Source organism: Pollicipes pollicipes, unplaced genomic scaffold, assembly GCF_011947565.3.
Source record: "Pollicipes pollicipes isolate AB1234 unplaced genomic scaffold, Ppol_2.1 Scaffold_5724;HRSCAF=6776_pilon_pilon_pilon, whole genome shotgun sequence".
NCBI lineage: Eukaryota > Metazoa > Arthropoda > Thecostraca > Pollicipedomorpha > Pollicipedidae > Pollicipes > Pollicipes pollicipes.
Genome location: NW_023596746.1, coordinates 12,455,145 through 12,515,966, shown reverse-complemented (window position 1 = coordinate 12,515,966; position 60,822 = coordinate 12,455,145). Strand labels below are relative to the sequence as shown.

Genomic DNA, 60,822 nt, shown 5'->3' with positions numbered 1-60,822 from the left:
AGATGTGCTATGAACCTGCTGCGCACCGTGCTACAGCAAAGCCGCTTCGCGCAATATGTTGCTAGCAGAGCATTGACCTCCGTGTACGGGCCGGGCCGACCTTTAGGCACGCGTGCGGTGGTCCTAGATCTCAAAGCCGCTGGAACACAACTCACACCACTCCCAATTTCCTTCCCACGGTGAGGCCTTGGCGACGTGCGACGAATTCCCGGAGCTGGGGTTGGAAAAGTGCAGCTTTCAACATCGCAGCATTTTTCTCTGATGCAAGGACATCATGTCCACACGCACCTGACAGATGTAACAGATGCATTCGTTGCTCCCATATGGTAATCCGGGCCACGCCCGGTGATTGTCTCTGACGGGATGTAGCAACCCGGGTGATGAAAGTAAGGAGCAAACATAGAACCGATGACTCAGATTGATAAGCTCCAGCACCACACAGGCCATCGCAACACAAATCTAGCGGTATGGTTTCCCATTCAGTTGCCTGGGATTCAGCCCCCCCCCCCCTTCAGCTTTGAGGGGAAGGCGGCTAAGTCTGGAGAGAAACCCAATTCTCAATACTTTTTAATGGTGGGTTGAGCTATTCTTCCTGTTCAGACCCCAACTTTTGCTGCAAGACTAGGTCTCTGAATATGTCAAAACCGTTTGGTGCAGTCAAGTTATTTCTACTCACTTTGGGCACTTCATTGTGTCCAACTGGCTGGAGGACTAAAACGTTGAAACGTTCACTGTAACAGTTTCTTCCTTCTGGAATGATGCAGCCTAACGGTTTCCATTCGGTGCTAAGACTTAGACTCAGTTGCGCTTGTCAGCTGATCTGGACCGCTCAGCTGGTGCAGTTGATCGAGGTCATGTTCACCGTTCACGCTGGCAAGTAGAGTCCTAACGTTGTCGACGTGTTCGTGGCACCATTCCACATACATTCTTAACGTCGTCCACCACTCACTGCCACTGCATCCCACGCAGTCATCCAGGTGGCAAGGCCACACAAGATCGGAATAATTTGATAGCGACTACTCACGAAACAGCGAAGGCTGAGTGCCATTCGATGTATAACGGTAAATAACTCAGCGTGCACAGTGGTCTACAGATGCAGCTCGAGCTGGCGGAAGCAGCCAGTGAGTGATGGTTATCGGTTGTAGCAATTATCTATCGCTCAAGAGCTGTAGTATAGAGACGGAGTACAATCTCCCGAATTCCCGCGATGTATTTTCGTAACTTATCTGGTGATCTTTTCACACATGCCGCATCTCAATTCGTTTTTTGCAGCATATTCTGCAGTGACCACCTGCTGCAGACGGATATTTACTTCTACTGCTAGTGACGTCATATCTGCGGTCATCGTCATTTGGAATTAAGAGAAATTAGAATAAGCCATTCTGAGTTGAAATCAACTTGTTAAATAGGGTTCTGAGTAATGTAGTGTGAGTGCTAGTTTGCTTAATAGCACAAGAATATAAAGAATAGCAAACAGCTTAAAAGCAAACAAACAAAAAAATAAAAAAATGAGTTCCATGGCAAGAAAGTGAGAATACGGGTATGAGCTGATTAGTCAGGAGATTATGGGTCTGAAGGAAGACCTAGGGAGGGTGCAGAGTATGTGTGCAGAACTGAGGAGTGAAAATATAGTTCTGGGGGAAGAGCTACAAATTTTCAAGGATAGGCAGAACTGTATGGATTTTAGTAAGACTGGAGATGATGTTCAATACATGGGCTACCCTAAGTTAGGTTAAGTTAGTTAATTGCATGACAAGTGGCAATAGGAATTGTGCAAGAATCAGTGACTCACAAATGCTGCTGTGATACAAACAGGCTGGATAGGATGGGATGAGGTAAGACCTCTTTAGGTTAGGCGTAGTAAGGCTACTTTCATGTAAATAAACATTGGTATTCTGTAACTAACAGTAATATAAGGTTTGTTTTCCCTGACCCCATCTTAACAGAAGCCAGATATGTCTATTGCGTTGGACTCGGTGATACGCTCATGTGCAGGAGTCCAAGGTTTTTTGTTAGAACGTTTTATGCTTGTTGAATTTTCTGTTGTTGTTTTGTCGTTGAATTATTTTGCTTTGTTTTGTTTTTTAAAAATACTGTGGAACAGAAGTGCAAAGTGCAGCACCAGATAATTGGTGTTACGTAGTTTTTGACGCTCATTACACTGTTATGAAATTACTACGCGTTAATGTATTCTGTTCCACTTAAATGGCTTAAGATGCTAAAAAACAAAACAGTTTTGTCAGGTTTATGATATTACGTCCAAGCCAACTTCAAATGCATGTTTTTGTTTTGTTGAAGCATCTCTCACTAGCCCATAAGTTTGGTCTTTTGTGAACTTGATTTTTCTGCCTCCTGCGGTCTTTTTGCGATGGAATTTCTCACTCCCACCCTGGTTCAAAAGCGATTAGAGTTCTAAATTGCCCTCACTGCTTACGAGAGCTGACCGTAAGAGTATATGCAGCAAAAAGCAAGCCATTTTTCCGGTCGACTTTCCGCTGCATTCCTTCCTTCGCAACGCCATGACTTCTTCCCTTCAAAATTGTCTTGGCCGCGATTAGGAGCAGCTGCCTCGCCCTCATTTGATGCCGCGTTAACTGTTGTCGAAAGCGCTATATCGTATATCGTCGTTATGAAATATTTATGCGTGTTTCTGAACAATAAATATACGATTGCATCATTGCACTGCGGGAGTGCTGCATCGCGCTGCGTCATGACAGGACTGCTGCCAACTTCTTCATCTGTCTTTTGCCTTTGATCTGTCGCAAAAACCTTTTGTACATAAAGTGCCATCATGTTTTTGAGGTTAGGTAATCCCTACCAAGGGTTGGTATCTAAATTTGCTTGATTTTATGAAAGCGCACGTGGCGATGAAAGGTTGTAGTTGAAAAGAATGCTACTGTTTGCACTACTTCCAAATGTTCCACGAATTTTGAAAGCATCATTCTTTTTACTCAGCATGTCAAAATGTTTGGGGAATGTGTCTGAAACCGCGGAAATCATCTTGTTCAGAGCCAATTACATATATATATATATATATATATATATATATATATATATATATATATATATATATATATATATATATATATATGTGTGTGTGTGTGTGTGTGTGTGTGTGTGTGTGTGTGTGTGTGTGTGTGTGTGTAGATAGATAATCCCATATATGAAACGTTCTCGGAAAGTAAGAAGTAGAAAAAACCTTGTGACAAGGACAGCATTAGCTATTATTAATGCAATTGTCAACGCCTTTTCATAGTCACCAATGCACGGCGCACGCGAATTTTAGTGAACAGTGAGGCGACAGAGATGTGAGCATATATCTAATGAGAAAAGAGTTAGCATGCATTTGAATAATTTGAAGAACGCCGTGACTAAGCAAAGAACCATTACAACTACCGAGGATACACACACACACACACACACAACTACCGAGGATACACACACACACACACACACACACACACACACACACACACACACACACACACACACACACACACACACACACACACACACACACACGCGCGCGCGCGCATATATATATATATATATATATATATATATATATATATATATATATGTGTGTGTGTGTGTGTGTGTGTGTGTGTGTGTGTGTGTGTGTGTGTGTGTGTGTGTGTGTGTGTGTGTGTGTGTGTGTGTGTGTGTGTGTGCGTGTGTGTGTGTATTTGTATATATGTGCATAGCTTACGCACTAAGAACTGACTCATAACAACATGTGCGGATCAACTTATGTAGCTTAAATTAGCCCACGATGCGTTTAACAGAACAACGGGTGTATTACTAGGTAAAATAAAAAAGACGCTCGTTCGGGATAAACCATAATGTAAGTTGTTCAGTGCACTAGCGAGGAACATAAGCGTCACACAAGATAAACTGTCATATAAACCATAATGGTTTACAACACGCATATGACACAAACAGTGTCATATGTGTCGTATGTCACTATGTGTCATATGTGACACAAATAGTGTCACAAAAACGTGCTGTAGAAACAAAAACTGCCCTTCCCCTAGGCCAGAGCATGCGTGGACACCTGACAGCCCATTTTTGGCTTTCAATTTTAGCATCTTGGGCAGAACATATCCTTCGCTTGATTTGACAACCATGGGATAAACAATAAAAAAAACGCCCAACGTGAAATAATATTTATGTTATGCCAGAGAGGTCGTGTTGAGTTGCGTTAGCTCCGACCGTTGCCGTGTCAGGCGATGTCGATTAAATGTAGTCATATTTCGTTGTAACTTTGTACTATTGTCCCTTCGTCCTGATGATGATGCGTAACGCTTTACAACGTTGACGAATTACACACACACACACACACAAACGCATACGTACACGCACACGCACACGCACGCACACGCACGCACACGTACACACACACGTACGCACGCACGCACGCACACAGGCACGCACGCACACATACATGCAGGAAGAGAGGGTATATATATATATATATATATATATATATATACATATATGCATGGACCGTCATACAATGTTACAGAATGTCTAGAGAGAATGTAGTTATTTTCAACCCAGCGTCGCAGAGTGGCGAAACACCAAACAGCGTGCACATAGGCTGAGCCGAGTTATTGACATGAAATCACTCTCGTAGGTACGCAGCTGAACAAAGCTACTGCGTTACAACCTGCAAAACAACGTTCGAACAAAATTATGTTAGGAAACGGCGATAAGCAATGCTAGTGAAAACAAAACAGCGGTTAAAGTCGCAGAGCAGCAGTCACGATAAACACGTCAAATCATGATATTTAAAGAGCACTTTCAGTCCTTTTCAGAAGATCCGAGCTTTCTCCCAACAGATCTTGAGGAAGTTTGTTGTACACTATTAAGACACAGTAAACAAAGCAGTGTCTGCCAGCCTCGTAGCGGATACATGACAGGTGGAGGCGATCGTCCTGCCATGAGCGCATGGAGAGAAATCAAAATATTGGTTGGACAGAGAGTGCAGGCCGTTCAGTAAAGGTAAGACGGCAAAAGAGACTATGGCCGGTAAAGTATAGTGCAGTCCAGAGTAGACGGTAAGGAAAGAACAGATTAATACGGTTCACCCGCCTGGGCAACTGTGGCAGCCGTAAGATAAAGGTAAACAGGCAACTGCTTGAAGGTAAGCCCGCCCGTCCCAAATTGCCCGATATGCCATCGAATTTTCCTCCCCCGACACGGCTCCTGTACAAAAATCGATCACCCTTTGAACCTGCTTGCGGTTTTCATCAGAAAAGTTGGCAAACATAGAAATGCAGTGCCGTGTGTGTGTGTGCCAGAACCAGACGGTGCCCATAGCGTCAATCACGTCTTGAGGAAGATGATGCCGAAAGTGGCCGGTTCCGATCAGAGGCCCGAAATATTTGTAACATGCCGAGTCATTCTGTGACATGTATTTCATGGATGTCCCACGGTAGTGAAAATAAAATAAAATTACGTCCAGCTCCCTTCCGTAGTTTCAGGGCCGATGAGAGAAAATAAAATTACACCTAATTTCCACCCCAGTCTCAGGGCCGATAATTAAAAAGCAGCTCACAAAAACTCACCTGAATAGCTTTGACACGCAGGGTATGCGATATCGACAGAAGAGACGCACAATTTTCCGTTATTTATATTTCACACATCCAGATGATATAATAATATTGCAAGCGACACACTCCGGATTCAAAACGAAAATCATGTGGCAAAGTAAGTGGGTAGCGGCAGTCACATTCAGCCATGGAACAGTACATCAGGCGGGGCTGGCATTCTCGCTTCCTAGACGATTCGGTGGGTCGGTTTGCGGTCAGTTTAGCGACGGCCTGAAACGAATGGCCGGTGTCCGACTCAGTATTGGTGGAGATTATTTTGCTATTTTAAGTGTGCATGCGCCAGGGGTTGTTATCCAAGAAGGACAAAATTGCATTCTTTGATAGGGTGTGGGATGTGCTCGTGCACTTTGCTCAATTAAACACAGCGCTGTGCGAGGGCTTCAGTATTCACTCTGGGCTGAACGATGCGGAAATCGAAAAGTGTAAGGTTTCGAGCGCCAGTAAGTGGCTCTCTGACATCATTAACGGGTTTTGTCTCAGAAATATATAGTTTAATTTGAACCCATCTGAGAGGGAACACACATGGTGGCAGTTGGGCCTGTCATTGCAATCGCGTATAGATTATGTGATTGTCAGTGAGACACTTTGCGTTAACTTTGACGTGCAGCCAACATTGAGGCGCGGGCGTCAGAAGTGGCATTGTGTCAATAGTGTCATTGTGTCAATAGTGTCATTGTGTCAATAGTGTCATTGTGTCAATAGTGTCATTGTGTCAATAGTGTCATTGTGACCACTGTCACGTCTGCCTCGCGCCGACGGAGCCCCGGGTTGTTTAGATTTTGCAATAAAGTGTTGGCAGACAAAGGCTCTGCAGATTCGGTGATTGCGGAAATAATGCGCGCAAGAAATGGTTTGGACATTTACACCGGTGAAATGAGCCATAGGGTGAACCTAGAAATGCTGCTTTGCGGCGTACGGGTAATAAGTACTTGGCGTAACAAAACGATGGCATATGGCGTAAAGAAGCAAGAAAAGCAATTGCCTGGTCAGGCTAAGGCAGTAGAAAAAAAATGTCAACAATCTTGACAACAAACAACGAATGTTTTATGGAATATGTGTACAGAAACTGGATGACATAACATGACGTGCAAAAAAGGCAGTAATAGCCTGCGGGGCTATGTGGGTAGAGGACGGTAAGAATGTGACCATTCATTTTCCGAGCAGGGGTAAGGAAATGCACGTGCACAGGACAATTACTGAAATGAATCACGCTGGACAAGTGTTACGAGACAATGCAGCTATCCCAGGACACTACACGGAACATTCAAATGATGTGTTTATGTCAAAAGGTACCGATAGAGGAATGCTTAGATAATGATAATGATAATGATAGATAATTGAGTGATTTCTTTGGAGTGATTAAATCCCAAAACTCACCGATCAGGAACATGAGCAATGTGAAGGCCCAGTCAGCGGCGAAGAATGCAAGCTGGCGTTGAATTAGACTGCCGGTACCGCGGGATTTACAGCGAAGAATGCAAAATAGCGTTAAATAAGACCACCGGTGTCACGGGATTTACGGCGGATTTTTTGCGCGCTTCTGGAGTTATCTCGAAAACACCGTGATTACATACATCAATAACGCTTTCGTTAACGGTTTTATCGTATCCCAGCGGCGAGAAATTACAACTCTGATTCCCAACAAAGGAGACCTGGTTCGATCACAAGATAAAAATGTATATGTTGCTACATATAATCTATAAAATGGTTGCAAAAGTTATTGCACCTTGCATTGGCTATCATTCATAAACTGGTGCCTCCAGAACAAACTGGACTTATAAAGGGCTGTGTTACAGGCAAAAACATAAGATTAGGGGCAGATGTCATTGGCTGTGGTGATATGGGTCAGATTGGATGATTAATGATTGCATGCGACTATCGGGCCGACTTCGGTTCGCTGCAACATGATTTTTATCTCTGTTCTCCAAGCGTGTAGTTTTTGGAATAATTTAATACCCCGGATTAAAATCCTATACAGTGATGCTTTTCTGACAATAATTTGCCTGTCGACAGTTTGCACCAGACTTGTTTTAGTGCAACTGCGGCTCTTTCCAGGGGCCTCCACTTAGTGGAATGTTACTCGACGTGGCAGTAGACGTTTTGGCGATATGCATAAAAGATAATGGATTTCCGAAGTCATAGTGAATGGTATAGAGGTTAACTTGTGCTTGTGTCCTGAAGACTTAGCATTGTTCTGCCGGGACAATGAATCATCAGAGGCAGTGCTACGCGTTGTGAATGAGTTCAGCAAAACTTTTGGGCTGGCTCTAAACGTAGACAAGAGGCGGGTGATGTGGTTAGGTGCTCAAAAGGACAGTCACCAGTCCATTTCAGGAATATTGTCCGTAAACAAAGTGAAAGCACCTGGTATATTGCTCAGCACAAACATCTTCTGTGGGGCGGATAATTTAGAACATATTTCCACAAAAATACATCAAACGATTAACTCATGAAGCCAGCGGTCATGAGCAATAAAGGGCCTAATCACTCTTTCTAAATACCAGACATCATTTCAACTTGTACACATGTGCGCGTGTGTGATGTCCGCAAAGAAAAGCTTAGCGGCGATTCAGAGTAAAAGACTGCGACTTGCATGGCGAGGAACTAAAGTTTTGGCATGGCCGCCTTAAGTTGCTAAAAAGTAACAACCCAGGATATAAAGCACGGTAGGCTTAAAGCACACAATAGAAGCACAAGAGTTCACAATAAGGGCATATTTATAAAACACCTATACCAGCAAGGGATCAAAATAATTGGCAGTTTAACCAGGAATGATGAACACATTCCTCAAACATCCTCAGGTAAGGGTCAACTCCCTGACGTGTGAAACGTTTTCAGAAAAAAACCACACAAGTGGAAGCTCCAGCCAGGGAGCAGTTCGTACCAAGAATTGAATGAGGTGGAAAGAGACATGTTTTTGACCCAGATTGCTGGAAAATCTCTTGGAACTGAGAAGCTGTGCTGCTCATATTTCTATAAAGATGCAACAAGCTCCTGTGCACCTAGAGCACTAACCAGATAGAAAGATGAGAATACTGTGGCCGTAGTTGGAAAAAATATGTACAACATGCCGTGCAAACGTACGAAGTCCACACAATTTTGAGCACTGCAACATAGCCTGCTCCCCAGATACATACCCATGAGACGATACCGATACATTCAAAATGTTACTGATAGCCCTCGAGGTGTACATAGTAATCAGGCGAACACGTTAGCCCGTTTTATACATAAATGTTATGTAGTAAACCGTATATGGGGGGAGCTCTTCACGATATCAACCATCGTGTCTTTAGATACAGTGTGGCATGCATTGTTCGGAATTAAAGCGTGACGACGTGCACTTAATTTCATCAGCTTTACCACAAAAAAATATGCTGTCCGCTCTACACTATTGCATCACGCTGTGGAGCCGAACTACAAAGGAGTTAAGGGTTTGATAAATAATCGTCTATAAATCGAGAAACAGATCGCGAATGTCAGCAGTAACAGGTCGATTTTGCAGCTTAATGTACTGGATTGCTGCATGAAAGCGGCCTGGTAAAACATGAATGGTGCTAAGTAATACCCTACGTGTTTGTTCTCTTGTTTTGGGGCTGCTCCACTGCTGCACGACGCCCAACCCTGCCGGGTAGTAGGTCTTTCTTTCGCTCTTTTTTGTGGGTATTTTTTCTGGCGGTGGGTTTAAATGAGCGAGCAGTTTTCTGATGTGTGCCTTACTACGGGAAGTGTGACACCAAGGTGGTGCACGGCTGATGTATGCATTATCATGCACGAGTGTGATATGTGATCTGTGTGCAGATCATCCATGAATTTTTTATTCATACATTCTCCATGTTCATGATACATGTGTTAATTATGTCTTGATGACATGATTGTGTACAATGCAAGAATGAAGTATTGTGTGAAATAAACAACAACTTGAAACACAATTATTTACACGTTTAGAAGGCAAGCCGGGAGGATATACTGATAAGTATTTAGAGCAGCGCGAACCGTGCTGTAAACTGATGGTGGAGCACGAAAGGCAGAACCTCTATTTTTTCGTGTCGCTTCAACTATCAGAGTGTGCAGATAACAAGATCAAGCTTATAAAGGTGAAATATGCACCACAGTGTTATCTTTGAATGACGCGGAGTGATTTTGAGAAAGACTTTTAGAAGCATCGTCTCACGACGGTCGGTTGCTGTTGCGCGTCCGGTGGCCGCCTCCTGGTATTATCTGCAACGGCTGACGTCGTCCGATTTAACGGAAACCGCAACACCGCCCATCACCGTCCCTGCTCCTAAGATTGGGAGCACGCACGCAGCGCAGGGTCAAAGCTTTTGGACACGCGGGGCTGGTGGCACGCAGGGTCAAAAATTGTTCGATTTAATTTGTTTCACTGGTCGATTTTACAAATAGATGGGCATTCTGGGGAGGGTGGGAAACCTTCTGACCCTGGCAGTTGGCCCCAGATTAAAGTAGAACCTGCCATTGAAGTGACAAGATTGCTCGTCGTATGTGGTCAGAGGGGCTTTCGTTGGTATGGAGGTCACTGTCTGCTGCAGGGTCCTTTCATTACGTTACACTTCTATTCCAGGGTGTTTTGTTGCGGACTCTCACCATAAGTTCTCACATCTCCTTGTCATTCTCAGAGGGCCCGACAGATGCGAGAGACCTTCTGCCGTTCAGGGTCCCGTCCCTGTCCCTGTTCAGTAAATATCCCCTGGCCGACGTGGGGCCCATTCGGAAACAGGACCCCGTTGCTTCAGGCGTCAATGGACCAGTGCAAATCACGGGCCCCAGCCTCGACCCTGCTTGAAAAATGGGTCCCCAGGGCTCAGATCGTGACGTAGCCGGCTGTTCAGTGTGGTTGGTCTCTGGTCGAAATAGAGGCCCGCACTGTCACGGAGGTCCCCAATCGGGTAAGAGGCTGTGAGTTCGCGGCCCTGCGGGGGGGGGGGGGCGGGTACTTAATGTAACTTACAGCAACTCATGCGGACCCTTTGCACCCTTGAGCCTTCTAGTCAGGCTCTTGATCTTCGGCCCCGAGGGACATTCAGGCCCTCTTTGGCCTCCTCGAATACGGCCCGTGGCCGACTCGAGGCCACTTGCTGACACAGGGCTCCTGTTGACCACCGTGAGCCCCTGAACGACGCAGGGTCCTTTCATTGTTTCATGTGCCCCAACAAAGCAGATCGCGGACCCACAGTTCCAGCGCCTTGCTCCTTGTACGAAAATGGGTCTCCAGATCTTGGACCGACTTCGAGCCAACTTTTGGATGCCGATGGTCTCTGGACAAAAGAGAGGTTCATATTGTCCATGAAAGTCTAAATCGGTGACAGAAGCCCTATTACTGAAATTTGGGGTTAGGGCCGTAAGGACCGATATCGTTCATGTGACCTACAGCCAGCCCCTTGGGTCTTTCGGCCTTCCAATCGGAGGCCCCTCAAACATTGCCCCTGGCCAACTCGGAGCCCCTTGCCAACACAGGATCCCCTGTTATGCAATGTGGGACCCTGACCAAAACAGGAACCCCTCATTGACTCATGGATCCCGCCTAATGCAAATCACGGGCTCAGGCCTTTTCCCTGCTCAAGAAATGGGCCCTCATGCCCAAATCGACATGGAGCGGAGCCGAATGTTCGGTACTAGTGGTCCTGGACTGGCACAGGGCCCTCATCAACTCAGAACGCGAAGGGTCCTCTGATTGGCATTTGAGACCCGGCCCTACGAGTTGGGCCCGTTAATACGATCTCCGACCAGACCTTCGGCCCTCAAACCGGTCCGGAGGGGCCCTCTTCAGGCCAAGATGAACCCTTTCCGGATAAAAGGCTGGCCCTGTGGTTGTTTGGTAACACAACAGATGAATTATCTCCACATAAGGAAAAGCCCTTTGCGGGCTACCTGAAAAGTGAGGATGTTGGGGGCAGATAAATAGTTTTGCCATCACCTTAAAAGATGGCGGGGGAGAGCGTCCAGTTTCCTCGCTGTCCCCCCCCCCCCCCCCCCCAGCACTCATGCTCCCGCTGCCACTGGTCACTGGTGATATCCAAGGATCTTTTACATGCATATATATGTTTTTAGGCGGTCTTCTGTTACAGCTGGCAAGCCTATATTTGCGTAATGCGTGCCCCAATACGTTTACTTGTCCCCTTTTTGGGCCCCCGCTTGAACTCATGGCCCGTTCTCAGCCTCAACATGTGCTTCCTGAGCTTATTACTGGCTCTTTTCTGAATCTAGTTCTTGCCCTTTTAAGCCCCTATGGTTTTTTCTAATCAGAGGTGGTTCATTCCTAGGCCTAAATCTTACATGCGCTGCAAAATAAGGCATAAAGACGTAAAGACAGAATATCCGTAGGGCCACAAAGGCTCTAGGATGTTGGCCTATCCCAGGTCCCGTACACATCCTCAAAACTAATCACCTAACCTTAAATAAATTTGGCTATAAATGGGGTCTTTAGAGCGATAGAACTTGCCCAACGGTTTTTAAATGTTGTCAGAGAGGAACTTCCCACAACTATGTTTGTCAACCCATGCCATTTATTCACTCCCTTTTGACTTAGTGGCATCTGTCTCGTGATAGTTCTACTTCTACCTTTTGCTACATGAAACTGGTGTCCTCTATGTCTCGGCCTAATTTCGAGTGCTCCATGCAGATCTACCTAGTCAATACTCTTCATAGTCTTGTATACCTCTATCAGATCCCCTCTAGCTCTGCGATACCTCAGGGAATATAAATCCAGTGCCCTAAGCCTATTCTTATATTCTAAGTCGCCAACCCCATTTGTCATCCTAGCCGCCTTCCGTCGTACTCTTTCCAGTCTATATATTTTTGGAACCATGGGAACGAAGCCTGTACACAATACTCTAGGTGTGGTCTGAGTATAGGTAAGTATGACTTGGGATCAATAGAGAAATGGGATCAAATGGGACGAACAAAACCCACGGTGGCCCATTCTGATTGTAGGCGGGTAAAAAAGCACATCCAAGGTTCCGATGTGGTCCCTCAGGTCTGGAAAGGATTTATCGTGGACTCAGCGGGGTCTTTTAAGGGCAGACCAGGACTTTTGGGATGGATTTGTGCCCTCCCGGGTCAATCGTGACATGGCTCTTTCTCGGACCACGACGTTAATATTTTGAATCTTAAGGAGGCCGTGCGCTGAGTTTAAGTGTCGACAATGGATCCGTTCTAAACATGAAGGTCCGCTTTCGGAGTCTACGATGGCCCCTGCCCGGGCCTGAGGCGAGCCCTTTCTGAGCCTATCGTGGGTTTGCAGACCAGAGATTGACTCTTCCTAGGCCTAAGGTGCGAGATGGGCCTTTTCGAACCTGAAATTCTTACCCTCTCAGTCCAAAATTGATCCCTGCTTGGCTTTAAACGGTCTGTTTGAGTCTATAATGGACAATTTTGGGAACTGCGAGGTCCTCTTCGAGTCAACGATGGATCCTTTCCAGACAGACAGGGACCCTTCTGAGTTCACGCGAAAGACTGAAAATACCCTTTCCGTGCCTTACAATACGTAAATCATTTCCATACAGCAAAGGGCCGTTTCTGTACCATCTTTTATGGATTGGGGTTCGAACAGTTTTGCCCTCGCCGCAAAGGACGGCGGGGTAATTTCGTCCCGTTGACAACGCCCCCCCCCAAAAAAAGCCAGTTAATGCATTCTTTTAGGCCCTTGCATCCTACACCACGAGAGCTCGTTTCTTTCACCCCTGAAGAAGTCTGCGCATTTTTCCCTCCAGCTTTGTTCAGACACATTCGTCTCCCCATACATTCGTGATAACACTAGCGTTTGTATAGGTTTGACGCCTCGCTCCCCTGTATCGTCTTCCGCGGGCTCTGTACGCGCCTTTGTCAGTGTGTATGCCTATTGTTTGTGTTCACGTCGGCCAAAGTGCAAAGCTTTGCACCTAGATACCGAGAGGTACCTCGTATGTACCTGCATTGGCGGCACGCAACGAACTTCATACCGTTTGGAAACTCCTGTCCATAAGCTCTGGGATTGCCTCCGCCATGCTACGTTGCTACATTGCAATAACAATTTAGCTTATTTGTCACCACAAATCAGTGCGTTTAGTCCGATAGGTCACCATCTTGGCATGGTTGTCGTGTTTCGTGGACGACACCCTCGGTGCCGCGCCCTGGAACTGCCCTCACGCAGTGTGCGAACTCGAAATTTTGACACAGTGCTTAAAGCAGTGCCTTGAATAGGTACGCCAATATCAACGACCTGCTCCAAACCCTTTCGAAGAAACCAGCGAAAGCAAACGAGGCGGGCGGGATGGTGTCCCAATCTCTGCGTCAAAAAGGACTCCGCCCACACTCTCAGCTGTTTTCCTGATCCACTAGAGCGTAGCCCGCGACACCACAAAAGACGGAATGAGGCTTTAATTCACCATCGGTATAAATCGTGTGTAGCGGCCGCGTATCGATTGATTATACAAGCCTGATACGATTTTGTCGCGTGATGGCCGTGACGCATGCTGACTGCAGTGCCCGTAGTGGTAAAAACTGTCAGTTGACTGCAAATGTTGACTGCAGTCCGTGTACTCATAAAATTGGTATGGCTTTGTACAAAATGTCCTGCATTTCATTTCTTGCTGTGTCGCATGACACTGACGCAAAACACGCTGCAAACCACTTCTTGTAGTCTCAACAACAGGTGCATTGCGCAAGGAAAAAACAACTGCCTCATGAGTTTGTGCGTAACAGGCCTTGCAATCGATTAAACGTGATACATATAATTGCACCATGTAAATATCGACCACATTTCACAACATCTCTCGTGAAGACCCATGGCAAAACATCTAAAACTAAAAAACAAGTGTTAACAGGATTATCAAACTCGTAACCCAGTTTATAAACCCATGTGCAAATGTACCGCCACGATGCCAAATGGTTCCACGTCACTTTCCTCAGGCCTCGTCTGTCTCCACCCGTTGAGAGGTAGGGTATAATCCGCTCCCCCATCCCACGCAGGGGCTACGTCTGTCCGTCGAAGGTGATGTCCATCTCGGGCACATCAATCACGTAGAGCAACACGCCCGAGTCGGCGTCCGCGCCGTCCACCAACAGCGCCGCCGACGGCGAGCGCGCTAGGCTTGAGTCCAGCGTGTCGCCGGCAGGTGGCAGCGCCAGCAGCAGCGTGCTGCTCGGCTCGAGCGTGAGGATCGAGTCGGCGGAGCGGCCGGCACTGTAGAGCGAGTCCAGGAAGCCATCTGCCGACCACTGCTCCTCTTCCGCCCGATGCATCTTGGCCATGTGACGGCTGAACACAGAGACGCCGCACCGTCAGCGCCCTCTCTGAACAGGAGGGGGGGGGGGGGGGGGGGGCACAACGCGGGCTACCAAGCGGGCAGAGCAAGCGCATGGTCACAAACAAGTCGCAATCATTTAGACAAACACCACTTACTCCGCGTCTCAAATATAACAATGGCATACCCAGAAGTTCTCCCCACAGTACTCAGTTTTAAGTGACGACAGCTGCTAACCGAGACCGAGGTGCACCAGCCGTCTGTCCCAAGAGCGAACTCGCCGCGGCTAGCGCACCCAATGCTGCTCTTCAGCCGCGTGGTCATGTGGCAGAAGGGACACTCGTACTGGCCGCTGCCGTGCGCCAGTGAGACGTGGCGCTGCAGGTCACGTGGCTTCAGGAAGGTGCGCGAGCACGCCGAGCAGCGATGGGTCCGGCCCTGCGGGCGGACGCACAAGGGTCACCGAACCGTCATGGTCATCTGCAGCATGACAATCTTTGATCACAGTTTCCAACACCCCGACACGACGCATGGCAAGTGTGCACGGTCGACAGCCTTTCGATCACGTGGACGGCCCTCCACCTCTATTTAACCGTATCTGTTGTGCTTTCGAAGTCCCCAGTCTGACCTCGACATGCGTTCTGCTCAGAAAAGCGGTCCAACTTCCAGACTTAACCGCTTTCCTAAACACAAGGTCTGCGTGGCACAAACCAATGCTCCTCCTCCGAAAAATGGAGCGCACGACGTTAACTACGGCCCCACTCCTCTCCACCCTGCAGCCGCCCGTAAGACCCCTCCGTTCCTCCTTCACGGACCTGGCTATGCTCCAGCTGGTGGTGCTTCAGGTGATGGCGGCTACTGAAGCACTTGCCACACGTCTCGCACTTGTTGGCCAGCCGGTGGTCGGGCTCGTGGGTGCGCCTGTGCCGCTCCATGTTGACCTTCTGCACGAACGGCTTGCCGCACACATCGCAGGGGAAGCGCGCGTCACCCGTGTGCAGGCGCACATGAACCGCCAGCGACTTGGCGGACTTGAACCGTTTGTCGCAGTGCGGGCAGGGCACCTGACGGCGAGAGGGGGGGGGGGGGGGGGGCGTTAGGCGGGGTACCGTCGCAGTGCGCACAGGGCACCTGGCAGCCAGCTGGGCATCACACGGGCCACCGTCGCAGGTGCCCTGTGGGCAGGGCACCTCATAGCGAGCGGGGTGTTAAACAGGACACCGTCGCAGTGCAGGCAGGGCACCTGATGGCGAGTAGGGGGTTACACGGGGTACCGTCGCGGTGTGGGCAGGGCACCTACTGGCGAGTGGGGGGTTACACGGGGTACCGTCGCAGTGTGGGCAGGGCACCTGACAAGGAGCAAGGCGTCACACGGGGCACCAGTCAAGAGAGGTTGCTGTGTCCACAGTGATGGTACCATTGTAGTAAAGGCAAATGTACCCCCCCCCCCCCCCCCCCCCCCCCCAGTGAGTATACAACGGCGCAGAGACGTGAACATGGGGCAAATAACATTGATATGTAAACATCTCTGGTCATGGGTTTCTTCACGGGATTTTTCCAGTACAACATTCAAATGCCATGGACCACCACTAAGAATTCAGGGAGGCATCTGGGACGTGAGAGAAAGACCGCTTTTCCCGTCACCCCTCTGAAGACCAGAGCACCTCAAACGACAGGACTGACCTGCGCCTCCGCGTGCGTCGCCAAGTGTGCCATCATCGTGTCCTTCCGCTTGAACTTCTTAAAGCACACTTCGCAGGCGAACTGGCGCTCGGCGTGCGTGAACCGGTGCAGCCAGAGCGCCTTCTTGCTGCCGAACGTCTGTGCGCACACCTCGCAGACGGCGGCGGAGGCGGCCGGACGCGCGCCGGGCGACGCTGGCCGTTCGGGCGACGCTGGCCGCTCGGGCACCGGCCGCTCCGGCGCCAGCCGCGAGCACACGTGCGCGGCGAGCTGCAGGCGCGCGCGGAACCGCTGGCCGCACGTGGAGCAGCGGTGCGGCAGCTCGTGCGCGCGCGCGTGCTCGGCCAGCGCCGGCGCCGAGGCGAGCCGGGCGCCGCACTGCCGGCAGGCGACGGCGCCATCCCTGCGCAGCTGTTCGTCGGCGCCGCACAGCGCCTCGTGGCGGCGCAGCGCAGCGCCGCCCGAGAAGCGCCGTCCACAGCACGAGCACGCAAAGCGCTGCGAGTGTATCGCCGCGTGTTTCTGCAGGCTGCTGGCGCTGACGAAGCGGCGCGAGCACTGCGGGCAGGGCAGCAGGCCGGCGACAGGCAGGCGCGTGCGGCAGACGTGCGCCGCTTGGGTGGCCGCTGAGGCGAACTGGCGACCGCAGTCGGCGCAGCGCAGCGCGCCCGAGTGCCGGCGAAGGTGGCGCCGCCAGACGGCCGCCGAGGAGAACAGCCGGCCGCAGTGCGGGCAGGCGAGACCCTCGGCGGCGCGTTGCGGCCCCGGGCACGGGTGTGAGAGCAGGGACGGGCGTCTTGCAAACGTCTGAAGAGGACACGGTCAGATCAGAGGCGAACTATGCGGGAGGTGCACAGGGTCACAAGGCGACGACGCAAGAGGCCGCGGTCACCGTGCCGCCCCGGGAGCTGCGACCAGTGGCCCCACCTGGAGGCAGCTGTGACCACGGGCTCACCCTTAGATCGGCATGCTGGTGGGCCCACCCCGGAGACAGCTGTGACCACGGGCCCACCCTAAGATCGGCATGCTGGTGGGCTCACCCCGGAGACAGCTGTGAGAACCGTTGGTCCCAACGTTGGAGACAACTGACCCACACCTTGAGGCAGCTGGTGCAGCGGTGGTCACCGCGGTGGCGGCGCAGGTGGGCCAGCAGCGCGCGGCCCGTGGCGCAGCGGCGGCTGCACAGGGCGCAGCTGGTCTCGGATGTCTCGGCCGCCAGGTGGCGGGCGTGACGCTGCAGCAGGTGGTCCGCTAGCGCCACCTCGCCGGCCGGGCTCTGCTCGCAGAGGGGACAGTCCCGGCTTGGCCCGGCCGCCGCCGCCGGCCCCTGCCTCTCTGTGTTGGCAGGAAGAGCAGGCGCTGCCTGCGAACGGGGACGGTGCATAAACATGGCAGGAGCAGTTCATAATGTGAAGTTAACATAACAAAGTGACAAGCAAGGATGAGTGGGTACCGGAGAACACTTGCCTAGGAGGTGCCTAGGATGTGTTAACGTTCTGTGCAATTTCATGACCGTCGTCGGAGTTAAATCATTAACGTTACAGAATCAATCTCGTGGCTGCGTTTAGGCAATCTCAATCATCAGTACTCGCGAGTGTCGCCAGCGTGAGCGAGTTACGCCTGCGCGGTCACGCTGTGTCACCTGTACGTCCGCCAGGCGCCGCCAGCAGGGATTGACCTCAGCCAGATGGGTAGGTCCAGTGACATGGGAGGGGACTGATTTTGATGGACAGGGTCGGTAGGCCCAGTGACATGAGAGGGGACTGGTGATGATGGACAGGGTCGGTACGTCCAGTGACATGAGAGGGGACTGATGATGGACAGGGTTGGTAGGTCCAGTGACATGGAAGGGGAATAATGACGATAGACAGGGTTGGCAGGTGGGGCCAGACGTCGGATCGCATGACGTCGCAGAGAACTGACGCCGCCCCGGTCCGAGCGTCCCGAGCCAGCAGCGGGACTGACCTCGGCTGGGTGGCCGGGGCTCCGCTCCCGTATCAGCACCACCTCGGTGACGTCGGGCGGCGGCTGGCCCGGCACGCCCACCGCCAGCGTGTGTCGCAGCTTCTGGGCGTAGAAGGGCGAGTACCAGACTCGCAGCTCGGAGCCAGCCGGGACGGCGCGCCGCACCAGGTAGTAGATGTCCTGTCCCATCTGACGGACACAGCCGCTTACCGTCACACGCGGCCGTGTTGTGCACGGACCTAAAATGCCATCGACCGGTAAATTGTATGATATTGGCACCTTTTATCATTAGTTATTATGTCAATACACAGTACTGCTGCATACGCCCTGAGTGACGGGACGTCAAACTGATGATGGGCGGGGCAGACCGTGCCGTGCACTGCGGCGCATTCAGTATTCGCCCTGCACGCAGCCGCTGACCTGCCATTACATGATCAGATGGTAGAATCATGGCACAGGCACTGCTCACATTGCATAAGCACTGCTTGGTGTGGACAATGATTGCGGGAATCGCCCGTTGAAAAGACGGGCGCTGCATTAAAAAATGCAAACAAATGCACCTTCAGCAGCCTGGACAAATGTTTTCGAAAAATGAGTCTTGTACCATGCAAATGTATGTGATGAAAGTGGAGCCACACTGACCCTGTTGTGGTGATTATGATGGCTAATAAAAGATTACTAGCTGGGGTGTTATGCTATGGATGTCGGAGTCTGACTCGTCTGAGCCTCAAGGACAAGGCAAGTCCACGTCACCCTGTCCAATTTGCAAAAAGCTTCCCATTTTCTACAAACCTTGAAAAAGTCCCTCCAGTCAGACCTGCGTCGCAGGTCTGGCCTGCGTCTGCGTCTCCAACCATCCGACCCACACTAGGAGCACCCCATCGGGCCATGCTCCTCCCTTCCCCCGCAGCTAACGCCCGGCCACGTGCCTGCAGGCAGACCAGGTTCTGCAGGTGTGGCTCCGAAGATGGTGACACCAGACACATCCAGTTGCACTGATCCTCATCACTGGTATCCAGAAACTGGTCTGACCCGTCGCTGGTGCCAAACACCTGCATGGCGGACAGAAGAGGCCATATGACAACTTAAATGGCGCTTGTGTTACGCATAGCACACTTTCACGATGCTCTGACAAGGGGGATGTTGGAGGTCAAGCAGCTCCTTAATTGCATTGCATGAAATCTTAACACTGCATTTTCAGGCTTGTATATTACGATTATGAATCATACTGGTAAGCCAACCGCACATCCTCTTTTCACAAGCAATAATAGATGGGAAGTGGACAAATAAAATAACTGGACATGCTGGGATGCCGACAGCGTTTGACGATAAGTGCCCTCTCTTGCCTTTAACGGAAACTGGTGGTTGGCAATGCTGTCGATGCGCGGCGCCACCATCGGTCCGAACAACGTGCCGGTCTCCAGCTGGGTGGTGGATGTGACGGACACAGTAGAGTCGAGGTGGAGGCGCAGACCCAACATGGACGGTAGAGTGACACGGGCCCGACTGGTGATGCTGTCACAGACCTACCACACACACCAATGAAAAAACATCAACCATGGGTGGGTTGCATCACATGATCATGTCAAACATTTATCAAACATTCACTGAATGAGATATTCTATCCTTTCTGTCACATTTTCAGCATTCATCAGTGGAGACAAAGACAGGGCCAGGGACAAGGGACATGACACAGGAGGCAGGAGGAGAGAGTGGGAACAAGACAGCAGCATTATTTCAAAGACTACATTGTGCATGGTGTACATTGGCATACAAGTCATCATGTTGTTGATAACTTGTTACAGGAGTAAAGCATGGATTCAACTTCAGCCGAGCTTCCAAACCATGCAACAATTGTGGTAATCATTTAGTTTAACCACCATGTAGAGCCACTAAAAACATTAGCAACCAAGCACTTCCCTTTTCAACTCAAATTCCTCAAACAGTTTTCACTAAGGTAGAATTACCTGCATCAGGCTGAGTGCTTAATACTAAACAAGATATGCAGCCCAGAAACATACCCTGGGAGCTTCCAGAAGCAGCTGACAATCCAAGGTCAGATGCTTCCCTCCACACATGTCACAACATGCTAAAACATCTTCTGGCAGGGGGCCTGCGAAGTAACATGACAACTGACAGATTTTTTTACATGCACGTGTACAAAATATTTGCCTTGCAGGATGTCATCATTGGATTGCTGTGATCTATGGAGTGAAAAAGAGAGAAGCTGGCATGCCTATATACAAAACATGTATCCTCACAATATGGGAGAAATAGCTGCAGATAATGCTCTTGGCAGGAAACTAACTTAAGGCACATGCATTATACAAACTTGAAGCATTACACTTGTTTGATTACTTAACATACATTAGACTGTTGCACTGTCTAAGACAGGTTGCACCAAAATGATCAAATTCGTACACATTAACTACAAAATTGCATTAGCAAAACACCTCAAGAGTATTGGTAACATCATAAAGCTTAAGATTATAATGCACCAGGTACCAGGTTCCAGGTAACAGGATCAGATTCCACTTTCCAGGGTGACAGATTCAACACTTCACGACCCTTTCATCTATTAGACTACTAGTAGTAATGCTAGTAAATAGTAGTCATCCACCCTAGCCTTGTTGTCAATCACCAACTGCTATGTTTTTCAATGACTTACTAAATCAACCCGCACATTATATTTCTAAGTGAACTTCGTTCAAAGAAACTTAGTTCAACAAGCACACAGTGAAGTCAAAAAGCATGTCAAAACCCGAACTTCATTTCGAGCATCATTACCACACCATTTAGTCTTGTGTGCACTGGGAGCTACGACAAAATTCTATTACATACCAGGAAGAAGGCCGTCCTGACCAAAAAGTCCGTCAGGAAAATCCATTGTCCCCAAATCCCAATTCTATCTGTGTGCCAGTTTACATCGTTGAGCGGCACGCGAGCACACAAGGCCAAGGCCGTATGAAACAGGTAAAACCGTCTGATGATTCTCGCTTCATCTTCGCCTAACCTTAGCGTACGTCACTGGAGCAGTGACTTCAATGCGCGGCGAGCCACTAGGCGCCGGCCGTAATGCTGACCAACGACCGGAACCGTGGGTGTAGGAACAGGAGGTGGCAGCTGAGCCATGGCCCCCGCTTTCGAAGGTGGGAGACCAGCAATGTTAACTGCCCCCCATTGTTCAGATTACGGTTATGTCTAGGTTACTTCTGCACTACGTTGTAGATAAGTGCTGATTTCACCTGGTTCATTAGCCATCTTCCTCAAATTGCGCCACCTTTTTCATCCGGTCATGGCCATCATAGCCATGGCCATCGTCCGCTCATGGTCATGGCCATCGCTTAGTATCATAACCGCAGGGCTGACGCCACGCGGCACGTGAAGACTGCAACCGAGATTCGGGGCTGTTGTTGCTATGACTTACGAGCGAGCATGTTCAATACCATGCTACGTATTTTTTTATCAGTAATCAGTTCTGATTGAATCTTGAATGTTTTGAGACAAACATGGATTAGCCATGTTCTCGTAAGCCACTAGCCACTAGCTCCGTTACAGGGATCTTCTAGACTGAGTTTTGATATCACATGTAAAGCCACACAACTTTCCGTTTGGGCAGAGGGTGCCTCCCAAAACATTGAGGAGCAAGAACGCATTCCTGCCTTCCTCCTTCCGCTTGTCGGCAGGGAAGGGAAATGCAAGAATTACCCGCTCTATACTGTGCCACCCCTGGCGAGGACTGGGGATGATACAATGTGTAATTTCATGGTTATACAACACCCACTCGATCGACTATTGAGGCAGACCCTAAAAATACCTCTTGACATATTTTGCAACTCGTTGCCTGGGTAGAACTAAAAGGGATGTAGACCACCTGCTCTATATTGTTCCACACGCGCATCACACTTTTGTGGCCCACCCGTCGACTGACCTCCACATTAAGTGCCTGTGGCCAGGCCGCCTGTACTCAGGCCGTCTGTACCCAGAATGGCTTTATCCAGAACGCCTGCATCCAGACCACCCGTACCCAGGCCGCCGTGAGGCTCGCTAATGCCAAGGCAGGCGCGCCCTACCAGGGAAAACACTGGACGCCTGGTTACACGGCGAGAGTAAGGACGAGGATAGTGCGGAGCCAGCGCCCCGTGGAACTTGGGTGGTGAGCGCATATCAACGTTACGTCAAACCCACGAAAAACCTCGGGCTCTCGGCATCGTGACCTGTAAGTCAAACGGAGCTGATACTGTGCTAGGGGGATTTAACGCACCAGACAAGCAATGTTATCAGCTCGCAAGGAGATGTGAGTGGTTTTCAATGCGATGGAGCCGCATGATAGTTGGTAAAAAAGTTCATTTCCGTGGCGTCCGGGTAACAAAATGAGTAAGTTTAGCTATATTTTGAACTGTGGTAATACGATGTAGACATTTGTACCCTCATATCTTTATTTAGAAAGCCAACACACGAAAAGAGTTTTCTGCAGAATACGATACTAAGAACGGACATTATGCAAAGTTGACATAATAAACATCGGCATATGTCACGAGGCCTTTTTCCCAATTTATCTAGATGGTTTTTTTGCTTTTAGTTTGATTGCCTAAATGACTGCGATGCCAACAGCACATACTTTCGTAATATTTCACGAATTTGTATTATTGCTACAGCGCTAAGGACATGCAAATGCCTTGGGTCATATCTCGTGAGCCTCAGGTCAGGTGTCCTGGTATTGTGACCGGGTTGATTCTACGCATCACATAACTTGTACGATTTTTCGGTGAAACATGAAACATGACCGGATGGTCGGGTTGCCCTGGGTGGGAGACGACACCAGCTTGTGGGCTAGGTCGATGTTAACAGGCTAGGTAACGCCACAACTTATTCAAATTTCTTCTGAACTGAGATGTGCATTAATTTATTTTTCGCTGTCATTTCATGCGTTAAAATCACCCCTGCAGCACTGCGCGAGTATCCCGGCCATTTCGCCAGCTGAGTGTTGCAATGCTCTCTCTCTCTCTCGTGTCATGCAATATCTTGGCAAAATGTCATCGACGGCAGGACAGTGCAATGGTCTTAAAATATTGCAAGCAATTTTCCTCCAAAGGTAGCTCGTAGGCATGAAATCAAGTATGACTTGGGTCGTTGTGGCGTAGCAACCGAAAGTAATATGCAATAGCAAATGCTAAAAGTGGCGTGATCTCCATGACGTTGGCGTGGTCGCTACCATGCTGCATCTGCTACGCTGCATTCTTCAAACTGAGCCCCAAAAATTGGTTCCATGGGCCACGTCCGCTGGCGTCCTTTAGCCAGCAATGTGCCAAACCCCCGGGCAGTGGCAGACCTTGACTCGCGGACAGGCCGACATCTGCCGGTGACTTTGAGAACCACGGCCAGGCATGTCCTGTTCCCCTGCTGGCGCGGGCGTCTTCGTGCGCCCAGTCCGCTGGTGGCTTGAACTCAGGACAGTGGAGGGTGGTGCGAGGAACAGGGGAGAATGAGGTACAGGAACAGGGGCTGGGGAGGCTGGAGTCGGATCCGGGTCACCGGCTGCGGATCGTGGTCTGGCGTTGGCACGTGGCAGAAGGTGGTGGTCTTGATCGGCTCAGTCGCGTCGGTGGTAAGTCTAAATAGAAGTAAGCCTGATCGGCCCTCAGTCGCAGCTGCTTTTTCCATATCTTAGCTTCATATTCTTGAAGTCCGTGGGGAGTAGGCGCAGTACCGCGTAACATGTTTGTGCATGCGTTGTCTGCGGATTTGATCTGCATGTAATGTACGCTTTGAGTGCCGGGTGTCCAAACGTGTGGACGCCTGACGTTCAAACCCTTGCATTCATATTGAGCGAGGCACGTTCTATCGATCAATAAACAAAGGCGGTTTTCATCACACCTGTGATCATAAACCGAACGTGCCATATCCCGATCACGCCATATATTGCTGGCCGAACGGTTTGCCTTCCCGACTGCCAATGAGACAATGTACGGCGGCAGGTGTTCGGCATTCTGCTGCTATATTTCGGTTTGCGCATGTGGTGGAAGATGTCCGGCGATGACTCCGAGGCCACACAGTACATGGTCGAACGTCTGGAGAAAGCTCACACACCTCTCGACTTGGTCAGGTGAGGGCGCTATCACCACTCGTCCTTCGTCACCACGCGCTTAGGCTAGTACCAACGGCGACCAGGGATAACAAGGGATTCGTCAGACGAAATCTGAACGTGCCATTCGCCAACCGTCTGGTGACATGACAGGTCGAATCAGTGATATCAGCACGAAACGCCATGAGCCCCTGGTTTTTCGGCATCATGAGTTTGGCGATTTCATACCGGCGATCATCAGCCTTCAAAATAACAGGAGACACTGCCCCCCCCCCCCTCCCCCCGGAGCCGCATTTTGCTCCTTTTCACCATAAGAGGTTCCCGATAGAAAGTCCAAAATCAGTATGAGCATCCTTACTGAGATCCGCCACTTTCAACAAAGTCCCTTGCTGTGCCCGTGATAATATTGATTGATTGAACCCATTTTGGGGTGGGTGTTATGCAATGTTAGCCGATAATTCAAGCCTTCAGCAAGGCGGAGCAAGGGATGCAAAGCTAACAGAAAGGTCTGTTTTTGGTATAGATAAAACAATAGTCGTAGCAATGTTCATCGAAAAAAAAACTGGGAAATGGAGATAGAGATGCGTTGTTATTTCGGCACCATGCCTGTATTGTCACGAAAAGCAGGAGTCTCCTGGCTTTTTCCGATCAATAAGACTATGACTACTGTCTTATGCATGTGAATAACGTTCCTTGTTAATGCACTTAACAACTTAGGTAAGCTTTGTTTTTGCCCAACCTCCTGTTTTGACAAACGGATTACACAGTATTGATCTGGCTCTGCGTCGGGTCTGTGGTAATTATTGGACAAGATAGTCTCGTTCGTCTTTCAGGCTGATTCACCAGTACTATGACGCTAGGAATGATCGAGCCCGCAGATGCATCCCATGTGTCGGCTATTTTTGCCTTACCGTTTGGCTGGCGCCAGACGCCTCTGCCCACGCCTGTCCGATTGTCCTGGCTTTCCGCGCTCTCTCAAGGGGCTCGCAACAAAGCTGTACTACGCCGCACGGGCCAGCTCGGAATACCGCTGGGAGTAGGATCACACCTCTCGGACGACGACTGCTTGAAAAATATGTGCGCCGTGTGGTGCCTGAGTTTGCCGGCGGTAGGTGTGTGTCGGCGTATTTGATGTTTATCATTTGCTTTAAATTAATTTATCTAAAAAGTGAGCTATAACTAACGGTTCATGTGATCCATCGCGGAGAATTAATGTTTTCCTTCTCGGGGGGTTGATGCCAGGAGACTTCAAAATGAGATATAGTCAAAATGCTTTGACATAGGTGTTGTAACGCATAGTTTATATTCTTGCATTGCAATCCGATGTCGATTGTATCTTCTCCTTTCACTGGTTTGGACCAGTTTCGGCATATGAACTTTTGAAGGCAAACTTTTGAAAGCTTTTAGGATGCGACATCGACCGCAAAGCTTGTAACAAAACACGAATGTTGAAATTCTGCTGTGGGAGGTTCTCCAACGGCTTTGGAGCTTTATCATGGAAATCGAGTCATGCTTTCAAAACTTGGAAGACATTTTCCTTATCTCATATACCGCGGATGGTGGCGCAACCGCTGAATCCAGCGGGGGCCAGCCTAGATTATTGTAAATATGATACGTGCGACATAACTATCTCCAATATGTCGGATATTGCTTTGAATAACGGATGTAGGATTTTGGCACTGCGGTACCAGCAGTCGGTAACAAACCAGCACACGCCCTTTCGTACTTCAGCGATGTACCGGGGGCGCTTTACCTGGTACCTGGCACTGATAGCCGGGGCGCGCTCGGAGGGTGCGTTGTTAATTCGAGTCCACCGACATATCCAAGCTGATAGATGTACCAGATTCACCGGATAGCTAGGCCTCTATGTGAACTTGTTTGTGCAAAATTTGCAGGTCTCTGAGCTATGACTTTTGGCTCAAATAACGTCGAAGAAGATCCAACTTGAGAACCACGTCTCATGTGCCTTCAGACCTCTCGCGCCCCAGCTTTACCGTGGTACCTTTTCTAGGCCAAAGGCTGTTCGGATTCACATCAGGTCTGTGACCTCATCTGACCAAAGAAGGTCAAAATTAGCAAAAATCTTCAATGATAATTTGTATACTTGAACGTAGCATAACCGTCATGAACGGCAAGTTGATGAAAACTAAAGCTTGGTGGAGCTTATTTTAGGTCATTTACCAGTCCTGCCTTCGTGAGTTTAGTATGGTTGTGTCGACGTTTTCCTGATCAAGGGACTGGAAATGGGCGTCATAAACTACCCCAAGGCTGCCAATGAGAAAGCTGTTTGGTGTTTACCCTGATTTGACCTTCCTAACTGAATCATGGTCAGTATAATGACGCTTTACCCTGATTGCAATTGTCCGATTGTCTAGTGAGGTGCGCGTTATTTTGATTGTTTTAATACTTTCCATTTTCGCTCCGACTCGCATCGGACCGTAATGCGACGCTACGAAAGCGACCGGTGTTTGCCGTTTGACCGCCCGACCGTTCGCTGTTTGTCCGCGACTGGGATAGCCCGCGGTCGGTGACCGCAGCTGCGCCCACAGCCAGGCACCGCCAGAGGACGGGATGGAACGCGCCGAGCATTGCGACCGCTCTGACACCCTTCTGGGCGGACCTGGTCGACTTCAATAGATCGATCGGGATGGGGAACGGGGTGACAACGGATGACATAGCTCCAGCGGAACGGGGTGACACCGCGCGCGACACGGGTTCCACTGCATTTGTTCGAGAATCATTTCGCTGGAATGCACAACGGCTTAAGACTGCCATGCTGGGGCCCCTCACTAACCCGACCTGTGGTCCCTGGACTTATGCTTTGGTGTATCCTCGAAAACCACATGGATAAGCCAGCAAACATTCAAAAGTTCAGGCCACATTCAGACTTAAGATGCAGGGAATCATTGTGCACAAATGATCGGACGATCAGGCACCTGTAGCAAGATCAGCTGCATGGTATTCTGAACCGGCAGGGGCCATCTGGGGTACCTTTTGTTGGCACGATTCGACAGGTGTGAAATCTGATGGCTACCTTTCACTTGTCGTGTTCCTGCATTCAATTTGCGCTAAAAAACCATCAGTCACGATTGTGCGACAAATACACTAGGCGCTGTTGAAGAGAACGCGAGTTAAGTTTTATCTGGACCTTCTTATACTTTTGAAAGCTTCCGCATATTGCAATCAATCGTTTTTTTCAGTCCAGGTGTTGTCAAACGAAAAACTTGTCGAACATTTGCAGACTGGCCTAACTATGAAGGAATTGACATGATAAAGATATAGCTGTAGCTGCATGGCGTAACTCAGTCCAAAATGCATATGCCTCTAATTGTGATGCATCTGTGTACTTATTGCCTAATCGTTCCAAAAAACATCCATTTCTTCGGGCCAGTATTCGCTTTTTGTTCACATGTGGTGGTTCAGGGCGACGTTTGGGGGCTCAAATAAAAATTAGAAAGGGGAGGGGCTCAGGTCTCCCGGAACGCATATAAAGCGATGCCCCGGCTGGTGTGTACCTGCACACTGCTAATACCGTTCCTGAAAACTATGAGGTACCTCTGCTTTGAATGCACATGCTGACTGGTCCTAACATTCGCATGACCTACAACAAAGACCGCTGCTTACACTGAGTGAGCTGCACTGCTCTACCTCTGAAGTCTGCTGTAATATTGATGAATAAAGTTACACACCCATAAATTGCTGCAGTCTGATTTATGCTATCTGGTGTGCTCCAATGTAATTTTTCCAAGGCAAAATGTATACCATGCGTGTCTAGGTTAGTACCGTATCCGTATCTTAACTGCATGCCATGAGTGTCTAGGTTAGTACCGTATCCGTATCTCAACTGCATGCCATGAGTGTCTAGGTTAGTACCGTATCCTGTCCACACTCGTTTCTCTGCTTGTTTTGGTGCCCATTGACGCATTGTTTCGCCCATATCTGTTCAGAATCAAGTGGGAGCACGACATTGTGCGCCAGGAATGCAGCGCAGAGAGAAATCCATGTGAGTGCAGCCTGGTGCTGCGAAACCGGAGGACGTACCGAACAGTTATCGTCATCTCCTTCATCATCTTCGCCATCGGTTTTATTGGCCTGTTCGGCACCTGCTGCGAGAACCACACCACGCTCTTCCTGGTATGTGCCAGACACTTAAGGTGGATGCCTAGTATGGGATCTAAATGTCAAGTAACAAGTTGAACTCTGGTTTGAAACAACGATAACCACACTCATACTTATCTCGTGGGACAGAGAGCATGAACTTAGAAAACAGCTCATGTTTTGTCCTGTTGTGTGCAGAGCCTATAACTCCTTGCTCCGTTCAGCACAACACGTTTTGTCAACATATCTATCGCTATATTTCCATACTGTTGATGTGAATGTCCCGGGTATTTTTCATCAGCACTTCCTCGTAGGAAGTCTTTCAGCCATTTCGTATTTTAACTCGCGGTGGATGTTGCGTTGTTAATGCCAGAGCCGTGCGTGTTTCGATGCCTCCGAGCGACGCCCAGTTGTGGTGCAAGGACGCATCGCTACATGGGGCAGGCGTTCTGTATGTGTAGCGGGCGGCATCGCCGCTTGGCTGACGTCCAGCTGTCGACAGTTCGTGCTGCTGGCCGGCGCCATGGCCCTGGTCGAGTTCGGCACGGCGGCGGCGCTCTTCCGGTCATACCAGCAGCTGACTGTCGTCACGCCCAACGTGCGACGCGTGATGAGAGGTCACGTGCCGCCCTCCACACAGCTCACGAGCGTCTCGCCGGAGGAAAAGGAGGCCTTCGGCAGGGCCATGGGCTGGTTGGACGAGATGGGCAGCCTGGACGCGGCAAGGATGGGGCCACACTATTTCTCTTGGGGCGATGAGATGCGCGCTATTTTCGACTCCGCCAAGAAGAAGACCCTGCACATCGCGTTCGGTGAAGTGGCGGGCCTGCTCCTCTCAAGCGACAACAGTGAATCCAGGAAGCCAGTGAACATGACACTGGGCTATGATCCACTGTGCAGTGCGGGCCGATCGGAGCTGCGACGCAGGAGTCTGACAGGTTACCTGGCCGACACGCTGCGAGGCCAGATCAGCTCAGCCGCCAAGGACTTCATGGACGACTGGAGTTCCCAGGACAAGTGGAGGGAGTTGGCTCCGAAACTTGATTACATATGGAACCTGCAGAATATGTCGCTGAGTGAAAAGACTTACGAGGTGGCTATCAATCAGGGCTGCCTCTACACGTTCAACATTCGCATCCTGCGGGAACTGAAAAAGGTACGATGTCCCTGATGTCACCCTAAAGCCCCTCTCCCGGGCATTTGCTTGACGCCGGGGTGAATGGCTCATTAAAGTGCACTTCGTTTCACTTCCTTGGTTTTCGTTCCTCCAACTTGTGCTGACTTGAAATGCATGCAAATGCCATCCATTAACATTTATAAACACGTATAGTTGTGATCGTCGCCAGGACGTTCGCTCGATTTTGGTCCCAAGAACATTTTAGCACCGCTGAACCCTCCGTTCATTAAACCCTGTTTAACCCATCTTGTTGAATCTTGTGGAACATGCTCTCGTATTTCACAGGTAGAGGAATTCAAGTCGCTGATCCTGACGAACGCGCTGATCACCTTCTTCGGGTTCGTTCTGCACGTGCTGGCATCCGCCGCCGCCCACCTCCTGGTCCGGGAGTTGCGAAATTTCTTCGAGTCGAGAGTTGCCCTACAGAGGGAGGCCGTGGGTGATGCAGTCACAGTGGTAACGAGCAACAACACGAGCAACAGCACCAACCAGCAGAGCAGCGGCCAGCAGCAGCAGCAGCAGCAGCAGCAGATGATGATGATGCCTATGATGTCTCAGCCCTGCTACCAGCAGCCCGGTCAGCAGCCCTACCAGCAACCATATCAGCAACCATATCAGCAGCCGAGTCAGCAGCCATATCAGCCAACAGTTCAGCAGCCGTATCAGCATCCAAATCAGCAACCAAATCAACAACCGTATCAGCAACCTAATCAACAACCGTATCAGCAACCCTGTCAGCAGCCATATCAGCAGCCATATCAGCAGCCGATTCAGCAGCCATATCAACACCCAAATGGGCAGCCAAATCAGCAACCATACCAACAGCCAAATCAGCAGACATATCAGCAACCTTACCAGCAGCCAAATCAGCAGCCGTACCAGCAGCCAAATCAGCAGTCTGTCCCGCAGCAGACCGCACCTCAGCCTCAGCAGATTATTGAGCCGGCCAGCTCTGCCCTTCCCGGACAGGAAATCCAACGCCCACAGCCGAATGCTCCGCAGCAGACGACGGAGCGGGACCAGCCGTCCCAAGGGCCACCAGCACGCGATCCAGCGCCAGTGATGGTAGCTGCCGCCCGGACCTCAACTGCAGCTCTGACTGGAGATCTGACTCCCACGCCGCGCTGTGAAGGCGGAGAAGAGAAGCGGTTTGCTCTCAATCCCTTCATGGAGCCTTCACCAGTCGGGACCGAGGGCATGCCGAGAGTCCGAACACCAGGTGCGTCGGTCGAACAGGTGCTGCCACCTATAGAGCTTTTGATGTACGAACACACGAGCCACGTTCGTAAACAGAGGAAGCGCTAGTGTGTTAGGATGTTCTCCGACCCCAGGGGCTTTTCCTCCTTGGTGTGAGCGACGATGCTGTAGTTTCCGCTGTTTTGCTCAGCCGCGTTGCCCCTCCTCCAGCCTGGGCCGCAGTTTCCTAAACGCTGGCTAGTTGATCCTCGTCATATCCGGCGGATGTTCCTGCTTTAGGCAGCGAATGGTTTTCGACAGCAGAGCTTCACTGCATTTCTCCAGGGTTTTTCAGCTGTGCATGTAGGCTTAAAGTTTCTTTAGTCTTCACTACAAAATCGCAATCTTAAAATGGCCCACCTTATGCTGCCACCATTGAACCTGAGCCTGCTGCCTGCAAATGGTCCGCCATATGCTGCCACCAGTGAACCTGGGCCTGGTGCCTGCAAATCGTATAATTATTTATCCATAACAAAAGGCAAAAGGGCAATTCCCCATGTTTTTGTGTGCAATGCATAACAAACAGTTTCCAGAATGCAGAATTTTGGAAGGGAGTATACGTATAACCACTTATTATACGCATTATAATAAGGGGTTAGTATCATCACGTATTATTTTGATGCGTATACTATCATTATTTTTGCACATTTTACGTATCGTTATTTTTATTATGTATTACGTACGTACGTATTATACGTATTGCATTTATAAGTATATTATTAGAGAGTATACATGTAACCGTACTCAAGTTTGAGCGTGGGTCCCCTGAACGCTAGAAAATGTGGTGCCCTCTCGTACGATTAAGAAAACTCAGTGACACGGACCCGAAACAAGGGCATACAACTCCGGTATAGCTGTCGTTCCTCCTAAGCCCTGTAAAGGGATTATGCCAAACCCAGGGGAAGAGATTCTCAAAGCTCGAATGGAAGCCAAGGCTTCACAGCCCCTGCGCAGAGGGATGTCTCAAATTCAGGCAAAGCAAGTCTCAAGCTTAAGCGGAGAAGCCCAGAGCCTAGGTGGGGAGCGGTGCCCCAGACTCCTAGAAAAATGGTGTCCCTAGCCTTAGTAGATAAGCACTCCAACGTTCTAGTAATGCCCATTCGTCCATGTCCATTGTCCGGTAGTCCCAAAGCCGAAGTAAGGTGCCTCCAAACCAATAGTGTATATGGAACCCAATGCCCAAGTTCCTGAGTTCAATAGATAGGGCCCAGTCCAGCAGAGAGGCACCATAAGCTCAAGCAAAGCCTGTCCGTAGCTGTATGAAGAGGACGGCTTAAGAGAGCAGGCGCCGACAGACATAGGTAGAGGGCTCCCAGGGCTCTGGTTGAGGTGTGCCCAAAGTCGGGTGAAGGGTTACCCCGGGTTCTGGCTGAGGTGTGCCCAAAGTCGGGTGAAGGGTTACCCCGGGCTCTGGCTGAGGTGTGCCTAAAGTCGGGTGAAGGGTTACCCCGGGCTCTGGCTGAGGTGGGCCTAAAGTCGGGTGAAGGGTTACCCCGGGCTCTGGCTGAGGTGTGCCTAAAGTCGGGTGAAGGGTTACCCCGGGCTCTGGCTGAGGTGTGCCCAAAGTCGGGTGAAGGGTTACCCCGGGCTCTGGCTGAGGTGTGCCTAAAGTCGGGTGAAGGGTTACCCCGGGCTCTGGCTGAGGTGTGCCTAAAGTCGGGTGAAGGGTTACCCCGGGTTCTGGCTGAGGTGTGCCCAAAGTCGGGTGAAGGGTTACCCCGGGCTCTGGCTGAGGTGTGCCTAAAGTCGGGTGAAGGGTTACCCCGAGCTCTGGCTGAGGTGTGCCCAAAGTCGGGTGAAGGGTTACCCCGGGCTCTGGTTGAGGTGGGCCTAAAGTCGGGTGAAAGGGCACTCCAAGCAGACCGCACAAGTACAGCACAGACCAAGTAGACAGCTAGGACCTGATGAGCCCTGTCTGCGTTCTCGGTAGCTGGGAAAGTCCAAAACTGAAATATTGGCAGTGTTCTACTGGGCTCATCCCGAACTAAATGCCGAGGCGCTTGAAATGAAAGGGCGAGGTCAAGTTTAAACGGCAGACTCGACATCAGAAGAAACAGACGTTTGCAAAGTTAGGGGGAGTGGTACTCCGGGTTCGAGTAGAGCGCACCTCTCAAGCGACACGAGCACTCCCAAGCACTCCACAAGCACTCCATAAGGCAGCCCAAGTTGGAGGGGTATCTCCCACCCAGGTAGCAGTGGCCTCCTCACCTTCAAGCCCAGCTGAGTGGCGCCGTAAACCTCGAACCAAATTACTTTTCGTTAAGGCCTTCATAATCTAGATTAACGTTAGCGCTTGAAATGAAAGGGCGAGGTCAGGTTTAACGACGGACTCAACATGAGAAAAAAATGGGCAGTGTGACCATTGCCACCACCGTGACCCTGCTTCGGCCGTTGCAGGGTACCCGGACCCGCCTCCGCCGTACCAGGCTCACGCTCCGACCGACGAGCGCCGTCCTGGCGCTCTGCTCTCCGGCGCCGGGTCGAGCCCAGCGCTGCACCAGCAGCACGCGCCGGGCAGCGTGCGGTTTGCCCCCAGCGCTGCTCAGCAGGAAGGGTCGACGCCAGAGCCAGCACCCGCTGACGGGCACGGCTGGGCCGCAGCAGACAAACCGGGCATGTTTTAGGGCGGCGTGGGTAGGTCGCAGAGCGGGGAATGCGGTCTGGTGTAGAACTTATCTCTGCGGTAGGCGATGTGATGGTCTGTGCACGGGCTGTGGGTTTGCCCAACATTCAGTACGTATGGCTACACTGCAGAGGTCTCACTGCAGTGATGCGACTTGGGTTGTTGCTTGTTCAATATTATTATCGCTTTTTCTCGTTAATATACGTTTGTAGCAAAATCTCGCGCTTTGAAATGAGATTGCTTTGTTGTTCACGATTCGAGAAAAAAATTCATTTAAGAAACAGAACTTCCACCTGCATACGCCAGAATCAGGGTGATAAGTCCCGTTTTGAAAAAAGTTAATTGTTCCTCCACTGGCCGGATAGGACAGACGATAAAAATTTGGTAGTAGAGGAGTGAGGGTAAGACCAGGGCAAAGACGAAAAACCAACAAGTTCGTGTGGATTAGAGAGAATGCTCAACATTTCGAGAAACTGATGCAATATCAGATGTGATGAAATAAGCTCACTTATAGCTATTTGTATACTTTTAAATGCAAACCACTCTACTAGTTGCTGTACTTCCACTTAAGTACATATGCTTCTTTATACGTCATCGTTTAATTGCGTCATAGAACATTCGTATGACGTCAGGGAGCCGCCAAGCTGGCTGCACAAAATTATCTCCCTATCGGACGGGCTGATTCACTTGTGGTACTTCAACTTCGTGCAAGGTGTCGTTGCAATGGATGCAGCGTTTCCAGAATCCAAATATCGTTGCCTGCACGTGTTTTGGTCGCTTCTCGTGGTGCTCTGACATATCAACCCGTCAGGTTGTTGTTCACTAAATAAACAGATATACATGTACTAATACTTGTGGTTCTAATGCTTGTGAAGTTTATGAAATGTTACTGGATCTATTGTTTTTTTATTGCATGTTGCTTGTTATCATGCATTTATCATCGAATACTGGCATTCACATGCTTAGTATAGGTGTTATTTTTTTCCAAAAACCTTACTTTCGTGATGACTAGTACTACTGTCCAACTTTCTGCATTATGTAAGACAGAACGTGATTTGTGTTTAAAACTTGCATTGAACGCATAACTTTGGTAAAGACCGAACTGAAGACCTTTGGTTCTAGAAATCGTGCCCACGCATGCCAGACGCGAATAATTCGACCATCATATATTTGTCTTGGCCTCAAACGCCGCATGACCAGTGAGGTGACAGTATTTGAGTGACATGTCAATAGCGCCATGCATCCCTGGGTGGCCTTGAAATATAATGCACCAAAAAGCCTGCACATCTCCGCGGGCGTGTAGCTCAGGAACTAGAGTCTGAAGGGGGACAGGGCTGTAAACTGTCCCGAATAACGCCAAAGATCGCTACCACAGTTCGAAACCCATACGAATGTGGGACACTCCGTTCAATATGCTACGGTAGGTCAGTCGCCTGGAGCGGTTGCAATCGAACTGATTCGCTATCATGGTACGAGCATGTTATTGTTGACATTAGTATGCGTAGACTTGCCTTCGATACGATCACCAATGCTTGGTAGCGTCGGTAAGCGCCAATCGTACATTAGTCGTGACAACCAATTACCCGGGCGCTCTGAGCGCACACCGCCGGTGTGATGGGCCTCCAATAGGGCTCTTGGTTGTCAGTTTCGGTGGGCCCCCGGGCCTCTCTTCTGGCCTCATTGCACACTACCCTTGGTCGAACCGGGGCCCCTCACCAACACAGAACCCCCTGTTAGGCACTGTGGGTCCGTGACAGGTACAGGGGCCCCGACTAGTTTTAATTACTGGCCCCGGCTTTGTTCGTGCTTGAAAATGAGCCCTGAAACACATCCTGATACTGAGCTTACTGTGCGGAGCTGGTGCTGTCTGACCGGCATTTAAGCCCTTATAGACTCAGGATGTCCCCGGTCAGCCGAAAGGGCCCTCTGGCTAGCATTAGAACGTCCGGCCCTGCGGGTTGGGCCCCTGGGTGCGAACTCCGGCTGGCCTTTCGGTCCTTAATCGTCGGTCGCGAGGAGCCCAAAAGGCCCCTCGAACATTAAGTGGATGGGGCACCTGCCCCCTGTGCCCCCCCCCCCCCGTGCCTGCGCCATTTCGGCTTAGATCACAATGCATGCCAGCAATAGGCGACGACATGCCCCCTAAGCCAGACGACCCTTGTTATCTGGATTAAGTGCGCTCGATTTGAAACCAGGCCCGTCAATGTGCAGACGCAAAGCAAGGCAGCTCTGGCTGCAAATGTAAAGCAGCTCTGGTTGCAAATGCAAAGCAGCTCTACCATGCAAAGCAGGTCTGGCTGCGTAAAATCATCGGTCATTTCAATCATTCCTCTGAGTTCTTTGCCCTGCCATAGGTAAAAAGCGCAGATACATCACTGATTCACCAGTCCGTGCCCAGGTATTTCTGAGATTATCTCCAACAAGCCAATCCTTTTCCGGCACTACCAGCTTCTGTGCACCCAACAGGCCGTGGAGCGCTGTCAGTGCTGACGCATGCCGTCATCTGTTGGGAGAAGGCCCAGGAATGTGTTTATGTCATCTGCGACCATATGATTTCATATGCTGGTTGTTCTTCGGAGAAGCGCAACTCCTAAGCTGTTGCTGCCATAACCGAATGGCTAGTTCTGAAACATATGACGCGGACTGAGGAATGCTGCATAAAAGAGGGGGTCTAGAGCTGCAAGTGCTCCGGTTTTGTGCATTTTGTGCATTGTGTTTGGGACAGCGCATACACCACATTTTTTTAACACGTTTTACCCACTAGATTTTGGGGCTTACGTTGAGCCCAGCTGAATATGTGACGATGCCAGCACACCAGTCCACCTTTCCTTCAGCCTCCTATATATCACAAGGCAATTTGAGATGAACATTTCCACATCGTATGAAGCTTCATCTGTTGCATTTACGGACCCCTGCATAAACCTCTTATAGCACCGCTGCATTTGCGAAAGCCATGCATAACACCCCTATGGCACTGTTACATTTACCGAACCCCTGCATAACCCTCTTACGACACTGTTACATTTACGGAGCCTCTGTGCAACCCTTCTCGGCACGGTTAAATCCACGGAACCCTGCATAACCCCCTATGGCAATGTTACATTTACGTACCCCTGCATAAGCCCCTTATAACACTGTTATATTTACGAAAGTCATACATAACGCCCCCATGGCACTTTTACATTTACCGAAGCCCTGCATAAACCCGTAATGGCACTGTTACATTTACGGCGCCTCTGCATAACCCTTCTTGGCACGGCTAAATTTACGGAACCCTGCATAACCCCTTGTGACAATGTTATATTTACGGAGCTACTGCATAGGCCCCTTATAGCACTGATACATTTATGAAAGCTATGCATTTACCCCTTATGGCACTGTTACATTTACGGAACCCCTGCACCATGCATACTCGTTCAAAAACATATGTGTCGAAATGGCCAAAATTGCGCGGGAAGCACGCCGATGCACGTTAAATGATGCCACACATCGCATGGTTTCATGAACGTTGGCATGCTAAGATGAAACGTATTATTTTCACGATACATACACGAGAATCTTTGGGCTCGCCTACGGAAGTGATGTGAATGCAAAATTCGCAAACAATCGCGAGGTCTTACAGAGACCAATCTGCTCTTTTCCCACGAGGCTCTATCACTATTATTACGAAAATACCATGGGGTCCCCTCAATCCCGTCCCTTATCACCTCGCGTTATGAAAATACGGCAGAACCGAGTGACAGTTGAGTCAAGGCTCAGTTGTGTTGATGTGATGACCGGGACGCCGAAAAAGTTATGCAATAAGTTAAAGAAGCTGTACTACACCAGGATGCCGAAGAAACAAACATTACAAAGGTCCCAAAGAAGAACAATACGAAATGAACAAACCAATGATGGGTGCCATGTTTGTCCAATACACAATGGGTACTACCTGAAGTGAACAAGAGCACACGCACACACACATGCGTACACACGCACGGGAGGAGTGTGCACGAATATACGACTGCCGGCCGTCCAGCTCACCTGGCCGGCTCATCCAGCGGGCGTACATACCTCTTGGTGGTAGCTAGGCATACCTCAGCATCTATTTAACGTAATGTTTGCAACACTTGGCCGTCGTTTTCGCCGTCTGGGTTCGTTGATAGCCTTCATGTGCATGATTGTTCGGACGCGAGTGAAGGTCTTCAGCGCAGCAGAAGGGATAAGGTGGGAAACCTGGCTTGTGGCGTCGCCAGGAAGTCGGCGGCCGCCTCTGACCTCCTGTTCAGCTGGTGCGACTCCGTAGCGCGATGCAGAACGCCGCCTCCATCCGGCGGAAATCCTCGCGGAAAGCTTCCGCCGGTGCCGGGAGCCGCCCGACTGCCCAGCCTGAGCCACGGAGGGCGCGCTGACCTTCCTCCAGTCTGTGAGGACAAGGATCGGATCGGTGCCTTGTGTGGCACGCAGGCTCGGACGAAGTCCTGGCGCTGTCCATGCCAGGCACGCCGGTGTCTGTGTCGGCTGCCCCAGACTTGGATGGTGTGTGTGTGGGGGGGGGGGGGGGGGAGCAGCCGCTGGTCGCTGGCCCAGTATTCTGACACACTTGGAGCAATGTCGCTGAATCTTCGCGACCGTGTCGATCGTCCAGGTCTGTGTCACCATGGTCATCCGCGGCTTGGAACTCGTCTCCGAGACTAGCTCCGAACAGACACGTCTCCTCGGCCATCTCAGCTCCCCGAACTGCTTTTCATTTGAAACACTCTCCAATGGTGCCGATAGTGAAGTGGTTGACACGTCTGCTTTTAACAGTACACACCTGAGAAACCAGAGGTACGGGGTTCGATTGCCGCAGCGCCCGCCGTTCCTGCCAGGCTGAGAGTCAGGCAACGTCATAAAGTCTCAGCAACTGAGCCCGTCGCAAAGCCCCAAGAACACACACACACACACACACACACACACACACACGCACGCACACATACACACACACACACACACACACACACACACACACACACACACACACACACACACACACACACACACACACACGCACACGCGCACGCGCACGCGCACGCGCACGCGCACGCGCACGCAGACGCAGACGCAGACACAGACACAGACACAGACACAGACACAGACACAGACACAGACACAGACACAGACACAGACACAGACACAGACACAGACACAGACACAGACACAGACACAGACACAGACACAGACACAGACACAGACACAGACACAGACACGGTCTCCGGCTTCGGCTTCGGCTCGGCTAGTAAGCCCACATAGCTGTCGCAGCCAAATAACAGGGCCGGCAGTCGCAGTGCAGGGTGGCCATAGTGTACTTGAGGTCGGGGCTAGAGATGGAGCCGCTCCTTTCCCGAGCCATGCCAAAGAAACTATTTAGTCGGTACTAATTTAGACATCGAGCCAGCATGTGGTTACGATCTCCGAACAGCAGGTAGGTGCCGGATCCCAACAGCGGGTAGGCGCCGTCTCCGAACAGCACGTAGGTGCCGCCTCCAAACATCAGGTAGGTGCCGGCTCCCAACAGCGGGTAGGTGCCGTGCTGTCTCCCAACAGGAGGTAGGCGCCGGCTCCCAACAGCAGGTAGGTACCGTCTCCGAACAGCACGTAGGTGCCGTTTTCAAACAGCAGGCAGGTGCCGGCTCCCAACAGCATGTAGGTGTTGTCACCCAGCAGCAGGTAGGTCCCGTCTCTTAAAAGAAAATAGGTACCGTCTTCCAGCAGCGCACGCACAAAGTTTGGCTATCATCCCTTACTTGATATCGTTCTCGATAAATAATGATGTATTATGGCATAGCATAGGATCAGCATATGATGACAGAAAAGACATGGAGCAGCTGCAAAAATTGAAGGTACAGAAGTTTGAAATTTCAGAGTAGAATATACTTTTACATAACAAGTCAGTCCATTTTGAGAGGCAAGTAAGGCCGCACCATGCAAACAGAGCACAGGTTGATAAATGGGCTATTTGCATGAATATAATCACCGAGGCACGCCTGGCATTTTCTGTTGATATTGTATTTTATGTATTTTTTTCTGACGGAAGCATATTATGTGATCGGGCAGCAAAATTGTGTTTGCATAACTAACACTCTGTTATTGTGCAGCTGGAAAAGTTCCTGTGAATGAAACTGTGATGTTATGCTTGCATATCTGAAACATTTGAATGGATATTAGAAAGAAGCCATCGAATGCCGATATTTGAGACGTTAATGGAGATATCGAGTTGCAATGCTGAAGTACGAACGGACGCTCAGCCTCAGAGATGGTACGCGCTGGTATACATCGACTAGCGACCTATTATGCAGTGGCAACCTACATGCAACAGGGTCTAACCTCTGCCAAACTTTTTAAAATAGAATCGTTACGTAAACGGGTGAGCGAGACGCGCGAGTAATACCTAGATGTAAAGCGAGCTTCGTGTAAATAGAACAATATCATAGCCGCCTTGGACCGGATCTCGTGCGCCTGCGACTGATTCGCGCGATCTCCAAGGCCTTTGTAGACACTAACGAAACTTCGTCGTGCCTGTAGCTCAGTTGCCCTGTACTGACATGACGTGGGTTTTTTTACTGCAATTTAGATGACATTGCAAATTAATGCCCGCATTTCAACCTACTTGGCATGCCAACAAATCCTAACGGTTCGTGCTAATGGGCTCACGACAGGTGTGCACCAAATAACCATTTGGTTTCCTTGTAGGTTCTGATGCTTAAGGAGCGTGGTTAAGGAGGAAACGAGGCTGCAGACCGTTCATAAAATTTGTGCATGCATCAGTATGCCCTGATTGATTGTTGACAACTAAATATAGCATCGAGGACAACTCAAAATAATTAGATTAAAAGCCTTCCATGGTGCTATGCGTAATGAAACAAAGTTGGCGTGCCATAAGCGGCGTTTTGCGCTGCGCGACGCGATATAATAGCCTCTTGGGGCCAGCGGCAAATGTCATCAGTCATTAAATTGACACGTGACATGAATTAGAGTTCGTATTATTCATTCATCTGTCTGTCAATTTGTTTTTGTTTCTCGATCGGCACTTCAAGCTTTTGAATCATTATTTGCTGAACTGTTCACCTTTGCCTTCTTAAGCATTTGCATTGCTTCATAGCTTCAATGGAATACACTGTCAGTCGAATGATTTTTAAGGATTGTGTGATCAGTCATTTATATAATCCATCGTTAGTGAGAAAAATGTAGCATCACGCATCTCTGCGCATTGAGAGCCCACAACAGTTATTCCTGCCATCTCATTTATCTGTAGCACTTTATTTGGTCGGCGGGACCAGCTAAAGTATACCAGAATATATACCATGGCATCAGTAGAAACTGGATCCAAATCATCAGCATGACTGCAAAAAGTGTGCGTTTTTATTCCCTCGAAGAACGCTGTTTGCGTCAGCACTAGTTTATGGTACTATCTACTGAACGGCGGAGCGGTGCGCAAAAGCTCACCGCGTGGTCACGCTGTCACATGGTATAGAGTAGACGACCTCCAAATCATATCCGTTTACGCCCTCTAATCACATTTGTTCCGCCGGATCACAACATGACCAAGTGACGCTTAGACACGCAAGTTCCGGCCGCAGATTCCGTAAAGCCCCGCCCTCAGATTTCTTAAAGCCCTCCTCGCACATACATCGAAGCCCCGCCCACAGATTCCGTAAAGCACCTCCCGCAGGTTTCTTAAAACCCTGCTCACAGATTCCTTAAGGCCCTGCCCGCGAATTCCTTCAGGTCACCCCCGCAGATTCTCTGCCACGTGCTCGGGTGGGGTTCCGACTGTCCCCCGGAATGTGTTTCCAGAGTGATTTCCAAACGGTGCGGCACAGCCTCTCCAAACAGTGCATAGCTGTAGACAACTGAATAGCGAATATTTTGGTGCAAGAAATAGATGCGCTTTGTAAGATCGCTGACCATGGCAGGACGTCATGCCATGGCAGCCGCCGAGGAACATTTCTGAGGAGTGTTCAACAAAGTGTGAGAGGAAGCCATACAGTTCTGAGATAGTTTATTAGGCAATAAATTCATTTAATTTAGAGTTCAGCTAATTCCATTAACCTAAGGTCAGGTATGAAGGTCACGCCGAGGTCAAAACTACACTGCGTTTTTACTGGAGAGCTTGGTTTATGGGGTAGTTTCTGGTGTTCACTTCGAATTTATCAATAACCAGGACCGCGGCAGACATGTCCCATGATTTTGTTAAAGGCCAGAGTAGCTCTCTGACCTAAAATGACCCGGATTAACATCCTGTTTTAGGAACATACCGCCTAGTTTAACCCCTAACGCTTGTCCGAATGACAAAATAGTGCACTTCGTAGGTATTTGGTCACCTTAGCCCAATTAAATTCAACCAAAGTCAATGAACTTAATTGGACGCCAATGACCTTTGGCTTAGAAAAGGCATATAGGTTCACGGCGTTTTTGACCTTATTTGACCCCAAGGTCATAATCTAGAGACCTCAAACATGGACACCAGCTAGTTTACGTCCAGGTCTACCCACTCTGTGCATTGCATGTCTAGCTTTCTTAGTTTACGAGGTCACAGAGGTCACATTGAAATCCCAGCCGAGTGAAGGGTAGTTCAATCGGCCACCGGGGCATGTGTTAAAAGCCAAGCCCGCGGAACCCTCCAAACCCCGCCCACAGATCCTTTAAAGCCCCGCACGCATTATCCTTAGAGCCTCTTCCACAGATTCTTCAAAGTCCCGTCCCCAGAACCAGAGTTCAGTTTGTATGGCACGAGTGGTTACTGGTTCCACGAGTGGTTACTGGTTCCAGATCACCCGGTGCCCAGTGTCAGATCCCCAAAGCCTCATCCCCCGACTGCGAGCCTCCTTGCAGATCTCCAAAGCTCTGTCCCAGATCCCCGAGGCACCATCCCTGATCCCGGAACACCGTCGCCAAAGCCCTGGACCTCTGTTCTCAGACTCATGGAGCATCTACTTCAGATACCTTGAGGTCTCGTTGGAAGAACCCTCGGAGCTCGTTCCCATGTCCCCGAGGCCCCAACGCGCTGCCCGAGATCGCCGGATCACCGTCTTCGAGCCCGCACTTACGTCTCCCGTCGCCCCGACCTCCGGGACCCCAGACCTCCACCAACTAGACCTCCAGGCTCAGTTCCGGATCCCCCGAGCACCAGCTTGAGATCCATGGCCACTGCCCCAGATTTTCGAGTCCCCGTCCCCTGATCCTCAGGGCTCTCTCCACAGGTATCAGGAACCAGGTCCCCAGACCCCTAAAAGCCATCTCCAGATCCTCGAAGCCCGTTCCACAAAGCCTGGAGCCAGGTACTGAGATACACAGAGTCCGCCCCTACATTCCAGGAACCTGTTCAATAGATCTCCAGAGGCAGGCCCCAGATCCACAGGGCGCATATACAGATCCACAAGCCCGTTAGACAGATCCCCAAAACAGGTCCCCAAATCCCTAGAGCCCGTCTGCAGATCTCGGAATTCGGTCCGCAGATCCCGGACGCAGGTTCCAGATCTCTGGCGCCCTGTCCTAGATCCCCGGGTTTCCGCCCCCCCCCCCCCCCCCGATCCTTAGAATTCGGCTCACGATCCCCAAAGACAGGTACACAGATTCCCAGCACCCGTCTCGGGATGACCGTGGCCCATTCCACAAATTCCCAGATTCCGATGCCTGGTTCCCTGATCCCCAGATCCCTGATATGGGCTCCCAGATATTTATCCCCAGATCAAGGAGCCTGGATCCTCATAGTCGGGGACCTGATTCCAGATCGCCGTCCCCATATCCAATTGCCTGTTTCCTAGATCCCAGATCCTGGTTCCCAGATCCCCATCTCCTGATCCCTGAGCCTGGTTTCCAGGTCTCCCTCTGTAGATCCCAGAGCCTGGTTCCCAGATCCCCATCTCCTGATCCCTGAGCCTGGTTTCCAGGTCTCCCTCTGTAGATCCCGGAGCCTAGTTCCCAGATCTCGGGCGTCCGCCGCCGCGTCCTCTGAGCAGGCCATTTGAAACTGAATAGGCTCGCCGGCGGCGTCCCGCGGCCGCGGATTGGACCCGGCCGTGCGAGTGGCGGTTACCGGTTCGCCTCAGCAGGCCCGGGCCAGGTGCGCAGGTCGCACGTGCGCGCCCTCAGGAATGCGACAGCCAGCTGGCGCCGGCGTTTAAACCGACGGCCAACGCCTTGCGTGGCGCGGATGCGACAATGAACGGTGATTCGTTATTGGGGAGGAAGATAAGGTTACGGGTGGCATTGGGAACGGTTCGTCACGGATAGCCGCGCGTGTTTACCTAACCGGCGTGGGGGGGGGGGGGGAGGAAATGCCCGAGGTTTACCCGGGCGGCCCGGACTGTGAGCATGTTTCTCCATTTGCAAGATCGGCGCACGGGCAGCTTCGTGACTAACTCCACTCCGCCTACTCAACTCCGCGCCACCGCATTTCCACCGCACTCCGCCCTTTGATGTACGGCCAGGCTGGTGGTGGGCACTCGAGTTAGGTGTGCAGCGTTTATGGAAAGGTTTGGGTTGTTTGGATTAGGGCCCTTTCGGCTGGTCATGTCCATTTTAGGGCTGTGGGATGAGGGGGATTGTTAGATCAATGTCACATGTCAATGCCAGATTCTTGTAGAGTTTGAAGATGCATTTGAAAATAAGAAATCCATGCCTTACAGCTTGTGGAAACATCTCGTTCTTAAAAGCAATGTAGCGTTTGCCTGAAGTTGCCGTGTTTTCGGTTGGCTTCAGCAGTGCCTGACGGTTAAACCTATCGAACGAGGTGACTGGAGGGAACAGACAGAGTGCAGGCTGCTGTCCAGACTCTGATCATGAAGTGACATTAGTAACACTACTTATATTAATTGCATTGGCTATGTTAACCCAAACGTATCATTTTGTTTCCCTACTCCCGCGCCGCCCTTGTGTTCTCTTGCTGCCGAGGACATTCCCTCCTCTGGCGGCCTCGTTCCTCCCGTGTTGTTTGTACTGCTTTTGAATGCTTTGTATGGCTAACTGGCGTTAGAGAGCTTGCCAACGGGAGCTTGTTGCACGACCCTAAACACACCACCTAAAAACATTTGTTCAGCTCATAGAATAATTGTACTTCCGGGCTCCTTGCCCGATATGACTGCGGAAGGTTTTATGAGTTCATCGCCACGACACGGGCGCCCCGTGCCAGGTCGTCTGGTCCTGAGTTGAGTCCGGATGTAGATGTTGACTTAAAATTTCTGTAAGCCGGCTTATGGTGCCCGGCGAGAATGTTATACCTTACTTTACCCGGCTTATGTTATCCGGGGCAGAACTACGGGGACGGGTTCCACGTGTTTGGCCAAAAATGCTACCGTTACCCCTTCGTTTTACGGGGCCGTATGGAATGTGACGTGTGGGGACCTCTGTCCACACCGCTGACGAGGTGCCAGGCATCATTAGATGAATGGGGCAACGCGAGACATCTGAGTTTTAGAGAACCCTAGATTAAATAGATTGGAAGCTTATCGAAGTGGCGTAGGTACCTTCTGGCCTCGCCATGCACCGCGCAGGTCGCATTCGAAACCGCCGAGTTGGCAACGCAGTGTTCCACTAATGAACGCCAAGCAGCGCTGCGTAGCTCAGTTACGGAAAACACAGCATTGTCTCAGAAAGAACTTGTTGTTTTGTGTGTGCTATTGCAAGCCATGCCGCAATCAGGACACCTTGAATTACAATTAGGCTGACAGATTCAGTTCGCAACCAGTTGGCAGTTCGCCATACCGGAATGGAGCCGAATTATCGACGGAGGAAACCAAAAATGATCAGCGATCACTATCAGTGCGCATTCACTCACGTTGCCACTCCATCATTATCACTCTTGGCGGGCGGTGTGCCACGTCGGCGAGATGCGAACCGCTTGACTGCTGGCATGACGACCATTTGGTAAAAAGTATTATGGGTTTCTGTGTCTGGAGTCTGCGGCAATCGCCAAATCTCTAAATGGCTTAAACACGCTGGGGCCTAGATCCGTTTCGTACGCCCCTCGTTTCGCCAAACCACTCAGTCATCGCTCAGCATATCCACGCGTCGCGTCGGGCGGTTACCATGGCAACAACCGCCGCGGCAGCTGTGTCAACAGGGCGCCCGGTGGCGGGCGAACTCAAACGGCACGGATTCACGAGCCAGCAAACGAGCACCAATAAACTCGGCGTCTAATAGCTGGTGAACGACCCCCACTTTACATCACAGCCCGGTCGTCGCAAGCTCTCGTGCTCTGATTGGACCTCTGAGAGCACACACCGCCCAGCATAAGGGAGATCGCGGAGGCGCCCGTGGCACGCGTTCCCAGGCTTCCGCGTCGCCGGGCGTTCGCGTAGCAGGGGTCGGGGACGGGGACGGGACACAAAGCCCGCTGCCTGCCCGGGTGTTGTCGGGCCTCCATTGGGCAGTCAAAGGGAGATGAATGGGAGCGTTGAAGCCATACGCCACCGGCTTTGGGTGGCGGCAGTTGGACGCGTGGCACGCGCCGGCGCGGTCGCAGGCTCCGCCGCTAAACGGAGGACACGCCCGCCTCGGCCACCACTGCGGCACGTGGACTGCGCTGTGCACACCGGCAGCTGCAGCGGGCCGACGCAACGGCGGCCGTTTGTACAGCTAATCTGTGACCAGACCAATCGATAGTCGGCGCGGTCCAGCGATCCTGGGCGTGCCGCGCGTCGGAACGAGGAGGGTGGACAGTGCGACTCTGTCGGCCGGGGCGAGACGCGCCAGCGAGTGACCGCTGCGCTCCCGGCGCTCTACCGGTGCATCACAGCCGTCTCGGTAGAGGTGAGGCACAGCAAGAGTCGTCGCAGGAAGCCCCGCCCTCAAAGGACTTTCCCTGGCGAGGGCTCGCCGCTCGACTCGGGCCCCTCTTGACTGGCGATGCGGTTCAGCCGGGCCGAACCGGGCAGGCGCCCAGTGCGCAGCCGTGCGCTGGTCGCGCGGCGCGCGGCCGACCTCAAGACGACGGCTCGCTCGCCGGGCAGGCTGCGCTCCCAGCGGCTGAGCGCGCGGCTGCTGCTGTGGCGGGGCGTGCTGACGCGCTCCCAGCTGCGCGACCTGGGCTCTTCGCCCGGCTTGTCGTCGGCGCGGCCGCTGCGCCAGCGGCCGGAGCCGGAAGCCGCTCCAGCTTCCGGCGGCGGCCTGCTCTCCCAGGGCGCTCGGTCACGGCCGCCGCCCGACAGCGGCCAGGCCGGGCACGCAGGGGCCACCCCGGCGTCCGGGGGCCCGGCGCCGACTGAGGCGCAGCGAGCGACGGCACCGGACGGGTCCGAGTCAGGCTCTGTCGGGGAGCCTGCGACGTCAGGACCAGACCGTTCGCCGCCAGATGGGGACATGCTGGCTCTTACCCCAAGCCGCCAAGCTGAAAGGCTTGTAAGCTCAGCATTGCATCACTTAGCGCCAGGAGAAGAAGCTATTGCACCACTGCCGGATTGCCCGATCTTAGCGGAAAAGACAGTGATATCAGTACCGAAAAAGGCAGCCCATCCCTCGAGCGAGGCGTCACGGAAGAGCGCGCCGCCCAAGCCGCCGAGGCCTAGCAAGTCAGCGCCCTGTCTGCTACTGCGGTCTTCTCGGGGCCGAGGTCCGTCTCCGGCGCCGCTCGCCGACCAGGAAAACGCCAAGGTAAGAAGCCGCCGACTTCCGGTTCGCACGCAACAGTAATTGGCGGCGCCGCCGTGCGGCTGCCACGGCTCTGACCGGCGTCGAAGGCCGGTCAGAGCTGGGCCGGGCCGGCGTCCCTAGAGGCCAACCCGGCCGGTATCCCAGCACATGGGGCCAGGCTGGCAGGGCACCAGCCCGGGCCTGATGCTCTGCAGCGCGCACAACCTGGGGTAGTTCTGCACATCTCGGTTGTTCGGTGAGACCCCCCGATCACGTGGCTGCCATCGGAAGCATTTCTGGGATTTTCAAGCTCTTTGGTGGCGGCGGGTGGTGCGCGCATAAGGGTGCCGCGTTCGGCTGGACAGAAGACGATTTTTATAGGTCACTCATCGTTCTTGAGCCTTGTGAAATGTGGAGCACGTTAACCGAAGGCTGCTGCTCCTTGTTTTTCCGCGCACGCGACCGAGGCCATCAAGGCAATTAGCCGGACCTAAAGAGTGCGCCGATCGGACATGGTTTCCGTGCTACCATTAGCATGCTGGCTGGTAGGTGATTTGCGTGAACAGGTACGGTTCATCTTCGCCACAAACTGAAGCAGATCGACATGCATATAATTAATCATCTCCGAGAGGCAACTGCAACGCCACGCACACCCACCCACCCACCCACCCACCCACACCCACCCACACACGCACGCACTTAGGCACGCACGTACAAATATATATATATATATATATATATATATATATATATATATATATATATATATGCGTGTGTGTGTGTGTGTGTGTGTGTGTGTGTGTCGAATAACACAGACGTGGTCGAAGCACGTACCTGCCAGAGAAGGGCTCCATCCGCTAAGTGGCCGCCATTGCGGTGTTTCCGCCTCGTGCCTGACCTCAGCGTAGGCCACGCTGGGGCGTGCTGTGGAGGCGGCGTCCAGCCGGTACCGCGCGGAAGCCGGGCTCGCCGACCCTGGGCCGCTGAAGCACACCAGCGGCACAAAATAGCACTGACGGCCGGCGCCATCGGCTAGGGCACGGTATCATCCAGCCTGATCATTCATTCAGGCGAGGATCCAGGTGCGTTATGGCATGCGCCCGCGCCGGCCGCCATCGAACGCCTGCCTTGCTTCCGTTGGCGTTCTCACACGCATGTGACTGTGCCGTGTGTCGGTTGACACGCGCTATCGGTCATTGCTTTTCCTGGTTCATGGTACACTGCGGGCGCAATTAACACCAAGCAGCTGATGCTGCCATATTCATTCCATCCCAGTCCAGCTCACATCACTATCACAATCCCGTCCCGCCCCCGCCACGCGGTGACAGCCAAGATGCGGTGTCGGTGTCTGCCGTGGTCCTACCAAACTCTCCACGGCCAAGGTCGGCTCTCAGGCGTGCTTCGTCTTGCTCCTGCCGGACTCGCCGGACTCGAGGTGCTCGCCCCACCCGCCATCCCCTGCTTCCGTGCTGTCCCTCGCCCGTCAGGCGGGTGCGGGGGCGGCGGCGCGGTGGGCGTTGCCACTTGCGCTCGTAGGCGAAACGCCAGGGTGAGCCCAGGCGGTGCGGGCGTCGGTCGGTGGCGCCAGCGACGCTGGCCGGTCTGTCCGTCGCCGCGCCTTGCGGGCAGCCGGCGAACGGCGCCGCTACTTCAGCCGGCGTTCTGCTGAGGCGGCAGCGCGGCTGCGGCGGCGCTGCTGAGGCAGCGACGGCGGCGGGGCAGCAACGGCTGCCTCAGCATGGGCAGCAGACGGCGGCACCCGGGGTGCACGCGGACCGGCCAGCTGAAGGAGCGTCGCTTGGCGCCACGGAGGGCCGCCGGGGCTCGGGGTCCGGCCCACAGACCGCCGGCGGGGCCTCGCCGCGTCGACGCAGCCCAATCAGGCCCAGAGGCTGAGCTCTTCCGCTGGCCGCTGCAGGCTACACCAGCCGGCGCAGGCCAAGGAGGGGCCACGCCATCTTCCCGGTCAGGTTCCAAACGGCAAGCTTGTACTTTGTGAGGAAGACGCCGCTGCAGCCCCTGACCTTGAGTAGCGTTTATAGTTTAAGTCACAGCCTGATCATTCATTCAGCAGGCTTTTGTTGCTATTTGAACAAACGTCAGCGAGCTGGCCACGGTGATTGTTTTCTGTACCCGGTATTTGTGACGGCACCTTTTTGACTAAACAATATGATAATATTTTTGAGGTTTTGCTTTACTGATCAACGTGGGAACATAACTTGCGGCACCTGAGCTACTGACCATGTTAGGGAGATATCCGTAAATCATTGGTGGTGTTGATAAGCGATAACTCAAAGACTTCGAACAACTTGTTAACCTCGAACTGAATCATGCACAGTCTGAGACCATTTTGCACTTGGCCCTTGTTGTTGGAGATTTTCAAACAAATAGGCTCGTTTGGAATGAACTGGATTCCCCGGGTACATTGCAACGAGTTCTAACCACGTCAGACGAGAAGCGAATTTTGCACGGTTTCGCACCCTTCACGTGGGGCGCTGCCTATCCCTGCTAACACGCTCTCAGTGCATGTGCGAGCGGCGCTGAGCACGTCCACCACTGGCCAATGATCTCACTGAACACTGGCCAATGATCCTGCTGTTATCCGGCCCCTGACTCGTCGTTCGCGCCGTAGCCCACGGCACTTCAGGGTTACGTCGGTCGGTGAGACCACACTTCAGAGCTTCACTGGCCGGTGAGATCACACTTCAGAGCTACGCCGGCGGGTGAGATCACACTTCAGAGCTACACCGGCGGGTGAGATCACACTCCAGAGCTACACCGGCGGGTGAGATCACACTCCAGAGCTACACCGGCGGGTGAGATCACACTCCAGAGCTACACCGGCGGGTGAGATCACACTCCAGAGCTACACCGGCGGGTGAGATCACACTCCAGAGCTACACCGGCGGGTGAGATCACACTCCAGAGCTACACCGGCGGGTGAGATCACACTCCAGAGCTACACCGGCGGGTGAAATCGCGCTTCAAAGCCTCACCGGCCGATAAGACCGCACTTGAGAGCTACGCTACGCCGGCCGGTGAGACCGCACTTGAGAGCTACGCCGGCCGGTGAGACCGCACTTCAGCGCTACGCCGGCCAGGGAGGGGGAAGCGGGGGGGGGGGGGGGGACCATCGCGATGCAAACGACCTTGAGCCTGTTGGAAGGCCACAGGGTGGAGCCCGCCTCTGAGGCGGCCGACATACGGGCTCAGCACGAAACTCGAGTCGGAAGAACAGCTACACGTGCCAATTTGATTCCAAAAGGAGTCATTCGGCATAAACAGAGGGCCATCGCGTGCGATATTTCCATCCGATAGCTCCGCAAAAATGGCGTCTTGGCTGGTTTCCTGTACACAAGTAAATGGTTTCCATTTTGTGGTACATACCAACCTACACCATGTTGGCGATCATCAAAACCAGCCCCATGCATGCGGAAATGAAAACAGGTGAACGCGAGGCTCAGGGAAACTTGGACATAGCACGACTGTGGTCATGGGAAAGGGCGGGAAGCACTTGCAGATACTTACGAATGTGGGACTGTGGGCAGCGGCACTCTGCCAATAATCAAATTGATAATTCTTCTAGGAGTTACTTCGCTGCAGCTGATATACCACTCTATTGGCGCACTTCCTCATTGTTTCTTTTTCACCATCTGAATTTTAAGCTGACCGCACCACCCCATATGGAGCCTCTAACCAAGGCTCTAACGTCTTCTAAAGCCGCGCCATGCTTGTGTTTGATTTCGTTTGTAGTCGGAATCGGCTTACTCTGGAATCAGCCACATGCTCGCTGAGTTGGGGTAATTAGGTGGTAAAATAAGAGGAGTAAAATTAATCATTCTTTGAACTTTTTGGGAGTCTAAACTGGACTCGCCAACCAAAAAGTCTGTGAGCTGGGGTGAGCTAAATATGTCTGATACAAGCATCTACGAACCTCATACACCGTGCCATTTCGCCAGCTGCCCTCATCCGATCTGGCTCCATCTAAATGGGTTCCAGAATTGAGCTACACATCTCTTTGAAGCGGAATCAGAGTCGGCCCAACATTGTGCTGTGGTGCTCGACGTCAGAGTCGGAATCAAACCCTGCCCGGTGGATCGGAGTTGAAATGAATTGAAATGAAGCGAGAGCAAGCACAGATCGGGGAAGGGCTTACTCGTGAGCAGGTGACAGTTATTTATAATGTTCTAATCAATAGATGGTTATAAATACCCTGCAGAGGTATCAGTTATTACCTGGATTGCCTCCCACTATTGTGGCATTATATTTGTGCTAAGTTATATATAAATTTTGAAAGCAGATCATTCTTTATGCATATTTGTTAGAAATCACAGCAAACTCAGCATTGACGACCTTTTTTGATGTTTTCCCAATAAGTTTGTGACGGTTTTGCTTCTTCTCGATGCTCGTTTAAAATGGCACCAAACCTCATGATAAAGCATTATGTGTTGCCATATTGCATGGCCTGGTATGAGTTATATTCCCAACGTTTCATCCTTCATTGAACATTTCCTAGAGTGGCAGTTTTAGACAGAGTCGATATAATCGGGCGTTTGTAAAATTAAAATTATTTCGTGACTATCCTATCATGGATCTCATGTCTGTATACGATGCATCAGTTTTTTTGCAATATCGGTATAGCGCAAACATACTACATGCATATCACAACCCAGACATAAGCTTTTACACATTACATATACTCATTGTCAGATAGCAACATTCACGTGTGACACGCAAAGTATTCAATGCCCTTGCGCGCGCTCTCCTCTCATATATATATATATATATATATATATATATATATATATATATATATATATATGTATGTATGTATGTGCGTATGTATGTATGGAGGAATGGGAACAAAAAACGTACTAATATTCGAGATTTCTTCATTTCTAGTCCCGTACAACGTACTAAATGGGCTAAGCACAATGCGCGCATGCGGTCAGTCTGTGCCAGAAATTATCTTACTAGCGGGGCTTCGTCAACGACCTGTAGATCCAGGTTATGAATGGTGTTCACTTACACAAATGGCCTAAGCCAGGTTGCGTCAGTTCTGTCGGAGCGCTGTGATGTGCCGTGCAGCTGTGCCCTTGGCACGCGCCTGCTGGACTGAGCCCCTGCAACTTTCAGTAGTTCGTGCTGCATGTCGCTGCGGTTAGGCTCAAAATCTCCAGTTTCTGGCAAGCGTGCGTCACAATGGTTCTCATGAAAAATTATCCGTTCAGGCTACACAACCCCGCCCCCACCCCACAAATCCTCCCGTCCCTCCCCAGCCTCACTGTTTTGAACAGCTGTCATGAATGAGGACTTTCTCTTAAAAATATTCCAACGCAACCCTTGATGATGCGTTATAATTGTAAGTGCGTCCTGTCTCGCAGTCCCTGTCAAGTGTGACCAATAATGGTAAGTATGTAAAACTGATGCAGCTATGATTCATTCAAGGCCAAGTCAAGACAAAATGCAAGACAAAGTATCAAATAACGGTGCAATTTGCAACAGATCATTGGCATGTTCAATTTTCTAGCATCCTATATTTTCTGGCATTGCGTATTCCGACTTGCATATTTGGTGTTCTTGTGCGACACTTCAAAAAGCGACGGTACAGAGGCGGCTTTCCAATTTTGCTGAGGACCTGCAGAACCTGTAGATTCGAACAGGCGCATTGTGTCGACAGAATTATTCAAACCGGCCACGAAAGAGTCGAGTTTACCCAAACGGTGACGGGATTATGGCTGGCTTTCCCAGTCCTGTCCACGGCTGAGGTGGAAAGTTAATCCCTGTTTTTGTCTTCTGTGCGATACCCACCATGTTATTGTCTTCTGTCGGATGCTCTGGCGGTTTGATGTGGCCGAAGCCGAGCCTTCCCACAGCAGCCGTCCTTCGCTGGGGACGGGCTCCTCGGTCACAAGCAAGGCCAGACGAAGCTGCGCTGTCGGGGCAAACGATACAACCTCTGCAATGATATGGAAAGGCAGATCATAGCTGTGTGAGCGGTATAGCACAGTGCTGGGCGCGCTGCTGCTGACAGCCAGGTCGCCAGTGTGACACCGACTGTTGCCGCTGTTTTTTGGTGCCCCGTTGCCGTTCACGTGGGAGGGCGGCGACATCATTGGCCAAGCGTGTGCACGGTCAGAAGTCGCAGAGCACTGCTAGGCTAGGTTCGGGTTTGATACATGCTGGCCCCCGTTGAGGTGCTTTGACCAATCATCTGCATTTGATGTGCCTGGTAGGTCTGTATGAAATGATATTAATGGTCATGTTTACGTTGGTTCCTTTTCACCGCCTGGGTTAATCCGAATATTGTAAGCCGTTCGATTATGACTTGCTTTCGGTTCCAGATGGAATGTCATCGCGTACCATATCTTTGTGATCTTAACCCCATCGGTCGGGACCGATAGCTAAATGGGCCTGCGATTGCGAGTCTGTGACGCGGACCTGGCGAGATGGGTGAGAAAGGACGCCCCGACCCGTCACCAGACGCCTGTCCATACCCGCAGCCCCTAGGCTCCACGGTCTGACCAACGGGGCTCAGGTGCACGTGCCGCACAAGCCGGCGGCTCGGGACGGCTGACGCACGCACGAGCAGCCGAGTTCACCTGGGCGGAGTCAGGAGCGGTTGCGAGCCCCACCAGATAAGGAGCCGAAGTGAAGCTGAGCTTAAGCATCTGATGCCGTCATGCATGGAAGCGGCGTCAAGGCACCTGGGCTGAGATCAGTGCTGTCGGCCCATCGGTGACCGGTTCGCCGTAGGCACTGCACTCAAAAGTGAGCGTGTCGGCCGCTCGGGCTCAGACCAAGGTCATTGGTACTTCGGCGATGAAGTAAAATCGTGACGCCGGGAAGAGTGTACCGTGTCAAATGACCTGCAAACGCTGTATCAACATTTTTAGCAGTTTTTCATAAATACAACAGTATTTCTATTGGATGGATTTCCGGGATAAGAGCTCACGCTAAGCAAGGTTTGTTGCGTGAGCCCGTACCCACCATCCGATCGTGGAGTTCTTGGTTAACGGTATGATTTTTTGGCGAAAGTTGAGCATTCCAGTGTTCGGTACGGCCACTCCGACCTCCGCCCTCATCTGATCTTGGGCAGTCGCTGACACCGGCTGCGGGCCAACCCAGCTAGGGGCAAAAAGAGGGCGCCAAAGCAACCCGGACTGACCCAACCCGCCATAAATAGACTGGGAGGCAGGCGGCCCAACCTATCGAACTACGGGTGCAGACGGAGGTCACGAAATGTGTGCAGTTTGCTGGTGAGTGCACACATAGTAGATAACTTTCAAGGATTTAAATTTCAAAAGTTGGTCCACCGCTGTTCACGAAATATTCTGTTAATCCAATCCGTGATTCACCTTTTCAAAAAGTTCATGAATCCGTTCCGGCCCAGTGCGTTGTGGTATTCAATGTGCCACAAATTCCGCGTAAGTTCACCTTTGCATCTAATTCCCACTCAACACGAAACTCCGAAATGAAGCATAAGTAGCATAGTCAATTCCACACAAGCTTGTTACTCTATAGATCGGGGGGGGGGGGGGAGTGGCTAAGCCGATAAGGATGACTTGAACTACTCAAAAACCTGTTTTCATCCCGGATCACGGCCACATTAATATAAGCCCGATGTTGAAAAAAACAAAGCAGAAACAGAAATGTTCCGTCGATTCAAAAATGAAGCACATCACCGTCGAAATCGGCCCTACAGCCGGCTAACCGCAGCATGTTCAACGGCTGCGCATCCTGGACCACCAAGCGGCCCATCTGAAGCACCAATTGTCGTCACGTCTTGACGGATGTGAAATCACTGACGACTATCGCTGCGGCTAAACATGTTTTGACACTCAGTTGACGTCTGATTACCACCACAGTCACAATTGTGCGACAAATACACTTGCCGCTGTTGGGAGAAACACAAGCTGACTTTTATCTGGGACGTTCTGTACCTAAAAAATATGCTACGTATTTGCGGCGAGCTTTTTCACCCTAATCCAGGTGTTGTTATGTGCAAAATTTGCATAACAGTTGCAGAATGGTCTACCACATGAATAAATTCGCATGGCAAAACTTTGTGTAGCTACATAATACTATTTGATTCAAAATGGACATGACGCTTATAATGATCTGTCCGGCTGTTTACTGTACTAAAAACTAACCGAACCTCTGAAGCTAACAGAACATCGTGATACAAACGGCAAGCATTTGACGCCTTTTAACAGCGCAGTCATTGAATAATTCTTCCATTTAGCTACGATTAAGGTGATTTTTTTTAGAACGAGGAAAAAAACGAACACCAAGTCCTTACCGAAGCACCAAAGGTGCAAAATTAATTCGATGTTTCATCAAGTTGTAACCTGTGCTCGCTACAGCGGCGTTTCTGGTGTGCCGCATGCGCGTTGACACATTGAGGAGTGCGGAGGTAAGGGCGAGTAATTAATAATGCTAGGAAAATTGCTCCCGACTTCAAGGTAATTTGTGTTCTGTAAACCGAATCAATTTTGTTCTGTTAGCACCGTTAAACCTGTCAATAAGGCTGCTTTTCGGTTTCCAGTGGATTCATATTTGAGACAAAGTGGATGGGGAAGGGGTGTTTTGCCAAGTTCATTTCTTTTAAGAATATTGTGCGGAAACTGCTGTTGAGTTTAAATATAATGTAGCTTGAGTAATTTTCAGTCTGTCTGAAGCCATGGGGCTTGCAAATCTTAGACGCCTGGCCGGTCCTAACCGGTATTTTCAACAGTTTGCTATCCTGATCGTGCCCAGTCCGTAGATAAATCTGTAATCCTGGGGTTCATCCAATCATTAAAGAGCTCTGGTAAATAGGAGATTCACAGAGCAAAGCGTCTGGCTTTAAGCCCTGAGTAAATCCAGCTTTTGCTCTTCGCAGCTCACGAAAAACAGAATCAGCCGTCTCCGGTGAACTATTCGGTCACCCGCCATTTTGCAGGCATGTTGCAAATATGTTCTCACGAGCAGTGCCCGAGATGAAAACGATTACGAACTCAAGCACTTGCAACGCATAGTTATGCCATGGTCAAGCGTTACTTCGGAAATGCTGCAGCTGGCGTGCATCCGGGATAATTGCGTTTGAGGCTCTCTGTGGAAGTATGAGGTTAACCTGGAGTCTGGCAGCGGCGTTCCCAGGAATAGTTCTCCCAGGAATAGTTCTCACTCGTGCGGCGCGCAGTCCCAAGTTATCGGTCCAATGTTCGCAACGTGGTGATAGTCTGGACTTACCTGCTCTGATTTTGCTCTGCCGTACTTTGGCTAGGTCTCTGAGGGTCTTAAACGTGAGTTGACCGGTCTCCTCTCAAATATTTTTCTTAGAAGGTACCTCCTTGACACATGAATATTAATCACACGTTTTCAATCGACTGCTTGTGATTTTGGCTATGCCTAATATGGGGCGCCATGGATAGGCTCCATACCTCTGGACTTGCACAATCGCACTTAGCAACATTAACACATGCCCGGGTGGTCGGTTGAATGCCTTTCGCTCGGGTGGGGGTCAGCTTGAACCCCCTGAAATCTCAGTAACTAGGAGAGATAGAGGCACCGACTTTGCAGTGTGTATTATTCTGTACGTGAACTCACTTAAGTCAAGGTGTGAGGCTCATACGTCATAGCCTTAGGGTAAAATAAGGTTAAACAAGCTGTAAACTCCAAGCTGTTTTCTTAAGTGCCCCCAGAATTTAGATACCCGTTCTAAGCAAAACACCACATGATCATTTAGGTCAGTGACCTTGTTTCACCTTTCAAAGGTCATGATGACGAAAATCGTACCAGACTGCTTTGAGTGCTCCATTCGAATGAGCTACAAAAAGAATGCTAGGCATTATGTTCCTAAAAACAAGATGTTGACCTGGGTCTTTTTAAGTCAGTGACCCATTCTGACCTTGAAGAAGTCCATGGGAGATGTATAATGCGGTTCGTGTTATCAATAAATTCGAAATAAACGCCAGAAACTACCCCACGTAGCAAGCCCCAGAATGATAAAACAGGCTGGTTTGAAATTGGTCTGACCTTCGTACCTGACCCTAGGACAATGTTATTTGCTCATTCAATTGTTTTTCTGCCTAAGAAAGCATCTCAGAGGTGTATGGCTTCCTTCGGCACTCCGTTGTTGCGTCAGCTTGAACGATTCTCTAGAAATTGACTTCGCTGAATACATGGCCTGATTTTGACCTGCCGTAAGTTAACGACTTTACAACATATATCAAAATTGTTAACGTAGAACAATCCGCCGTTGAATTGTCTGCAGTCATGCAAGATTTGGCGCGGTTAGGCCGCGCTGTTCGGAAGACATTTCGGAAAAAACCCTTGGGGTGCTGACCTGACCTTGAGGGGTCAGTTTGACCCCCCCCCCCCCCCAAAGAGGGTGGGGAATCAAACTGACCCCCACCCGAGCGCGTGTTGAGGCAAATCTATCCGGATGGGGAACTCGTTAATGCTGGCATCGCTTCTAGTCGAGAACGTTCACTTGCATGTGATACGCCAGTTTTGTGTGGCCATTGTAGTATCTTTGGTAGCGTATCTTCCGCGTTGAATTTAACAGTCGTGGAGATTTTGGGTATTTCAAAAGCTGTCCATCGCTAAATAACTGGTGAAGTTCGTGATCCCATTAAGCAGATTACGAATTGATGGGAAAGTACCCATAACAACAAATCAAAGTAGTATGGTGCAACGTTCGTCGGGGCAAAAGTTCATTACAAAAATGTTCGTACGCTCAAAAGCGCGCACGGAAAGGCGTGGTAAGTGATTATTTGTGCGCAAATATTTGGGCTCTAATGCTAGTCATGCATGATGTTCCATTGACAAAAAAACATTTACGCAAAGATTCGTATTTCAATATCTGATGCAACTACACAAATTTTGCACGCAAGAGTTCGTCTGGGATGAAGTTCGCTTCATAATAATGCGCACGCAGAACTCCGTTACAGATGTGTATTGAACGCTGGAATGCAGATCTCTATTCTTTAAGTCAGGTGCCAGATGAATGGTCAATGAGGTGCTACCATATTCTGCGGTGCTACCAGATTCTGTGGATTGAGGAGAGGAGTTAGGAGTTGGCGGTAGACGGTGACATTGTATTGGTCAGGTGAGGTACTATGACTAGCCAAACTCTGCATAGTATGCCCTATAACGCTCTCAGGCGGCAAGCGATTGAACTCGAATCAACTGGAGTAGTGGAAGATGAACTGGGGATTAAGGGGAGTGGAGGTTTAAGAATTGGAAAAAACATGTTCACTACAGATCATCGGCTGAGTTGCTGTGCCCCCCCCCCCCCCCCACCTCCACCATTATCCTGACGAAGTATCCGTCGTTGACTCCGGCCTGCGCGCGCCGCTGACGCCAGCTGACGAATGCGGCGAGAGTCGGCTCGCTTGTGAAATGAAATGGTGGTCCGGAGACAACAATGCACCAGCTGAACTCGCTTTGAGGCATCCCTTTGGTTTAAGACCTTGTTTGCACCCGACATTGCCCGAGAGGGTCACTTGTAAACTGCACCCCGGATAAGGCTAAACATTGTTCTCTCGGACTCATACCATGATCACTCCAGGAAACCAAACTTCAATAACATTTGGGCTCTGACGGTGCGTAATTTGGCACCCTGGTGGTCGATCAGTGCCGGAAGATTCGCTATGCAAACATCATCCACCATCCCGAAGTCAATCTTATCATAAGTTATCACAATATATCACATATATCACACATATCACAATCTTATCGAAGTCATCGTCATAGGCCTAACGTTCACCATCCACCAAAGTACAGGTGCACCAGCGGACCCCCGTTTCTACGCCCTGTGCTGCTCACGAACATTTGCGTGCGTTTAATTGCATATGAACCACTGTCTACGTAACTTTACGCGCACGAACCCTTCCACACGAGCTTTTACCCTGCCCAACTTTTAACATACGCTTGCATGCGATGTGAACATTTAGTTACAAATTTTTGCGTGAGTGCCTTTGTGAATGTACTCTTTCCAAACTAATTTATGCCTTACGTACAGTTGCCTACAAACAAACGCATACGTGCTTTATGCGCACGTACTTTCCATGCACCCTTTTGTCTTAAACAGTGTGTGTGCGTGCGTGCGTGCGTGCGTGTGTGTGTGTGTGTGTGTGTGTGTGTGTGTGTGTGTGTGTGTGTGTGTGTGTGTGTGTGTGTGTGTGTGTGTGTGTGGTGTGTGTGTGTTGTGTATGTGTGTGCGTACTTTCACACAAGCAGATTCAGGCAATCTCACGAGGGAGCGAATGGTAACCCCCTCTTCCATTAAGGTCGACCAACTCCCAAATATTTCATCGCATTGGAATTTCAACAGTACCAAACAAGGGCGTACATGACGTACCACTGGGTTTGCTGGGGAGTGCCGCCCGTCCCTGCCTGCCTGCCGAACGTGTCAACATCAATCCTATCATCAGCCCCACCCGCTAGGCTTCCTTTTAATCACCGCCAGTACGAGCCGGAGGATTATTCAACTGAGGCGTCACATCTTCCACCGCCATTCGATAAGCATGAAACAGGGCCGTAATCTTCTAGTTCAGGAGTTCCGATAATCCTTGCCAGGCGGTCGTTGCTCAAAGTCTTCTGTAGTGGATTGCCCTTATTGTCAGGCATTCTGGGGCTACATGGTTGCCGGAGCCGTAATCGCCGCCTGTTACCGTCGCCACGCCGCGGCGGAGCGGAGCTCCCCAGGCTGAGATGTCAGCACGCCGACCGGTTCCGGCTGACTCCACTTTCGATGACCCCAAACTTGGGTCCAATGACCCAGAAAGGCGGGGCCGCCCGTCGTCGCTCACAAACACCCCGCCGCCGCAGCCGAGCACCGAAACCAGGCCAAAAGCCACGGCCCGCGCTCCGCCCGAGCCGGGCCCGGCAGGTGGCGGACACGGCGACCGGCCACGGCAAGCCGGACCGCCGCGCTGGACCAACCTCGGCAGACAGACGTCTCCACTGCGCCGGCGGCTGGAAACCACGTCGCCAGCTGAACCTGATTGGCTCGGGGTAGAGATCATGTAGCCCTGATCCGCTGTGCTCGGCGAAGCCTTCTTTTTTACGCTTGATGGGTGATATTGACTGGCCGTCAGCTTTTCTGATATCATCTTATCTGGTTCGGCCATGGGAGCTAATGAAAACTGCTACCTGACTAGGACAATGCCGGTTCGCCAGGAATTCAGCTTTCCTTTGTTACTATGTGCAGCTGATCTCTAAAGTGACAGACGACGATGCAGCGTCACCACCATCTCTCTCTCTCTCTCTCTCTCTCTCCTCCTCTCTCCTCCTCTCTCCTCTCTCTCTCTCTCTCTCTCTCTCTCTCTCTCTCTCCTCTCTCTCTCTCTCCTCTCTCTCTCTCTCTCTCTCTCTCTCCTCTCTCTCTCTCTCTCTCTCCTCTCTCTCTCTCTCTCTCTCTCTCCTCTCTCTCTCTCTCTCTCTCTCTCTTCTCTCTCTCTCCCTCTCCTCTCTCCTCTCTCTCTCTCTCCCCTCTCTCTCTCTCTCTCCTCTCTCTCTTC

General features: G+C 50.9%; 3 protein-coding genes and 1 long non-coding RNA gene across 4 annotated transcripts; 2 read left to right on the top strand and 2 right to left on the bottom strand.

The window, feature by feature from the left end:
* Positions 1-14,582: 14,582 nt before the first annotated feature.
* Positions 14,583-16,736, bottom strand: LOC119102683 (zinc finger protein 467). Its single transcript, XM_037226141.1, has 4 exons — positions 16,538-16,736; positions 15,670-15,918; positions 15,150-15,292; positions 14,583-14,868 (listed from the first exon to the last, which is right to left on the bottom strand). Exons 1-4 carry the CDS (start codon positions 16,571-16,573, stop codon positions 14,583-14,585), a joined length of 714 nt encoding a protein of 237 aa, XP_037082036.1. The 5' UTR covers positions 16,574-16,736.
* Positions 16,737-17,359: 623 nt separating this feature from the next.
* Positions 17,360-21,427, bottom strand: LOC119102682 (PR domain zinc finger protein 15). The gene is made up of 7 exons (XM_037226140.1): positions 21,344-21,427; positions 20,524-20,615; positions 19,849-20,028; positions 19,432-19,554; positions 18,503-18,691; positions 17,722-17,900; positions 17,360-17,375 (listed from the first exon to the last, which is right to left on the bottom strand). Exons 1-7 carry the CDS (start codon positions 21,387-21,389, stop codon positions 17,360-17,362), a joined length of 825 nt encoding a protein of 274 aa, XP_037082035.1. The 5' UTR covers positions 21,390-21,427.
* A 2,617-nt stretch (positions 21,428-24,044) lies between these two features.
* On the top strand, positions 24,045-28,667 carry LOC119104010 (uncharacterized). Its single transcript, XR_005094854.1, has 3 exons — positions 24,045-24,110; positions 24,481-24,608; positions 28,535-28,667. It is a non-coding gene; the product is annotated as an uncharacterized LOC119104010 (long non-coding RNA).
* Positions 28,668-28,669: 2 nt separating this feature from the next.
* On the top strand, positions 28,670-48,980 carry LOC119102681 (uncharacterized). The gene is made up of 6 exons (XM_037226138.1): positions 28,670-28,721; positions 29,188-29,841; positions 30,148-30,301; positions 33,496-33,577; positions 46,693-46,869; positions 48,941-48,980. Exons 2-6 carry the CDS (start codon positions 29,209-29,211, stop codon positions 48,978-48,980), a joined length of 1,086 nt encoding a protein of 361 aa, XP_037082033.1. The 5' UTR covers positions 28,670-28,721; positions 29,188-29,208.
* Positions 48,981-60,822: the final 11,842 nt, after the last annotated feature.

What these genes read in the sequence shown, in the direction of transcription:
- LOC119102682 (XM_037226140.1), bottom strand. Translation starts at nt 21,389, where the DNA reads ATGGATTTTCCTGACGGACTTTTTGGTCAGGACGGCCTTCTTCCTG. An exon ending in TGCTTCTGGAAGCTCCCAGG is followed by an intron (nt 20,029 to 20,523) that starts GTATGTTTCTGG and finishes TGTGTGTGGTAG; the next exon opens with GTCTGTGACAGCATCACCAG. An exon ending in ACCACCAGTTTCCGTTAAAG is followed by an intron (nt 19,555 to 19,848) that starts GCAAGAGAGGGC and finishes TCCGCCATGCAG; the next exon opens with GTGTTTGGCACCAGCGACGG.
- LOC119102683 (XM_037226141.1), bottom strand. Translation starts at nt 16,573, where the DNA reads ATGATGGCACACTTGGCGACGCACGCGGAGGCGCAG. An exon ending in ACCAGCTGGAGCATAGCCAG is followed by an intron (nt 15,293 to 15,669) that starts GTCCGTGAAGGA and finishes GTCCGCCCGCAG; the next exon opens with GGCCGGACCCATCGCTGCTC. An exon ending in CGGCTGAAGAGCAGCATTGG is followed by an intron (nt 14,869 to 15,149) that starts GTGCGCTAGCCG and finishes CTCTGTGTTCAG; the next exon opens with CCGTCACATGGCCAAGATGC.
- LOC119102681 (XM_037226138.1), top strand. Translation starts at nt 29,209, where the DNA reads ATGGCCCTGGTCGAGTTCGGCACGGCGGCGGCGCTCTTCCGGTCATAC. An exon ending in TCCTGCGGGAACTGAAAAAG is followed by an intron (nt 29,842 to 30,147) that starts GTACGATGTCCC and finishes CGTATTTCACAG; the next exon opens with GTAGAGGAATTCAAGTCGCT. An exon ending in CCTACAGAGGGAGGCCGTGG is followed by an intron (nt 30,302 to 33,495) that starts GTGATGCAGTCA and finishes CGGCCGTTGCAG; the next exon opens with GGTACCCGGACCCGCCTCCG.